The sequence below is a fragment of the Cetorhinus maximus genome, chromosome 8, assembly GCF_964194155.1.
Source record: "Cetorhinus maximus chromosome 8, sCetMax3.hap1.1, whole genome shotgun sequence".
Lineage (NCBI taxonomy): Eukaryota > Metazoa > Chordata > Chondrichthyes > Lamniformes > Cetorhinidae > Cetorhinus > Cetorhinus maximus.
The window spans coordinates 4,240,033-4,312,121 of record NC_135886.1 but is presented as its reverse complement, the minus strand read 5'-3'; the positions used below and the strand labels follow the sequence as shown (position 1 = coordinate 4,312,121).

General features: G+C 41.3%; 1 protein-coding gene across 1 annotated transcript; it reads right to left on the bottom strand.

The window, feature by feature from the left end:
• Positions 1–13,187: 13,187 nt before the first annotated feature.
• LOC144683380 (solute carrier family 41 member 1-like) lies at positions 13,188–69,413 on the bottom strand. Its single transcript, XM_078546335.1, has 10 exons — positions 68,725–69,413; positions 43,591–43,698; positions 35,430–35,501; positions 33,695–33,839; positions 32,083–32,229; positions 30,612–30,759; positions 28,426–28,505; positions 26,681–26,815; positions 21,062–21,210; positions 13,188–16,872 (listed from the first exon to the last, which is right to left on the bottom strand). Exons 1-10 carry the CDS (start codon positions 69,136–69,138, stop codon positions 16,687–16,689), a joined length of 1,584 nt encoding a protein of 527 aa, XP_078402461.1. The 5' UTR covers positions 69,139–69,413; the 3' UTR covers positions 13,188–16,686.
• Between the last annotated feature and the right edge of the window lie 2,676 nt (positions 69,414–72,089).

Here is a 72,089-nt window from a genome sequence, read left to right as displayed (position 1 = left end):
TTTATTTATCACATTTGCCTAGGAGTAGCCATTTAATATGGTTTAACATTTAATATTTATGAATATGATTCCAAGAAGCACGTAATAGCCCTGTTTCCTGTCTTCACAATTAACATTCCAGAAACTACACCCTAGATGCCACCATTTATCTTCTCAGCAACAAGTCATGCAGCCTTGGGTGTCAGTAAATTTGTGGCAATGATTTTGTTTCCTTCAATCCTTTCTGAGCTTACCATTCAAGAACAAAACAATGTGCAATTAGTTTCCAATCTTGCTTTCAAATCCTTCCATGGCCTCACTCCTCCTTATCTCTATAACCTCCTTGAGTCCTTAAAAACCTTCGAGATCTCTGTATAATTCTGTTCTTTAAGGCAACCCTGCTTTTAATGCTCCACCATTGGCAGTATGCCTTCATCTATGAGGCCCTATGCTCTGGCATTACATCCCTAAGCTTCTCTGGCTCTTTATTCTCCTTTATGACATTCCTTAAAAACCTCTTCTTTGGTCATCTGCCCTATTGGCACCGAATGAGGCTGTGTCGTATTTTGTTTGATAACACTCTTGTCAAGCGTCTTGGAACATTTTACACTGATAAAGCTGGTATATAAATGTAAGTTGTTGTTGTCTACCCCATCAAGCCCATTTATAATTATAAAGATATCCATCAGGTCACTCCCCAGCCTCCTTCCCACTAGAGAAAATAACTCCAGCCTATTCAGCTTTCCTGACAGGTTTATCCCTTCAGTTCCAATATCCTCTAATATCTAATATTGTGAATCTTTCTTCAGCTTATCTAAAGTCTGATAAATAAATAGATAATATTATAATAATAGCACCTATGCTACAATCCCAATAATAAAATATCAAGGTTTGAACTTCTGTAAGGCCCATTTAAAAAAAAAATTCATGGAATCAGAGCATCACTGGGAAGGCCAGCATTTATTGCCCATCCCTAATTATCCTTGAGAAGATGCTGGTGAGCTGCCTTCTTGAACCACTGCCACCCGTGTGGTGTAGGTACACCCACAGTGCTGTTGGGTAGGGAGTTCCAGAATTTTGACCCAGCAATGATGAAGGCATGGCGGTATAATTCCAAGTCAGGATCTTCGACAGGAACTTGCAGGTGGTGGTGTTCCCATGCGTCTGCTGCCCTAATCGTAGGTGGAAGTGATCACAAGTTTGGAGGTGTTGTCAAAGGACCCTCGACGAGCTGATATCATGCCTCTTGTAGCTGGTACGCACTGCTCGTGGGACTCACTGAAACATTGGAGGCATTCTTTTGTCATACCTGAACTCTCCAATGTATCCTCTTCATGTTATGGATCTTACTAATAATTCATGCTCCTACCGTTTATTACAAATGAAAATGGTGTTGCAGCTGCACAAAGCTGCAGAACACAACACAATAAAGAGACAGACACACAGAGAAAAGGGTAAAACAAATAACTGATTTCAACTCAAATAATCCAAAGTATGATCACATCGCCAAAAGAGAACAGAACTAGTGAAAAAAATCTTTGTGAAATAGTTTTAATAAATAAACACATTCAAAATAGCGAGCTTAATAATATTCTACGAGCCAAATAGTTCAGTGCTAAATCCTTAATGGCAAATCCAGTTCCTTGTACATATACTCTCCTCAAAAACACACCTTTCATCCTTCCTTCCATTCTATCCACTGCTCCATGTCTCCCACTTTTTCCCCTCCAAGGGGTAACAACCAGGTGAGGAGGGGATAAATGACCCCCTTCTCTGCCATCTCCTGGCTTGACTGCATCAGGTTTTTTAGTTTGAAAAGGATTACTTGTCACTCCAGCTGATTACTTAACTGTTTACGTGCTGGGATCATAAAAAAGAACCAATGCGACAGGTTTTCTTGAGTTTAACAAAGAAAGAGGTTAGCTTTATTATCCCTAAACCAATTGAAGTTAAATAATAAAATATGCACCCACCTTCGCGAGCGAGGGTGGGCACACACACACACACACACACACACAGATACAGAGTGGGGAAGGATAGTTTGGTCAAATTAGAGTCCAAAAAAGTTAAAAGGAAGTCACAGACTGTATTTTGGTGACTTGGCTGGCTTCAGGCTGAATCCTGTGGTCTTGCTGCTTTCAGCATCGATGCAGTTTAAAATTGCAAATGGACGATCGATCTGTTCCTCTGGAGACACAGCTGTGAAGTTGAGTTCTTTCTTTAAACAACTTTAAAGTCTTTCTGTCTGCTGCACACAGAGAGGGAGTCAAACAATAGCAAACAGGGCCCAAAAGATTGCAAGTTGGGAACAGAGAGAGAGAGTAAGGATCTCTCTCAGCTGCTTGCCCTCAGTTCTGCTCAGAAAACATTTGCTTAAAACATACAAAGGGTTGTCTTGTCATGTGACCGCCCTCTCTACCTGGCCAGTAATTCAACCATGATTGTGTATTCCGAATGAACCTTGATTAGTTCAGGTATGGGAATTCCCCTCTTAGCTGGGGTCCCATTGTTCAAGCAACTAGATTTGATGGATTGTCTTCACCCAGTTGAGTAATTGGACGTTGTGCTAATGGAATAGGAAATGTGGTTCATTCACTCTCTTTTGAGGTCTTTGATGAGTTTTCACAGACATCCCATCTCCATCTCAATTGGGTTGGAATGTGGAATGTACAGCAATGCAAATTAGGTAACCATCTTGGCTGTGAGTTCAAGTCACTTTAGTTTGTGTTTTAAAAGTCTGTTTTCTTTAAAGTGCAATTCATGTTTCCAGCCAATGGATTAAAAATCATTATTTGGCATAAAGCACATTTTCATGACAGTATTGTTACTTTCCATATGCTTGCATACTATTTCCAGAAGTTCTGTTTTAATGCCTGCAAAACTAGTTTTCACCCCTCTTGCAGCATTGAAATGGCCGTAGTCCCTCACAAACATACCTCTATGCAACTTCCAACATAGCAAGTGCCTCTCCTCTATTTCCAGCTCAGTGGGACCGCCCTCGCTCTATTCTAATTTTACCTATCCTGCCATAGCCGCAGCATCTCTCAAAATGACTTCTCTTCTTAGACTTTCACTTGTATGGTGATGTGACACAAGCTCTACCCCAGACTGCTTGCCCAACATCCAGTTTTGAACGTGACATAATTTCTTCCACCTAAACCTTTTAGTGGCTGCGGCTATCCACTACAGCCCTCAGTGCAAGCTCCTTATTTTCGTCATCTACTTACTTTCCCTCCCTGACCACTTTCTCTGGTCGAACCAAACCTCAGCATCCTGTTCAAGCTCAGATCCTCTCCAGCACAATGATTTCCTACTACCACATCCTCCGTAAGATCATCCACCTCAGCCAATCTGCCTATGAAATAGTCCTTCATGCCCAGGCCCCACACTGTAATTCCCTCCCTATATTATTCCATCTTTTCACTCTCTGTCCCCCTTCAAGTCTCATTTGTGGCCAAGCTTTTTGTCAGCCCTCCTAATTTTTCCTGCTCTGGCTTAGCAGCTCATTTTCTTTTTGCCTGCGTGAGGTGCGAGGGACAATTCAGTAAAGGGCCCACAAGGAGACAAGTGACTACACTGGAGTGAGACAGAGACCGAGAGAGTAACGAATTAAGTTGACAAGACAATTTGGAGGATGGGGGAAAGAGGTGTAGTATATATAGGAATTATTCTAGGTTAATTAAGGAGAATAATTAAACTAATTTAACTAAATAACATAAGTAACAATGGCAGGACAGGTGTTATGTTGCAGCTGTGGAATGTAGGGTCTTTAGGACGCCAAGTTGATCCGTGACAACCATTCTGCAGAAAGTGTAAGCAGCCAGAGGAATTCTTGATCAGGATTATTGATCTGAGAGTTGAACTGCAGAAACTGCGCAACATAAGGCAGGGGGAGAAATACCTGGACACTTTGTTCCAGAAGACAGTCACGCCTCTTAGAATGGGATCATCTGTTTTGGTCAGTGGCCAGGGACAGGCAGATGTGACTGTTAGTGCGGCAAGTAAAGGGCTCTAGCAGACAGTAGTGGAGGAACCTCAGACTTTGCAATTGTCAAACAGGTTTAAGGTGCTTACAGTCTGTGTGGACGAAAGCGAGGTCTGCAAGGTGGATGAGCTGGCTGGCCATGGCACCATGGTACAGGAAGCTGTTCATGCAGGGGTCGGGATGGGTGGAGCAAACAGGAATGTACTGGTAGTAGAGGACAGTATAGTGAGCAGGATTGACACTATTCTCTCCAACAAAGAGCAAGAGTCCAGAAGGCTGTGTTGCCTGCCCAGTGTCCCCGGTTCGGGACATTTGCTCAGGGCTGGAGAGGAACTTGCAGTTGGAAGGGGAGGATCCGGTCATCATTGTCCATGTAGGAACCAACAACATATGCAGGGCAAGGAAAGAGGTTCTGCATAGTCAGTATGAGGAGGTAGGTACCAAATTAAGAAGCAGAACCTCAAAGATAATAATCTCTGGATTATTACCTGAGCCACATGCAAATTGGCATAGGGCAAATAAGATTAGAGGGATGAATATGTAGCTCAAAGACTGGTATGGAGGTAGGTTCTGGTTCATGGGGCACTGGCACCAGTTATGGGGAAAATGGGGACTGTACCAGTGGGACGGTCTAGATCTGAACCGTGCTGGGACCAGTGTTCTAGCAAGCCACACAACTTGAGAAGTAGAGATGGCTTTAAACTTAATAAATTGAGGGATCAAGCTTGGGTATACATAACAAATCAAGGGGTAGATTCAAGGCAGGAGAGCACAATAGTAATATGGGAAACTAGGGTCATAGAAGAGCAGAAAGGGTCAGAGAGATAAAACCCTAAGATTACACCAATAGTCAAGACTAGATGTTACAAAGATAACAAAAAAACAATACTAAAGGCTATGTATCTGAATGCGTATAGCATTCATAACAAAGTAAATGAATTGATAGTGCACATTGAAGTAAATGTATATGTTCTGATAGCCATTATGGAGACGTGGCTGCAGGATGACAAGGATTGGGTCCTGAATATTGAGGGGTACATGACATTCAAGGAGAATGGGAAGGTAGGTAAAGATGGAAAGGTGGCACTGTTAATCAAGGATGGTATTGGTGCAATAGTTAGAGATGACCTTGGTTTAGATGAGAATGTGGAATTGGTTTGGATGAAGATGAGGAATAGTAGGGGAAAGAAGTCATTGGTGGGTGTCATCTACAGACCCCCTAACAGTAGTCACAATGTAGGACAAAGTATACCAGAAGAAATATGGAGTACTTGGAGTAGAGAGAAGACAATAATCATGAGTGATTTTAATCAACACATAAACTGGAAAAATCAGATTGGCAGTAGTAGCCTGGATGAGGAGTTCATAGAATGCTTTTCAGATAGTTTCTTAGAGTAGTGCATTCTGGAACCAATCAGAGAGTAATAGCTGCAAATCAAGAGGTGGAAGAGAGAGGGAAACTTGGTGAAATTACAATTACTAGGGAAGCAGTACTGAGCAAACTGATGGAGCTGTGGGCTGACAAGTCTCTAGGCCCTGCTGGACTTCATCTTAGGGCCTTAAAAGAGGTGGCTAATGAGGTAGTAGATGCATTGGTGATAATTTTCCAAAATTCCCTAGATTCTGGAAAGGTTCCATCACACTGGAATGTAGCAAGTATAATCCCTCTATTCAAGAAGAGAGGGAGGCAGAAAGCAGGAAACTATAGATCAGTTAGCTTGACATCTGTCATGGGGAAGGTGTTAGAGTCGAACATTAAGGAGGTTATAGCTGGGCACATAAAAAAACTCAAGGTAATCAGGAAGAGTCAGCATGGTTTTGTCAAAGGGAAATCATGTTTAACAAAATGATTGGAGTTCTTTGAAGGAGTAACATGAACTTATAGATAAAGGGGAGGCTGTAGACGTGCTGTACTTGGATTTCCAGAAGGCATATGATAAGGTGCCACATCAAAGGTTAAAATTAAAACTCGTGGTGTAGGGGGTAACATGAGCATGGATAAAAGATTGGGTGGCTAGCAGAAAATATAGAGTATGCATAAATGGGTCTTTTTCTGATTGGCAGGATGTGACAAGTGGAGTTCCCAGGGGTCTGTGTTGGGGCCTCAACTTTTACAATTTACATCAATGACTTAGATGAGGGGAATGAAGGCATGGTAGCTAAACTTGCAGACGACACAAAGATAGGTAGGAAAGTATGTTGTGAAGTGGACATAAGAAGGTTGCAGATGGATTTAGATTGGTTAAGTGAGTGGGCAAAAATCTGGCAGATGGAGTATAATGCGGGAAAAAGTGAAGTTGTTCACTTTGGCAGGAAGAATAAAAAAAACGGAGAATGACTGTAGATCCAAGGTGTAGAGGGATCTGTGTGTTCTAGTGCATGAGTCACCAGAAGTTAGTATGCAGGTACAGCAAGTATTTAAAAAGGCTAATGGAATGTTATCCCTTATTATGGGAGGAATTGAATAAAAAGTAAGGACATTATGCTTCAGTTATACAGGGGATTGGTGAGTTCACATCTCAAATATTGTGTGCAGTTTTGGTCTCCTTATTTAAAGAAGGGTGTAAATGTATTGGAGGCATTTCAGAGGAGGTTTATTAGATTGATACCTAGAATGAGTGGGCTGTCTAATGAGGAAAGGTTAGACAGACTGGGCTTGTTTCCACTGGAGTTTAGAAGACTGAGGGATGATTTGATTGAAATGTATATGACCCTGAACGGTCTTGACAAGGTGGATGTGGAAAGGATGTTTCCTCGTGTGAGTGAGTCCAGAACTAGGGGGCACACAGTTTTTAAATTAGGGGCCGCCCTTTTAGGACAGAGATGAGGAGAAATTTTTTCTCTGAGGTTTGTGACACTTTGGAATTCTCTGCCTCAGAAGCCGGTAGAAGTGGGGTCATTGAATATTTTTAAGACGGAGGTAGATGGATTCTTGATAACCAAGGGAATCAAAGGTTATTGGGGGTAGATGGGAATGTAGAATTCAAAACACAAACAGGTCAGCCATGATCTTACAGAATGGCTGGGCAGGCTCAAGGGGCCGAATGGCCTACTTATGCTCCCATTTTGTTTGTTTGTATTTTTGATTTTAAAGATTCTATACAATTGCAAGTTGATGTCTGTTTCTTTTTTCATAAGGTCTCAAAGATATGCCTTCTCTAAATAAACCACTAAGGAGACACCAAGTTGCCCCAGTATCATCAACCCAAAACCAAACAAAAGTGCCCATTTTTTTTTTAAAGAGGGGAAAACTAATAAAGAACCAAACCAAAAATGAAAAACAAAGGAAAGTTATGAAATTAAGTAACCATTGTTACAGGTGTCTACACTACAGTCCAGTCCCTGCAGTGCCCCCTGGTCCTGGAAGACCCCATGCATATCAGCAAAGCCAGCGTGCTCCAGCTCCAGATCCAGAGTACCAACATGACCCCAGAAGAGAGGCAGCCAGCCAGAGTGACCACCCCATGAGCTGTGTCAAACCTGGACGTGTGGATGGCCACCCTGCCCAGGCCTAGGAGCAGACCCACAAGGAAATCCTCCAATTTGTCTGCTTCCCTCTGCACTGGGTGCCTGATGTGTTTTCAGCTCCATTTGTAATTACAGAGGCAGTGATCTGAAGCAGCAAAGGAGAAATCTATACAGTAGTAGGAGCTCCATGACTACGCTGCAAGAACAGCTGGAGCGGAATATAAAACTGAGAGATTAAAATCTCATACATGCTGGAAATCTTAAATGAAAGCACTCAGCAGGTCCATTATCATCTTTTGCCTGTGAACTAACTCACACCAAGTCCCATTCACCTGTGCTTGCTGACCTCCATGGATGCCAGATTAAGTAATGCCTCTACTTAAAATTTCTCATCATTCTTTTCAAATTCCTCCATGGCCTCAACCCTCCTATCCTTGTAATCTCCTCCAGCCCCACAACCCTCCGAGGTACCTATGCTCCTCTAATTCCAGCCTCTTGTGCAACCCCAAATTCAATTGCTCCAGCATTGATAGCTATGCCATCACTGCCAAGGCCCTAGGCTCAGAAACTCTCTACTGAAACCTCTCCGCTTCTCCGTCTCCTCCTTTAAGAAGCTCCTTAAAGTAAATCGCTCTGGCCAAGATTTTGGTCATCTGTCCTGATGTCTCCTTTTGTGGCTCGGTGTCAAGTTTTGCCTTATAACACTCCCGTAAAACATCATGTGACATATTATTAGGTTAAAGATTCTATATTGTTGTAAAGAGAGAAAAAAAGTTAACGTTTAGAAGCTCTGATTCTTCCTTTGCCAATTCAGACAAAATATCTCAACCAAAAGTGTTTATTTCCGTTTTCAGATGCGCCTTATTGCCAGGACTGTGTGTCTTAATGTTAGAAAATCTATGAAGATTACTTGAACACAGGAATTAAATTAGACCTTACAGGTGCTATAGCACATTGGGGCCCCACTGTATACCACGCCGGAGTAGTGGAATGCATATTCAAACCTTCTAATCGGAATAGCTCTTGTTGCTACAGGCAATTCAAGCTCATTAATCACAATTTGTATTTTTTGTAAATTATTCACTATGCCCATCTGTTCAGTGAGACAAAGCGAAATGAGCAACTCAGATACATAGAACTGCTCTCCAAAACAAATCCGTGCAATCAGTTTTATCTGCTTGCTGTCAAATTGTGTCCTCTTCGTAATTGTAAAGTACTATCAGCAACAGAAAGAAAACAGAAATCTAGCTGCTTTGTATCCATCTTAAACTTGTGCTACCAATATTTCTTTTATTTTCCCCCAGTCCTGATTAGTTCGCCAAGACTTTTTAAGCTGTTCCCCCAGCGGCATAATTTGTATACTTGTTTATAGTATAATTTATATAGATTCTTCTTTCCCCACCTATTTCCATTATTTTTAAATCTAAACTAAAACCTTGTTAGTCTTTCCACCCCACCCCCACTAGAGCTGTACTTTGAATATCCTGTCTTCCATTCTTAATTAGCACTTTTCTCAGACAAATGTCACCACCTTCGACACCTCTTTGACCCTTTTGTCTGTGACATCTTTTGATTATCTGCTCATCTCCACAATCACCACACCCTCAATGTGTCTCCCACCCACCCACCTTAAACCAATTTATATTTCTCCCTTCTTCTAACTATGCTTCAGTTCTGCCGAAGGGCCATGAAGGCTCGAAACGTTAACTGATTTCTTCTCCGCCGATGCTGCCAGACCTGCTGAGTTTTTCCAGGTAATTCTGTTTTTGTTTTGTATACTTGTTGCCCAGTGCAGCATTAAGCTACACTAACCAGAAAGCCCCATCTTCAATGTCTAATCTGTGCTAACTCAGCCACGCCAGCAATAAGCATTCTACAATTAGCATTGCAGTGGATAGGGGTGAAAAGAATTCAGCCAGGTTTCTGTACCAGATAACCATCCCTTGGGCTGTGCTGGAAGATGCATTTGGTTGGACATCAGCAGAAGACGGAGTTCGACTTAGTTGGTAAATATATAAAAAAATTAGGAACAAGAGTAGGCCTTCCAGCTAGTGTCTGCTCTGCTATTTAATTCGATCATGGATGATTTTGCACTGCAACTCCATTTTCATGCCTTTGCTCTTTTGATACCCTTACCCACAAAACTCATTCAATTTCAGTTTTGAAAGCTCCATTTGCAGTAGTGTAGCTTGGTCACACTCACTGTCCAGTGACAGACAGACACCTGGGCAGTGCAGTTGGCATTAGTTGAACTATATTCTACCAGAAAACTTATTCAAAAAGAGTAATTGTAAAAAGAGACTGCACAATTTCCAATGTGCATCTCTATCAGAATCCTGGCAACCTAAGGTGACCTAATACAAATTATGTTTGGGAGTTCCTGGTAATGATACCATTTGAGCCACGCGTCAATTGGCAGAGCGTCAAGCAATTTAGATAAATAAACGTGTGGTTCAAAGAGTGGTGTGGGAAGAAGGGACCTTGGATTCATGGGGCTCCGGCATCAGTACTCAGGGAAGAGTGAGCTATTCTGTTGGGATGTTCTGTTGAACCGGGATAGTACCAGTGTCTTGGCCAATTGTACAACCAGGGCTGTGGACAGGGCTTTAAACTAAGGGAGGTGGGGGAAGAGTTCGGGTGAAGGGAGATTTAGAAATCCAAAGAGAAAGGTCGAGGCATCAACGCAATGTAGTGATGTGGGCAAAGACAAGCAGAATGGACAGAGTGTTTAACAAAAATTGTACATCAATGAATAAAGTCATTGCAGGGAATAGAAGTAAAAAAAAAATGAAATTAAAAGTTCATCAGAATGCACGAAGCGTCTGCAATAGGATAGATGAACTAGTGGCACAAAGAGCACTAAATGATTTAGATCTACTCGCTATCACAGAAACATGGTTACAAGGTGGTCAAGGTTGGGAAATAAATATTCCAGGATACACAATACTTGGGGAAGACAGATGAAATGGCAAAGGAGGCGGGGTAGCCCTGATAGTGAAAGATGGCACAAGGACAAGAGAGAGAAAGGATCTGGCCTCGAATCATCAGGAAGTAGAATCAATATGGGCAGAAATTAGAAATAGTAAGAGTCAGAAAACACAGAGAGCAGTTTATAGGCCTAACAGTAGTTAACAGTAACCATTGGACAGAGCATTAAACAAGAAACAAAGGCAATGTAATAATTGTGGGGGACTTTAATCTTCATATAGACTGAGACAATCAAATTAGCAAGAGTGGTCTAGAAGATGAGTTTGTGGAATGTTTCTGTGACAGTTTCTTGGAGCGATACATTGTGGAACAGACGAGGGATAAAGCTAAGTTAAATCTAGTATTGTGTAATGAAGCAGGGTTAATTAGTAATATCATAATAAAAGATCCACTGCAAAGTAGGAATTAAATGGTCTTATGGTCACAAGTTAAATTTGAAAGTGAAATACTTCCAATCACAAACCAGAATCTTAAAACTTAAACAAAACCAATTGTGTAGGTATGAGGGAAGAACAGGCTAAGGTAAATTGGATAAATAGACCAAAACGTACAGCTGTAAACAAACAGTGGGAAGCATTTAAAGAAACAATTTTAAATGTTCAAAAATACATTCCATTGAAAAACAAAATCTCAGCAAAAAAGACCCATCCGTGGCTTACTCAGGAAGTTAGGAAAAATATTAGATTAAAATAAGAGGCCTATAATATTTCAAAAAACAGTCTGAGGATTGGGAATGTTTTAGAAACCAGCAAAGGGCAACCAAAAAGTTGATAAAAGGGAAAAAAGCAGAGAGTAAACTAATCAGTAATATAGCAGATTGTAAAAGTATATAAAAGGGAAGAGAGTAGCTTAAGTAAACGTTGCTCCATTAGAATCAGAGACAAGACAAATTATCATGGGGAATGAGGAGATGGCAGAGGCATTGAACAAATATTGTGTTTGTCTTTACAGTAGAAGCCACAAGTTTCATTCTGGAAGTAGATGGTAAACTAGGGGCTAAGAAGAAGTTATTAAAGAAGAAATTAGGGGAATTAATATCAATGGAGAAAAAGTTTGAGAAATTTAAGGGTCTAAAATGCAATCAATCGCTGGGGACTGATGGCCTACATGCTAGGATTCTAAGAGAGATAGCTGCAGAGATAATGGATGCGCTGGCTGTAATTTTCCAGAATTCATTGGATTCGGGAATGGTCCCATCAGATTGGATGTTGGCAAACGTTACTCCACTTTCCAAGGAGGAAGAGAGAAAACGGGGAACTACAGGCCAGTTAGCCTAACATCAATTGTTGGGAAAATGCTGGAATCTATTATTAAGTAAATGTTACCAATGCACTTAGAAAAGCATTGTATGATTAGAACAAGTCAACATGGCTTTACTAAAGGGAAATCCTGTTTAACAAATTTCTTGGAGTTTCTTGAGGATGTAACTAGCAAGATAGATAAAGGAGTTGTAGATGAAGTTTACCTGGGTTTCCAAAAGCTTTTGATAAGGTGCCACACAAAAGCTTAATAGGCATAAGTGCACATAGAGTTGGAGGTAACAACATTAGCATAGACAGAGGATTGGTTAACATACAAGCAGCGAGTGGGCATAAATGGGACATTTTCAAGTTGGCAGGTGGTAATTAGTGGAGTAGCACATGGATTAATACTGGGCCCTCAGCTATTTGCACTGTATATTAATGACCGATCAAGAGACAGAGTGTAATGTATCTAAGTTTGCTGATGATACAGGTGGAATGGTAAGCTGTGGAGAGGACACAGAGGCTGCAAAGGGATATAGCTAGGCTAAGTGAGTGGGCAACAAGATATCAGATGGATTATAATGTAGGGAAGTATGAAGTTATTCGCTTTGGTTGAGATAATAGAAAAGCTAAATATTTTTTAAAAAGGCGAGAAAGGTGAGCGTTGGTGTTCAAAGAAACTTGGGTGTGTTCGTACAAGGAACGCAAAAAGTTAGCATACAGGTACAGCAAGCAATTAGGAAGGCAAATGGCATGTTGGCCTTTATTGCAAGGGAATTGTAGTACAGGAATAAAAAGAAGTCTTGCTAGATTTGTACAGGGTTTAGGTGAGACCACATCTGGAATACTGTGTGCAGTTTTGGTTTCCACATTGAAGAAAACATATACTTGCATTGGAGATATTAGAGTGAAGGTTTGGTAAATTGGTCCTTGGGATGAGCGGGTTGTACCATGATGCTAAGCTGAGCAGATTGGGTCTATTTTCTCTGGAGTTTAGAAGAATCAGAGGCAATTTCATTGAAACGTAGAAGATTCTGAAGAGGCTCGATAGGGTAGATGCTGAGAGATCGTTTCCACCGATCGGTGAATCTAAAACGCAGGGGCGCAGTCTCAGGATAAGGGGCCGAGCATTTAGGACTGAGATGAGGAGAAATTACTTCACTCAAAAGGATTGAGAATCTTTGGAATTCTCTGCCCCAGAGGGTTGCGGATGCTCCACCACTGAATAAATTTAAGGCTGGGATAGGCCGCTTTTTGGTGTCTCAGGGAATCAAGGGATATGGGGAACAGGCATGAAAGCGAAGCTGAAGCCCAAGATCAGCCATGATCAAATTGAATGGCGGAGCAGGCTCAACGGGCCAGATGTTCTACTGCTCCTATTTCTTGTGATACAAAATACATTTGCCTGGTTTACACATTGGGATTTTCAATGCTGGACACTTGAGAAGTTTTAATAATTGTTCAATGTCTCTAGATACCAATCTTAAAAGTAGCAGAGGAAAAAAATAAGTCAAAGATTAAAATAAAAGCAGTTCATCATTGTATGACATTTTATTTTATCAAATAGACTCCCAAAACGTTCACAACATCTTGGCAAATTAGAATATAAATATTAATTTTGGACATACTGTGCAGGAAACTGGATCAGAACACTGAGCACAACAGGGCTGGATCTGGAAGAAATTCCATTCACAGTGCAAGAATGAAGTTAGGACAAAACAATCGCAGTTTGCTCTTGGTACAAACATTGTGATTTGGCCACACATTTTATAGATTACATTTCATTGAAAAAAGTAACAAGTGCACAGACAAAAAAAAAAGCGCAACACTGACAAACTCTTCAGTTAAAGCATCGATAACGAATTGTGATGTTTTTCTCTGAGGGGAGTTAGTCTTAAAACCTACTCAATAACTGCATTGAATATATTTTCTCTTTGAGAATTTCAACAATGGCGAACGTGCAGATTCAGCGCAGTTGTCCCGATTTTCTTCATTCCGGATTAATCAGCAGTCACCAATGAACAGAAGAATCACAAGTTGGCAATTTTCTCTCTTTTAATATAGCAGTCAAAAAGCCAAGGCGAGCCTAAAACAATTTTAAAATATATTCTGGCCTTGCAAATTAAATAATTAAACCCTTCATTTGATAATTTCATATAGAGTGTGCAATCATTCATCTCAATTCAATTCTTCCAGAAAGATTTAATAACTGTTGTTAAAATACTTATATTCTGTACTGAATGCTTCTCAATACATTTACTTGATGGGAAAGGAGCTGCCCAGGAATATGCTTCTTATAATCTTAAAAATACCAAAGTGAAACATTTGAATTTTTCAATATAGCTTTTTTTCCCCCCCAGAAAATGGGAAGAGAATTATCATGATTTGATATATCGGATCCATTTTTTAATCCCCAAAAACAAGGTATCTAGGTCAAACAGGAACTGGGAATAATATGAACTAATCACCGTGTGGACATCGTATATTCTTATGGTCCATAACCTTGTGTGCGGCAGAAATGAAGAGTCATCTCCACAAAGATGAGCTACAGCAGGGTCATCACCCAAAGGTGCTTTCAACAACTGAATGCACTGAGCTTATCAGGAAGGTTGGATGAGGTACACGCTGTTCCGTGACCCCGTTTATACCAACATGGCGCACAGGCGGCTCCAGCTTATGAGGATAACCTGTATGTGCATACACACATCAATAAGAGCTATTCACAGTGAAGATTTCAGTGACATCTGAAATCGCTCAATGATTTACAAAACTTGAATTACTTTTAATAGGAATTGCTGTCACTTATTAAAAAGTGAGGATACTTTAGAAATAATTACACGGAAATCTTCATGTGAGTTTGGATCAAGCTTTTCATGTCTTTAAGCTGCTTAAAGTCAAAACATTTCGGAAGTAGTCTTCTGGTTTCAGATTCATCAGGAGACTCTAGCAGCAAAAATGGCTAAAGGGGGGAAAAATAAATCACTCTCCACATAATTCAAGTCCACATCAATCGAGGACAAAAACTGATGGGGTCACTGGAGCTTTCAATGCTAAACCATTCTACTATCTTGTCCAAAGTATTGAAGCAAAGGTCGATAAACAACATTAAATCATTTAGGACAAGAAAGTGGGGAAAAGTTGTATAACTTGTATGTTTGAAACTCCATGGGCCATTCTCATCTTTCCACAACATGATAAATCCCCTTTATAATAATCTTTACTAGCTACAAGGAAAAAGTGCAATATTTTTAAAAAAGGGATGGATTATAGATTCTCCAGGACAGATCCCTTAAACAATGATGGTATAGCAGAGACTGAGATGCACAGAATTTTATTTGGATTTACTAAAATTAGCTGCAGTACTAGATCACTGTGCAGTCACTGAATCATGGTATATTTAATTGAGAACTGCAGCTCCTATTGAAGGCAACAGTAATTTTGCGGTACAATTTTGGTCATCTGACCAACATGTCTATTGCGAAGGACTTGGCCCGCTGAATGATTGCAATGTTTTGTCAGATTTTAAATTAGCCTGATTCAGAAACACCTCAAAGGCTAGGAGACAATGGGTCATGGATAGGTCCAAGACAGTTAGGCATTAGTTTGTTGAGTCAGTGATATGGCTGGAATACCATTAATTTTTTTTTTGTTTAAAATCAAGGGCCTCTAAGGCCAACTGTGAACTCTTGTGCACATGAGAAATTAAATAATTTAATTCAGATCAAGTTGTATGACATAAGCTGCCACTCATCAAAAACAACTACTGTGAGAACAGCACAATTTTCTTCCAGGGGCAGGCAGTCATGATAACTCCGGCTCCAGACAAATAGGCATGTTAACATTTTGCTGGCACATTGGTTGAATGCTATAATGTTCAAAATAATTTCGCAATAGAAAATGAAACACACTATCCTAAAATTCTACATCTAGACCAGAGCCTAGAGTCCAGCCCAAGGAGGGTATTAAATTATCTTAAATGACAAAAGAAACCAAACCGTTTTGCAACTGTACAATACCTAACACAGGGCTCAACCAATAATTTGAGTCGGGCCCACTTTCTGTGCCTAAAGCCCTGGCTTGGATTAACCAGCCAGCTGCAGCTGGTTACTTTCTGCTTTAGCATCAATGGGTCGGCTGCCTTTCAAGAGGGGCTCAGGCTCAGGTGAAACAAAAGCGGTTATAAGCATTCAGGGGGAGCTTCTCCATCTATCCCAACACCGGGCCCATGTTGGACAGCTGGTCAGACGTGGATTTGAGGTAAATAATTCATTAGGAGCACAGACATGATTGTGAGCATTGCCTACTTCAGATCTGGCAGCTTCTAATGAACAGGCAACGAAAATGTATATATACATATACACAACATATATTATATATAGTTTATATATAATATACTATATTGTATATAACATATGTTATATATTTTATATTATATTATATATATTATATATAAATAAATAAGCTAGATACATTATAGACTCTTCTTCCACATCCAGCAACGTAGATGAAGCACATTTGCAACCGCAACACTGACCATGCTCAGCGAATTCATAATTGTCTCCTTTTTCTTTTAAAAAAAAGTGTAAAATATACATCCCACCCTGCTATTCCAGAATACCCCCTCATAGACGATCAACTGAGGCAACAGGGTGCCTCAGGAAGATTGTTCTTTGCATTGAAGGAAAACAAAACATACAGTTCTCAAAGTCCAGAGAACAGGTTGCACCTAGTACAAAAAAAAAATTAACCATCTTCAACTCAAATTAGCAGCTTTCAGTTCTGAAGTCAGGTGTCCAGTTTACCATGTGTTACCCTGCTGCAGAATCCAGTTTTAACACACAGCTGGGGATACCATTGAGACCTCTCCTGATCAAGCAGTATTTGTAGTCCATGCAGATATCTCCACTGGTTGCTGCACATGGGTTGCATATGAAACACAGTCTCCATTGTGTAAAGTTTCATTAAAGTCATTGAATTGCACTTGATGGATTTTACTCCCCAATTTCATGAGGAACCTTCATTTTAGTCACCAACATCCGTGTCTCGATCGCCAATCAGCCAGAGAATGTGGAAGCTGAGTGCCAGGAACCCTGTCCCCAGCAGGTCGCCCAGTGCCGTCAGATAAGGGATTGAAAAATTATCTGGATCCATGCCACGCCCCCACATCCAATGAATCATCCAATCAGCAACGTAGAGCAGAATTAGCACCTGTATTACAACATAAAAATCACATGTCCTGTTTCATCAGACCATTATTGTTCCTTATGAAACATTTTAATATTTTAATATTATTCATTCATGGGTAGTGGGCATCACTGATAAGGGCAACATTTATCACCCATTCCTAATTGGCCTTTAGAAGGTGATGATGAGCCACCTCCATGAATGCTACTCAGTGGGTTGCTAGGCCATTTCAGTGGGCAGTTAGGAGTCAATCAAATGGCTTTGGGTCTGAAGTCACCAAAAAAAAAACATAGGGACAGATGGCAGATTTCCTTCCCTAAAGGACTTTAGATGAACAAGGTGGATTTTTGTGACAATCCATTATTTGATGGTCACCCATTACTGATACTAGCTTTTTATTCCAGATTTTATTTAACTAATGGAATTTACTCCTGCTTCCATGCTGGGATTTGAATTCATGCGTCTGGATCATTAATCCAGGCCTTTGGATTATTAGTCTAATGCTACCATATATTGATATTGTGCAATGTGACAGGATTAATTAATGACCGCAGAGTGAAGGCACCCCTAGATAGCAGCAACCACAATATGATTGAATTTTACATCCAGTTTGAAAGGGAGAAGAGTGGGTCTAAGACTAGTATTTTAAACTTAAATAAAGGCAACCATGTGGGCACGAAAGCTGAGTTAGCTGAAGTGAACTGGGATACCAGGCTAGGGGGTAGATCAATACAGAAACAATGGCAGACATTTAAGGGGATATTTCAGAATACTCAGAATAAGCATATTCCTACTATAAAGAAAAATTCTATCACCACCTATGGTTATCTAAAGTGGTTAAGGAAACCATCAACCTTAATGAAAAAGCATATAACTGCGCAAAGATGAGTGGCAGGTCAAATGATTGGTCAGAATAGAAAGAACAGCAAAGAATGACTAAAAGGTTCATCAGGAGAAAGAAATTAGAGTATGAGAGGAAGCTAGCTAGAAATGTAAAAACGGATAGCAAGAGTTTTTACAGGTATTTAATAAGGAAAAGAGTAAGTAAAGTGAGTGTTGGTCCTCTAGAGAGAATGGGGAGATAATAGTAGATAATAAGGAAATGGCAAATTAAATGAACAAACATATTGCTTCTTTCTTCACTATAGAGGATACAAAGAAACATTCCAGTAATAGCTGTAAATCAGGAGGTGGAAGGGAGAGGGGAACTTGGTGAAGTTACAATCATTAGGGAAGCAGTACTAAGCAAACTGATGGGGCTGCTGGCTGACAAGTCTCCAGGTCCCAATGGACTTCATCCTAAGGTCTTAAAAGAGATGGCTAATGGGGCACGTTGGTGTTAATTTTCCAAAATTTGCTGGATTCTGGAAAGGTTCCATCAGACTGGAAAGTAGCAAATATAATCCCTCTATTCAAGAATAGAGGGAGGCAGAAAACAGGAAACTATAGGCCAGTTAGCTTGATGTCTATAGTGGGGAAGGTGCTAGAATCGACCATTAAGGAGGTTATAGCCGGACACATAGAAAAACTCAAGGTAATTGGGAAGAGTCAGCATGATTTTGTCAAAAGGAAATCATGTTTAACCAATTTATTGGAATTCTTTGAAGGAGTAACACATGTTGTGGGTAAAGGGGAACCTGTAGACATGCTGTATTTGGATTTCCAGAAGGCATTTAATATAGTGCCATGTCAAAGGTTATTGCAGAAAATAAATGCTCAAGGTGAAAGGGAGGTAACAAATCACCATGGCTGGCAGAAAACAGAGTATGCATAAATGAGTATTTTCCTGATTGGCAGGATGTGACAAGTGCTCACAGGGGTCTGTGCTGCGGCTTCAACTTTTTTACAATTTATGTCAATGCCTTAGATGACAGGAGTAAAGGCATGGTAGCTAAATTTTCAGATGACACAAAAGGTAGGTAGGAAAGTATGTTGTGAAGAGGACATATGGTGACGGATCTAGATAGGTTGAGTGAATGGGCAAAATTATGGCAGATGGAGTATCAAGTGGGAAAATGTGAAGTTGTTCACTTTGGCAGGAAGAATAAAGAAGCAGAGTATTACTTAAATGGAGAATGGCTGCAGAATTTCAACGTGCAGAGTGATCTAGGTTTTCTCATGTATGAGTCATAAAAAGTTAGTTTGCAGGTTCAGCAAGTAATTAAGGCGGCTCATCGAACGCGGTCCCTTATTATGAGAGGAATTGAACAAAAAGGTAAGCTATACAGGGCACTGGTGAGACCACATCTAGAATATTGTGTGCAGCTTTGGTCTCCATATTTAAGGAAGGATGTAAATGCATTGGAGACGGTTCAGAGGAGGTTTATTAGATTGATACCTGTAAAGGGCGGGTTGCCTTATGAGGTAAGGTGAGGCAGACTGGGTTTGTTTCCACTGGAGTTTAGAAGAGTGAAAGGTGACTTGATCAGAGTTTAGAAGATCCTCAACAGTACTGACAAGGTGGACGTGGGAAGGATGTTTCCTCTTGTGGGTGAGTCCAGAACTAGAGGACACTTTTAAAATTAGTGGTTGTCCTTTTAGGACAGAGATGAGGAGGAATTTTCTCTGAGGGCTGTGTGACTTTGGAACTCTCTGCCTCAGAAGGGGTGGAGGCGGGGTCATTGAATATTTTTAAGGCAGAGGTAGACAGATTCTTGTTAGGCAAGGGAATCAAAGGTTATCGGGGGTAGATGGGAATGTGGAATTCGAAACACAAACAGATCAGCCAAGATTTTATTGAATGGCGGAGCACGCTTGAGGGGCCGAATGGCCTACTTCTGCTCTTATTTCGTACGTATATACCTATTCCAGATGTTATGTTTACATCACACTTGACCAGAAGATATATATATATTTATAGAAACCAGTCACAAAGGTGGCAATTGTTTCATTTTGAGGGAAGGTTCCTCTGCTGGATTTGCAGAGGGGCATGTTAGTGGGGTGGTGAAAAAGGCATATGGGACACTTGCCTTTATCAATCGAGGCATAGATTACAAAAGTAGGGAGGTCATGTTGGAGTTGTATAGAACCTTGGTGAGGCCACAGCTGGGAGTACTGTGTGCAGTTCTGGTCGCCACATTATAGGAAGGATGTGATTGCACTGGAGGGGGTGCAGAGGAGATTCACCAGGATGCTGCGTGGGATGAAGCATTTAAGTTATGAAGAGAGGTTGGATAGACTTGGGTTGTTTTCGTTGGAGCAGAGAAGACTAAGGGGCGACCTGATCAAGGTGTACAAGATCATGAGGGGCATGGACAGGGTGGATAGGGAGCAGCTGTTCCCCTTAGTTGAAGGGTCAGTCATGAGGGGACACAAGTTCAAGGTGAGGGGCAGGAGGTTTAGGAGGGATGTGAGGAAAAACATTTTTACCCAGAGGGTGGTGACGGTTTGGAATGCACTGCCTGGGAGGGTGGAGGAGGCAGGTTGCCTTACAGCCTTTAAAAAGTACCTGGATGAGTACCTGGCACATCATAACATTCAAGGCTATGGGCCAAGTGCTGGTAAATGGGATTAAGTAGGTAAGTCAGATGTTTCTCACATGTCGGTGCAGACTCGATGGGCCGAAGGGCCTCTTCTGCACTGTGTGATTGTGATTCTGTTTCCCTAACCAGAGATGATTGAATGCACTGCAATCCACTCTCTGATCAAAATTAGATCATCAAAACACTAAATTGTGCATTGAAACATTTTTCCTAGAACCTTCTGATCTCATCTACTCTAATGCATATTCCTTATTACAATTTCTAATATTCTCAAGTCCTTAGTTTTCTTATTGAAGTCTCATAACTTCCTTGATTTGGCGACTTCCTCCCTTTTCTCTCATGTCTGATGTGCAGTCTGAGTTTCCCCCAATTCTCTTCCTCTCCTTTTGGATTTGCAGTACCATGCACAGAAAGAGTAAAGGGGTAGAACTGGCGTTAAAAGATCCTAGAACACACCTCAGGTGGGCTCCAGCCTCTGATGAAGATCTTTGTCTTTATTTGCACCACATACAAACACCCTGGCTCAAACTGAGAGCTCTTAATTGTGCGAATAACTGGCAGAGCCCACATTCTAATGTTTAGTAGCTCACACCTGGGTCACCACCAGGTTTGGTTTTTAATAGTTCCTCTGGTAGTTTTGAACAACATTCCAAATTTCCAAGTACTTTTGAAAAGTCCATAATCAATAAAACCCCAAAGATATTTTCAACTTTAAAAAAAAAGCAACGTACTTGTAATAAAGCAGCCATCATGTAGAAAGCTATAAATATTGGTGTTAGTGTTGTGTGTCCCCCTTGCATGGAGTTAATGGTGTACAGAAAGACTAGGTGTCCAGGGACAACTAGAAAGAACAAGACCCGAGCTGATCTCGAATTCAAATCTGCAAAAGAATACAAACACACAAATAGTTATCGTTTTTACAGGCACCGTACATGATTAAATACAGGAGTTTGTAATTCTGGACTGAAAGCTAATCCAGCTCCAGGAGTCATAAAGATTACAAAAATAAGCACAGATAAGGGATGCCATTCGGCAGAAAATGCAGTTTTGAAGGAGTTTTGCTCTACCCCTGACCAATGCTATTTTCAACTTTGGAGTCCTTGATTTAAACTAGGCTGAAATGACTGGTGAAATTTTCTACTGTCAGTTATCCTTTACTGCATTAATTTAAGAAGTGAAGAGTTTAACATATAAAATGTTTTTTTAATGAATAATTTGTTCAGATATAAACTACAAGAACAAAACTTTTCATATCATTGGAACCACAAGATGAGATGATCCTCAAAATCCTTCCAAAGAAACTGACATTTCCATCACACCATCTGTCTCTTAAATGACTCTGAGATTTTCACTCAATTTCTTGGAGATAATTCCTGGTGGTAACTATTCATGCTATTAAGATGTTCTACCTAGCATCAGTCCTAACTTACCAATAAGTATCTATGTCCTTTTGTCCTCCAGTTCTGATTTTCATTTCAAATTTTGCTTGGGATTAACCTTTCCAATTTCACTTAGGACGTTATCTACTCTCTCAAGATGTGCTCTCCTTTAAAGGTTGAAAAAAATCCAAGTTTTTCTACTGTCAGTTTGTTTTTCACTTAACTTTACATTAGTGACTTCTGCTCATTCCTATAAATACATCAAATCTCAAGTCCACTGAAGAACATGAAATATTACACTGTGCTGACCTGGGACTGAAATGCTAATTGAGGTTAACTGAAGAGGCATGTGAGAAATAGTTTCTGCCACTGCCCACTAATGGACAGGATTAATGTCTGGTGTCCCTGATAAAGGATTAGTTAGAATCTGCCCCAAGTGCATAAATGCATTTCAAAATGCTTTAAGCCTTTTCAACAACCATTATATAGCACATTTAAAGGTAACCCACAAAAGTATTATCAAACAACATTTGGCATCAATTTCAGTTCAAAAGGACTACGGTGACACAGACAGAGAATACTATATTCAACCTTTGGCTGATGAGTTTCTTGTGGCCGGAAATTAAACAAGCTTGGATAATTCCAATTAAGCATGAGTCCACAGCACATTGGCCCACTGTTCAGTACAATTGCCAGGCTAATACACAAGGATGGCTGATGAGAAAGGTCATTTGGTACAGCAGGAAATCAGATTGGAGGGAATTTTACTCTACCTCTGACCAGTGCTATTTTGAACTTGGGGGTCCTCGATTTAAACTAGGCTTAAATGAGTGGTGAAATATCCTATTGTCGACAGTTATCCTTTACTTCAATACAAAAAAACAGAACTAAATGAAGAATTTAGCATTTAAATAATGGGGTTTTTAAGGGATAATTTGTCCAGACATAAGCCAGGAGTGCAAAACTTTTCAAAATTTTTTAAACCACAAGATGAGATTACTCTTAAAATTGGTTATTTTGACACACGTTTAGCAGATCTCCTATGCTTGTTAGGATAGCCTCGGATGGAAGTGCAGTCTCTGAATGTTACTACAGTCCTGCTACAATTGTGTGACGTATCATCTGACTGACTGGTAGCAAATGCTTTACTGATGTTAAAAAATCATGACATTAGTGAACCAGATGGGTTTTTACAACAATGGTTTCATGGTCATCATTAGACTTTTAATTCCAGATTTTTATTGAATTCAAATTCCACCATCTGCTGTGGCGGGATTCGAACCCCGGTCCCCAGAGCATTTCCCTGGGTCACTAGCCCAGCAACACTACCACTATGTCACCACCATGTTTACATATATTTGTAATACAATCTACCTGTAGATGCATCTAAGCAACTTTTATATTGTGTAAGTAATTATGTTCCTCCCTCCACAAAAACTCTCATTTCTAATTAGTAACATTATAATATATGTGTTTGCGCTATTCCCTCTTGGCAGATAGTTAGCAATTCTTAAGAAGGGAGGACTTCACTTTGTTCATTCTTCTCTCCTCAAAGCATTTCCTATCTCTCTCCCTGCCTCCACTCACCCACTAAGTTATTTGTACAATTATAAAAGATATTGGTTTAGACGTTCAGCCCGAGTGTAAAGCTGGCTCTATCGAACTGTTGCCCATTTAGAACATGTTCAATTTTCATTTCTAAGTGATTTCAATCTGCCACATCCATTTGTCTCTGCTTGAGACAGTGTGCCACGGTTACAAGAACAAGTGAACACAAATCCTGATTCATATGCAGACAGTGAGAGGGGTGCAGACAGAAAAGCACGCACAGACAGGCGCACACAGAGACAATAAACTTACTATGAGTATTTTGAAGTTCCAACAGCAAAACAAAGGTGAAACTTCCAAATCAAGCTCCAGTCAGGGCAGAGAATAGGAGGGAAATTTAACAATTTTATGGGCCGGTTGAGTGCTTTTAAAAAAAGACCGTTGTGTAATTTTTCTATGCGGTTAATGACGTTTCAGGTGGTACATACTCACACCAGAAGAGGAAAATTGACAGACAAAAACTCACAGGAAACTATTGATGCAATTTGTTCAGTTTTGTGGTTCACACTGTCTGGTGAAAAGCGATTTTGTAAAAAGAAACCTAACCAATTTATTCATGAGTTTTCTGCCAATTATTCATTCCTCTTTGTAGTCATGGATTGAATTGAACTTTTTATTTGTCCATATGAGAGTTGCATATTTTAAGGGTCCATCTCAGTTAAGTGGTAACACATGCACCTCAGAGTCAGAAGGTTGTGGGTTCAAGTCCTACTCCAGAGACTTGAGCACATAATCCAGTACTGAGGGAATGTTGTTCTGGCAGGGGTGCTGTCTTTCAAATGAGACATTAAACTAAGCCTGTGTCTGCTTTCAGGCGGATGTAAAGATCCCAAGGCACTATTCAAAGAAGTGTTGTCCCAAGTGACCAAATCAATATTTATCTCTCAACCAACATCACTAAAAAACAGATCTGGTCATCATCTCATCACTGTTTGTGGGGAGCTTGCTGTGTGCAAATTATTCACCATGTTTCCTCATCTTACAATGGCAACTACACTTCTAATATATTTCATTGGCAACTTGGCATGCCTAGGAAGTCATGAAGGGCACTATATAAACTTAATTTTTTTGCATATTTGATTGGTAATTTAGCAGATAATCTCAAACAATCACCATTCACTTGTGGTGCTGCAGGGTGATACTGAAGTGTAATACCTTCGAGATGTTATGAGATAAATTGGCACTAGATGCAACACAATTAATAGGTGGAAAAATTATTATTGTTAGTTCTCAAATCCCTTTGGTTAGTTACTATAAACAGTGCAGGACAGTGGTGGAGTACACCAATAGACAATGCAGTTCTAAAAAAATACAAATATATAGTGTGATGCAACCAACAGTTTGCGAAACCAGTGGGCAAGTGTGTGTGAGCAGTTGTCTGCACAAATGGCTTGTTGGATACACTGTCTCTGTTTTCAAAGCTTGTTTTTTTTTAAAGATTGTCCCTAACTGAAAGATAAACTAAGAATTCAAACTTCTGGGAAATGGCTATGACTTTAGGTTGCTGGGGAAGCAGAAACTAGTTAAAACCAGGCAAAAGACAGAGCCATGAGACGATCTCAGCAGCGCAGTGCAGGCAGTTGTATGTGAGGCAGTTTAAAAGAAGGAAGCCTGAAGAACGGATCCAAAGCAGGGTTAAGAAATGTAAAACAAAAACAGAAACAGAAATACCTGGAAAAACTCAGCAGGTCTGGCAGCATCGGCAGAGAAGAGCATAGTTGACGTTTCGAGACTCGAGTTTTGCTGAGTTTTTCCAGGTATTTCTGTTTCTGTTTTGGATTTCCAGCATCCGCAGTTCTTTGCTTTTAAGAAATGTAAAGTTACCGCCAGTGCTTCAGTTATTTTAAAAGGGACTAATTAACCAGAGCTGCCCATATAGGGCTGCCCATAGGGGCTCTGGTGGATCCACGCCATCACAACCATAGCAAACGGAATACAAGGGGACTCTACAAAAGTGCACCAGTCTGTGAAGACCCTGCCTGTGGGACTCAGGTTGGTTGGGAGCTCATGTTGGAGGAGAATCTGTGGCCAAATCCTGCATGAAGAAAGGAGCTGGAATTGTACTTGAGGAAGGCAGAGTTTGAAGGACTTTGTAGTGGAGATTGGTGTCACATATGCTGAGCTACCTGATAAATCTTTGAGATCCATCTTTGTTATATCTGCTATTTATGATGTAATTAATAATTTATACTGACCATGTTCTAACATTAATTCATGTTTAATTTAAGTTGGCCTTTGGTTTCATTGTCAAAGTAAGCATTATTAAAAAAGTGAAATCTTGGTTTTCTTGTTGAGGTCAGTTGGTAAATTTGGTTCTTTTGGTTTGTTGATCTCTAAGGGGATCACAACAAGAATAAGACAAATCTGATTTCTGGTTAGGCTTTTGCAGCTGTAGTTACTGCCCTTAATTGGCTCTTCTACAATAATATCACAGGTCACAAAGCACACTGCTGCAGATCTCAAGTTCTATCCAATGCCCTAGCAGTTCACAGTTTTACTTGTTACGTCAAAACTTTAAGAGTGTTGTTAAATTGTATTTGATGGAGCAAAGTATCAAAATAATCTGCCTCACATAGTTGCCAAAACTCTACATAAAAAAGCACAGCAGAACTTCAAAGATAAGATAAGCATTAGTCTGTCATTGCCCAGGAAACAATGTGGACAGGGGAAAAGATTGATGCCCCCTTCTGGTTCAAATGAAATAATGCTCGGTTACAGAATCAGCTCTCTCCACAACACAGGAACCAATTGTTAAAATAAACAGGCTAGCTATGAGGCTACCATTTTCTAAAAACAAATCAAGAATGCAAATTGGTCACCCCTGAAAAATTAATACTTAATTAGCACTACACATTTTATAATCAAGTGATTTCCTTACCAACCAGGAATGAAGTGCCAGAACTGTAAAACACTGCGCCTTTAAGAGACAGGATGTTAAGATTTATATTGACAGCTCTCCATAAGGTGCATGAGGAGAGGCCAGGAGCTTATTTCACCAGTAAATGGAAGTTTCCTAGACTGCTCCTTGGAGCTGATATACTACACATTCCTCCCTCCTCAATGTAGAGGAAAAATTGGTCTACAAAAACTCACTTCAGAAATTGAGCAATTTACTCAGTTTTTGCAGCACTTCTTGTTTTGTTAAAAAAGACCAACTTGACTCTTTAGTGTTCTTCCTGCTTACTAGTAAATTTCCTTCTCAGAGCTGTGGCAATCCACCCTCTCTCCTTCATCAATGAGCTATTAAAAATAGCTGACACACATGCAACCCCCCCGACACACCCACTGGCTGACCGCAGCGTGATGAACCACAGATTGCTCGAGTGCTTTAGTGGCTTACTGGCCATTAAGGAGGTTTCTCACCTGAACTACAGAATGTGCGACAAGGGCTCGGGCAGGTCTTGTGCACGTTTTCTGGCGCTGCACCAGGCATACTGGAGAGATGGAGGAAGGTAGAAATTCTACTGGCCTGTACGGCTACTAGGTTGCCGCCAACACCTGAGGAAGGATGGAAGAACACACAGATCAAACAAAGGCCCACAACTCATCGCGTTTTTCAGAGAAATCTTACTCTGATTAGAATGTCTGAAAAATCACATTTAAAAGAACGACACTGCTTTTCCAAACCTTTTCTCAACTTAATGTCTAACTTTCATCGTTATGTTCATAGGTGACCCATGGCACTGCTCACAGTGAGCTGGAGGGTATACCGTTTTCGAACAATGGGAGCGTCAACAAAATGCACTGAGTAAAATGCGGCAGGGCAAGTGCTTCAGGAAGTAACCCGCTGCTCCTTAAAACCTATCCCATTGGCCAAGTTTTTGGTCATCGGTCCTAATACATCCTGATGTCATCGGTGTCATACTTTGTTTGATAATCGTCCCTGTGAAGTGTCTTTGTGCATTGTGCTAGATTAATAAATGCAAGCTATTGTTGTTAAGTGAGAAACTTACAGGAAACGGATGCCGCACACAAAGAACTTAAAGTATGACTAGTCAACTTCCTACAGCTTTGCTCACAGGGGATCAGGGCCAAGTGTAGTCTTCAGGCGAAGAAGGGATTAGAGATTAAGTGGACTATGCGTTCAAGTGTAAGTCAGTCCCCATTTTAAAAGTGCTTATTTTTATGAGCTCTGAGTTTATTTATTAATTGCAAAATCTATGGCGATTTGAGAAATCAGGAAGTGCGGAGTTCTTTGGAGCATGGGAGTTTCTCTGCAGCCAACAAGCTGGGAGGCATGAAACTGGGATGTTCCACCACCACTGGTGGGAGTGTGAGATTACAACCAAGTTTAGAGGCGTTCAATGGATTAGAGTAGAGCATATGGCCTGCTGAACCTGCTGCGCCATTCAATATCATAACTCATCTCGATCTTCAAGTCCACTTCCCTGCCCGTTCCTCATATCTCTAGATTCCCCGAGACTTCCAAACATCTGACTATCCCAGCCTTAAATGTATTCAACGAGTTTGCAACTTTCACCGAGTGCCAGGGTCCAGGTTATGCGTCCGCACCCACTGCTCCAACCCACCCACCCCCCCTCCCCTGACCCCTCACCCTATCAGCCAAAAAATCTAGGGCCCATTTGTCTCTATCCTCAAAAGGACAAACAGAACATATCTTACAGGTGTCTAAGAATCTGCCACAGGTTCCCCAACACTCGCAGAAAAATATTTGCAGACAACTGAGAATTCAGAGAAACAGACACGCGGATAATCAAGAGACCACAATGTTTACAGTGCATTCTGACGCCAGAGTATACAGTGGAAGAAACTTGTGATTTTCAACCTCCGGTGCCGCCCACTCATTTACCAAACATCACTGCTGTCCGTTTAGTGGAGCTCTGCAAGTCTAGTTTGTCAAATCCACATATGTTTCCAACATAGCGATTGAAAAGAATGTTTTTCTTTTCCCTTTTAATCTTTATAAATAGGAGATGGCAGAGCCTGCCGTACACAACCTAGCCAACGCATCATTCTGCAATCCATGTCTGCACTTGCAATCTGTTTTATTTCCCCACCGAAAGATAAAACTGTCTTCCATGCATTCGTATATTTTTTCTGAACCTCACAATGACAAAAATTCACAGTAGACAAATAAATGTACTTGCCATTGATAACAGGAGTGAAAACAGCGATCCCTGCGAAGTTTGGATCAGATACCGTTTTATCTAAAATCAGTCCACCAACGCTGAAATACAATCAAATTACACAGTTACAACACAGCACAAATAAAGTCTTTGCAATGTGTTAGAAGTTAACTGCAGATAAATTATTACAAAGATGGTAGTGGCAATCCCGTTTGAGATCCCAGCAAATTTATGAAAATTGACAATAAAATTCTACAAGTGCAATCATAGAGACTTTGCTATGAACTAAGCAGTAAATTGGTTTGGCAAGAGCATAATAAAAGTGTGATAAATAGGAACAGGGTCACACCATGCGGTCTCTCTCGAGCCTGCTCCATCATTCAGTAAGGTCATGGCTAATATTCCACATCAACTCCACTTGCCCTTTCTATCCCCAACTATACAAAAATCTATCCATCTCTGTCTTGAATATAATCAATGACTAAGCATCCACAGCTCTCTGGGGTAGAGAATTCCAAAGATTCACAACCCTCAGTGAAGAAATTTCTCCTCACTTTGACCAAAATGGCCAACCACTTTTCCTGAGACTTTGACTTCTAGTTCTATACTCTCCAGCCAGAGGGAAACAGCTTCTCAGCAACTACCCTGTCAAGTCCCCTAAGAACTTTCTACGTTTTAATGAGATCACTTCTCATTTTTCTAAACTCCAGAGAATATAGGCCCAATATAAATCTGCTCAATAGAAATAAAGATAGCTTTTATCAATATCCTTAGACATGCTCCAATTGTGAAAGGTAATGATCTTAAAATTCATTAGATTGTTCCCACTCACTCCTCGAATTCAAAAGGACATTTTACTGGAAAACGGGAAGAATTTGTCTTTGACTTTTTTTAAAAAAAAGTCAGCCATTTTCAAAAAAGAAATTCACGGGGGAAAGACACGAACACCCAGCACAGATTACAACAGGGAGTGCTATTGTTATACCCTCTCCGGGCTGTCACGTAAGTAGATATAGGGCATCAATTTAATCAAGGCAAGACTCTCCTGCCACTTGAGAGCAACTGATGCCTCTACAGCGGAGAAGCTGCTGATGAAAGACCCAAAGGTAGTAGCCATTGAGAATGAGAAAATGGAGCCTCCAAGTAAAATTCTAAGTGCACACTAGAACTAGTAAGTGGAGTGATCTTAAAGCATTTTAGGATGGCACGACGACCTTTGACCCAGAAGCAGTACTGTACACTAAGGAAAATTTATTTCTTTAAAATGTCTGTTGAATCTTTAATTGTTTTTTTAAGAATGTTTGGAAAGGACCTTTAAGGGTTTGCATCAATTGTAAAGGGATCAATTGTAATTTTCTTGGGTAAGATGAAATACTGGTCGATGTGACCTGACAACCCTTAACCTGGAAGCAGTACCAACAGGAAGTTGAGATACAAAAAGCCACGAGAAGACAGACAAAGAAGCTACGGCTATAAAGAAGACAGGAGAGCTGAGTCAAAAGGCCATCAGCCCACAGATGCAAACACAAAGAGAAAACATACAGTGACAGAAACAGGAACATAACTGTGAGAAAAAGCAAATCTCTCTCAGGAAGAGAGCAGTTTTTCTGTTTTGCAGCAAAGGAGACGACAGTTCTTGTGGGCACTGTGGGAGCTGGCTAAAAGGGTCTAAAACCTGGAAGGCTGTGGGAGTAGCTCAGGGACAATAAAGAGCTGGGTGTTTTACCAGAAGTGGCCAAATTGTGAACTGCAGTGTTATTGCTTGGTCAGTTGAAAAGAAACTCTGGGAAGCTACACCATCAGGACTGTCGTGACCCAAGGTAACGAGGGCTCATAGAAGTGTGCCTGGTTGATGATAATTGTTAGATAGGACTTCTGACCCACCTTGCATGAATAAAGAATAGAATAACGTGGAACTGTGTAGCCAAGTAGTGCTACATGTCTGCAGGAAGTGATGTGGGTATTTGTGGTTGTGTAAGACATAACTTTGTTATGTTGACTATTTAAAGTGAAATTTACCTTTTATTTGAAGTATCATTTGCCTGTCAATTCATGTGTAATTTAAGTTGGTTCTGATTCATGTTAAAGTAAAGTTAAATCTTATTGGTAATTTCTTCATTTGGAGTTTGTTTGGTAACCTTGATTATTTTGGTTTACACTTCCCCCACCAGTTTTGCAACAGATGATAAAGCTTTAGTCATCAGTACCTGCTAATGGTCATGGCAATAATAACAGGCTCCCAGCCAGAGTACAAGACCTCTCGTGTGGCTGGGTTCTTTTTTGATATGATGATCCAGAGAGGAGTCAAAGCCACAAAGAAAGCACACACTAGGGGGTTGATATAAGGATGTGCCTCTGTAATTACAAAAAATAGTTACGGCATTTTAATAAAAAAACATTTTCAGCAATGCCTACAGTAGGTCTCAAAGGCTTTCAAGTAAAAGCTTATGGGGGAAGATGGTGGTGTAGTGATATGTCGTCACTAGACTGGCAATCTAGAGGCCCAGGACTAATGCTGTGGGAACACGGGTTCAAATGCCACCATGGCGGCTGGTCTAATTTAAATTCAATGAATAAAAGAAAAATTAATCAATCGTTTTAATTAATCAAATTTAATCAATTAATTTTAAAAATCTGGAATCGAAAAGCTAGTCTCAGTAATTAAACTATCAATTGTCGTATAAACCCATCTGGCTTAGTCATGCTCTTAAGGGAAGGAAATCTGCTGTCCATTACCTGGTCTGGCTTATATGTGACTCTAAACCCACACGAATGTGGGTTGATTCTTAAACCCTCTCAAGGACAATTAGGGATGGGCAACAAATGCCAGCTCATCCAAATCCGCACAGGACACGGGACGGAATGGGCCATTTGGCCCAGAAGAGGAAAATGAAGGACGACCCAAAGTGCGATTATGACCATGAGTTCCATATCACACAACAATCACCACATCAACTTGCAGGAGGCACCTCATTTCTGCGCTCAGCATTTCAGGAGGCCATCGAGTGGATTGACAAACTAGGCATCCCATTAATGGCGTCAGTGTTGATATCAGGAGAAGGCAAGATTGGGGCCAACAGTGATGCCCCCACAGCTGAACAGCCTGCCCAATTTCCCATCACATAAAAGGCCTGGCTATTTGGGGAAGGCAGTGGTGGTATTCTGGGAGTGGTAAAATCATCCCCTAGCACGACTTACCACTTTCAGGGGAGGTGGGACAAAAAGAGAGAGATAATATTGGTAAGGGTGGTGGAGAAAATCTGACACAGAATCAGGGTTTTTCCCCAATCACAAAATGTCAACTGGAACATCTCCATGACATTTAAGGTTTGCTACAAGGTATGACAATACTGTATAATTTTTCAGCTTTTACAAATACTGGAATGAATGTACATATAGCACATACAGTTGAGGTCATATGCTGATGGATAAATCCTGCTTCTTTGAGTTGGGAAGGGTGGAAGGCAGTGCACTGATCTACTGAACCACTCACCCCTGATGGCCAGCTTATCCCACTAGCTTGTACACTGTACAGCTGGTCCCATCAATCTCATTCATATTCATTTCTGACAATCTCCAAATCTGTATCTGCTGAATGCATCCCAAAATTATGTGGTAGATGGGAACAGCAAAAAAAATGAAACAATAGTGATCATTGCATTTGTTAATATTACTTACGTAGCTGTATATAGAGACCCCAGCTGATTCCAGACAGCAGTGCCAAGGTGATAAGGTCCCCAAGGCTAGCAGCAATGGGTGTGGCCACATTATCAGGGTTTATACCTATCTTCCTTGAGCCAATAATTACACCGACCATGATTACCCCTGGGTGGGAAATCACAATAAAATTAGCAAATTTTCCTGCAAGATAACTAACAACATTTCACTGCAAAAGTCAGGAATTCCTAGGGTTTTGCTAAACATACATTCATATATGCACCACCCATCCTCTGTCCTGCTTTAGTCATTTTTTTGCAGAGCCTCTTGAACAGACATATAGTAATTGGACATATTTGGTGTTGACATGATTACCCTGCTATACTGCATCTTAAATCTCTGCAGCAGTTACAGGTGCAATTCTACTTGTGAGTGTTATCAATGAGAGAGATTGTCAGCTCAGAACAGATGCAGAATGATTCGTGAAGCAATTTAAACAAATATGATAATTAGGTACGAAACACACTGTCTGAAATAGGTGGCTCACTTAACTTGTCATAAGTGCTGACTTTGTAAGTGACGCGATGGAAAATGGTTAGCACTGTTTGCTCGAAACAGGCAGCTGCTCACGTTAGTGTGAACAGTATAAATAGCAAGGACTGTGTTATGTAGTCCTCGGAAAGTAATGCAAGATGTAGAACTCACTACAACATGGAGGGGAATAGCATAGATGCAGTTGAAAGGAAGCTAGATAAATATGTAAGGAAAAGTAATAGAAGGTGATGTTGAAAGGGAGAGACGAAGTAAATAAAAAAGAGCAGGAGAAGGTCGAATGGAGCATGCACAAAGGGCTGTGGGCTGAATGGCCTGTTTCTCTGCTGTAAATTGTATGTAATACAATAAAAATGATTAACCTCATGGGCAGTTGAAAAAGTAGAGATGAGAGGATCTTGTACAAGAAAAGTAAACGAAGTATGGACCAATAAAATGGAATTTTGGATCATTTTCCCACAACCCCTTGGCATGCCTTCTACTTGCTATATGTATTTTTGGGACAGTGTGTGGAAAAAGTGCATAATACAGTCCTTACTATTTATACTGTTCACACTAACGTGAGCAGCTGCCTGTTTTGGGCAAACAGCGCTAACCATTTTCCATTGCCATAGGAGACACTTACAAAGTCAGTGCTTATGACAAGTTAAGTGAGCCACCTATTTCAGACAGTGTGTTTTGTACCTTATCATATTTGTTTAAATTGCTTCACGAATCATTCTGCATCTGTTCTGAGCTGACAATCTCTCTCATTGATAACAGTCACAAGTAGAATCGCACCTGCTGCAGAAATTTAGCTATTTAATCGGATTTATTAACGACTACCCTATATTTATAACCTCTCGTTTTGGGCAACGCTGATAATCTTATCAGTTTAACATGTTCATATATTCAATGTACAAATAAACAAAATTAGCAGCATCAAAAGCTAAAACAGGTCCATGAAATCAGCAGCCTGCTGTAAACCCATTTATATCTTGCCCTTGTGGGTAGCAAATAAGTTGCCCAGCGGTCAAACAAAACGACATCCAAACAAGAGAGACAATCTTGATTACAGGCTACTGCAAAGTGCCCGTCTTACCCAATATGAGGGAAGCTATAAATGCTGTCGCCATGCTGCTGGCACATAGGAGGACAGCATGATCCAGTTGGAAGTGGCCCTCAGGAATCCAACCAAACACTACGGCAGCCACAGATGCCAGGAAACCAACCACAGTAGCCTGGACCTAAGAAGAGAAAAACAAAGACCAGATTTAATGACTTAAATGTTTTCACAAGGTAAATTTTTTTTTTTTTGGATAAGCTGTTCAAATTCACAACTCAAATTTTCCAGGTCTCTGACCCAGACAGGGTTACTTGGCCACTTTTTTTTTTGTCCTTGATAAAAGGCACTTACAGTAAAATTCAATTCTAAACAAAACAGAAAAATTGCTAAATTTCTCTGTAATTAACTAACCAACAAACCTGAATTCTCAGAAATTGCACATTTCAAAATTACGTGTTTCAAAAAGAGGCATTCTGGTTTTTATGAACGAATAATAATGGATTCCAAGTTACTGAAAGCTGAGTCTACATGTGAATCAACTGTCTCAAACAATTCTTCAGCTCCAGAGTCCCCTAATTCATTGCATTCTGTGCATTTACAGATAGATGCTCCTTACTCAAAACTACCCCCTCGTCTGCACATATATTCCAAGAATAACCGCTACCTCACACCAATGTCTACTTTTGAAAACCTTAAGCTTACATTTAATAATGCTAAAATCTATTAGAACTATTGTATATAATAGTCTACATGAGAGTTCCCAGTAAATCAACTGCAAACCATTTCTCACTAAATTCCAAGTAATAGCTCCATTCCACATTGTGGAATCAATGATTATTGTTAAAAAAATACCGCGGGATCGAACCAATCGATGTTGACATAGTACGCAAATGCATTAACTGATGCGATAAAATAAACAAGCTCAATCTTTGATCTGTGCGCATTTGTTTCATCTTGGCTGAGATAGTATTGGACCACTACCCTGGGCTTAATATCTCTAGCTTCAATCAGAGATAAGGGGGTGGGGGAGTGAGGTGGAAGGAGGGAAATTGGAAAGTAGTTACCACCCCCATTCCTGAATGTAAACCAGTGACCTTTGCTGGAACGAATGCACGTCTAATTAAGGACAGGGCTGTTTTGTCCTCTACATTTGAATAGCTTGTAGGCCACCTAAGCTCACACTAAGATCGGCCATTTCCTACTGTAATTTTGAAATGTGCAATTTCTGAGAATTCAGGTTTGTTGGTTAGTTAATAGGTACTGCAGCACAGCCACGGAAGCATATATGAGCGTCAGTGAGGAGTATAAAATAAAATGGAATGGGGGAAAAAAAAATCAAGTTAACCACAAACACTTGGGAGTGACTACAAGACTGTAATTATAAATACTTTCTGAATGCAACATCTAAAGAGCTCGAATTCTGCAACTACAGAAAGAGTTCATAGTGATCTGATTAGTTTCATGACTTCCAATCATTCCCATGTGTCCACTGTGTTTATAGGGAAAAAATATCACACTGGACTAGTGAGAGAGAGAGAGAGAGAGAGAGAGAAAGCGCTCTTGAGAGGGTCAGGTTGTAGCACATCGTTATTTCCTTTTTAAAAAATTATTACATACCTTGTACATCTGCATGAGAGCAGTAGAGATCCCCCACAGTCCATAAGAAAACTTTAGTTTTAAAAAAGGTCACGGGTTGCTTTCCCACTATTTACCAGTGGCATTAACACACCCATGCTCTAAAGGTTATAAGCTCTATCACACACAGACACACCTGAATTAGAGCCAGATTTCCTGTGATCATCTTCCATTGCTCCGCAGCTGAGTCCATTTGGCCAATGTTGGCCTGCGAAAGAACAAACACAAAACATGTAAACAGGTCAAAGGATAGCACGTTGAGCTCTCATTTCAGTATTTTTCAGAACTATGTCTGAACACAATAAATAGATTGGTTTGCTTCTCAGCTTTTATCTTGCACTGCAAGACAAATGCCAAACAAAATCGTAAAAGAGCTCTTAGCATTTCCTGTGACAACTTTTTTCCCTATATTTCTTAGGGCAAATACAAGTAGGAACTAATTCAACTTATATTCAATTCGCTTTTTTAAAAAAAAGATAATTTCATTCTTCAATATTCTCATACAATTTTCAAAGGAGATGAAACTCTAAAATAAAAATTACAGAATATCAGAACGCACTTCAGGATGAGGATCGAATAAATAATCTTCAGAAATTCCCAAGACAGGAACTTCTTTTTGATGCTCTCAATGTGAATACAGAAATGATGTTTAACAAAGTGTTTACCACTGCCCCCACCAAAACAATATGCATTGATATAGCACCTTCAGTGCAATAAAACATCCCAAGGCATGTCACAGGAGTGTTATCAAATAAAATTTGACACCGAACCTCATTGGGAGCTATTGGATTAGGTGACCAAAAGTTTGGTTGAATAGGAAGGTTCTAAGGAGCATCTTAAAAGGTGGGGCGTGGTGGGGGGGAAGAGAGAGAGAGAGAAACGAGACAAAGAAACGTTTAATGAGGGAATTGCTGAGCTTAGGGCCTAGACAACAATGGCATAGCCGCCATTGTCAAAGTGATGGAAAATTGAGGACAGAATTGGAGGAGCACAGAGATCTCCAAGGTTTGTAGGGCTGGAGGAGATTTTAGAGGTAGGGAGGGGTGGGGCTATGGAGGGATTTGCAAATTAGGATGAGAATTTTAAAGTCAAGGCACTGTTGGACCAGGGTTCAAAGGACTATGTGCTCCCCACTTACCAAACTATGGTCAGGAAATTTAATTGGAGGCAAGATGAGACCCAGCAAAATAAAACCTATGGAGAAAAGGGATGGAGATAGGTAGAAGAAAGAAAATAAGTCCGGCAATGTTAATGCAGTTTCAAATACTCGTCGTGTTTTTTTAAAATTGAGTTCACAATGTATGCTTTGGTTACAAAAAATGTTTCCTTTTTGAAGTATCCAAACATTTATGAAAATTATAAGTGGAGATATGATTAACATTTTGTTTGAATTTCATAGCAGATGTTTCTACCCAAGGTTCAGTATTCATTCAAATAGATTATCCTACAGTAGAAGGTTTGGACTAATTTCAGCAGCATTCAGCATGCAAGAACTGGCAATACTCTCTGCAAACTGTAGAAGAATGATGTGGATCAGGAGGACTAAACAGAAACATAAGCCAGATCAAGGAGCCAACAGCCCCAGAAGTGACTCGTAAAGTACAATGCACAGGTGCAGTTGCTTCGTGTCTTCCCAGGAGCCAACAGCCCCAGAAGTGACTCGTAAAGTACAACTGCACAGGTGCAGTTGCTTCGTGTCTTCCCAGGCTAATGAGCTACAAAGATTACACGTGTACGCATAGAAATACATAGAAGTTAACATATGAAAACAGTCCATGTCAATGTTTCCCCTCGACACAAAAGCAAACCATCCCAATCACTTTGCTTGATGTAAGCTTGTGGGCATGTACCAGATTACTAATGATGTCTCAAGCGAGGTGAAATGTACACTCCAAGTAAAAGGCTGAGCTCATTTGCAGCTCTTTGCCCTAAATCTGTACAACAATCTTTTCACACATCGAGAAACCAAGCTGTATGGCCAGGGGTCATAGGGCAAGGTTGAAAGGTGCAAATTAAGGTGTTGAAAAAAAAAGTCAAAAAGGCTGCAATATCAAACAAGCTGCTTTTAACACTATGTGTCTTGGTACAGTTGACTATACTGTTCTCCCTTTTGCCTTTGTTGTATGCAGCCGGCTTTTCTGTGAACTGTGGGCACTGTGGGGCCTCTGCATGTGCGTGTGCACACGTGGCTGTGACATTTGACAAGTAGGAAATAGGTCTTCCTGGCCACTGGTCTTAATAAAGTGTTGCATTTATTTTGGCCCAACCACCGGCTACTTGAGAACAGTATTACAGGAGCCAGCAGCCGAAAACCAGCATAAAGGGAGTTTCAAAATGTTAATGAGACCCTATGTGACCCTATACTTGAACACATTTTGTTCCCCTTCTATCTTTTGTTGCTCAGAACACTTCAGCCTGCACAGCTAAAGGTGTGTACAGGGATGTCAAGAACTTTGTCTGTCAGCAATGTTGGTTTTTCTTTTATTTTTCCAGCCATCGCAACCACTAGGCAGAAGGCCCTTTTTTTGAGTCTCTCTCCTCCTCCATCAACCTGCGAGTTTTATTTGTATGTGGCCAAGGCATTTCGGGGCATGGTTGTATGCACAATCAATGCAATTCAAGGACACTTTCAAGACTGTATATTGTATGAAATGTAAATTGTTCCATTATGTATTATAATCTGGTTTTTATTTATTTGTATTCTGAAATACAAATTTCACAACTTTCCATTTTAAAAAACATGATCCATTTAGAAACTTCAAAGGAGGTTCCTAATGTTATATGCCAAATCAGCAAATTTTCTAAAAATGCAGAGTGTGAATTTTTTTTCAAGAAACATAGGAGCAGGAGTGAGCCATTCGGCCCATCGAGCCTGCTTTGCCATTCAATTAGATCATGGCTAATCATCCACCTCAACCCTACTTTCCTATGCTATCCCCATATCGCTTGATGTCATTAATATTAAGAAATTAATAATTCTGTCTGGAACATGCTCAATGTTTGAGTTTCCACAGCCCCCCGAGGTAGAGAATTCCAAAGAGTCACCCACCACCCTCAGTGAAGATATTCCTCCTCATCTTAGCCAACTGTTGAGCTAAATGTCCTGTAGTTTCCTGTCTTCTGTCTCCCTCCTATCTCAAATAGAGGAGTTACATTCACTATTTACTTTCTACAATCTAAGGAACTTAAAACCACAGTGTTTACTATCTCAGCAGCTACTTCTTTTAAGACCCTAGGACAAAGTCCATCAGGACCTGGGAGCTTGCACTTTTTACATGCGTGTTGTAGTCTGGAGATACAAATGGTGAAGGTCGAGGCCCCAACTTTCTTTCCATCACATGGCTGACCAGGAATCTCTCCCACTCTTACCACCTGGCGTGTGTTAGAAGGATGTGCTGGTTGATACTCAACCTGTTTAGTCATGTTATGAATGCACCTTCTTTGTCCATCAAGTTCTGGGTTGGGGTTTGAACCCAGAGCTTCTGGCTCAGAGGTGGGACGCTACCCATTGCGCCACAAGATGACCATCTCCAGATGTCTCTTTACAATAGAACAAAACAAATCCGGCCATTGTATTTAAAACATTGGTATTGATACGACAAGGAAAAGTTCTCTTGAAATTAAAGTCGATTTACAAAATCAGAAGTGATATTTATTAATCAAGGATGCATTATCTTTAACATTGGGTGCCAATTTAGCTCCCTAGTGGGAATGAAATAAAGCATGGTTTTGAACACAATATGTAATCAGTAAGAGTGAATTTGTTTATTGGAGTTTTACCCATAGATCAAGTATGTAAAATCAAATGTAATTAAAATGATTGGCCATGAAACACCGTGAAAAGAAAACACAATTTAACATGTTAAGTTGCAACTGAGATCAATACTCCAAGTCTGCTAAATGCTAATGTTTGTTTCTTCTCTCTTGTGTTTTTCAGTTAAGACTACCCTGCTGCAAACGGAGAAGTGAAACATCTATTGACTTTTTCTCACTAGTTATTCATTTTAGGTGTTCAAGTTATTCCCATGATATAGTTATTAATTGTGCAACATCAAACAGTATTTAGCAAATCCCAATTCATAGGGTCATGTTTTTCCCCTTAAGTATCAGTCTGGATGACAAACTCATGTCATGGAAGTACTTATGTCATGGAAGTGGGGTTTGAACTCTCAACCTTCTGACAGAGGACAGAAGGTTTCCACTAAGCCAAGCAGACACTAAAATAGGGGGTAATTTTTAACTTGCCAGCCAATCTGAAAATTGGTAATGTGGGTTGGGAGTCAGTTTTCTATTCTGTTAATTTCAAATTCAACTGTTTCTATGACAGCCTAAACTAAAATGTCAATTTTATTCTCCAAAACAATACATTGAAAATCTTAACGCTGTACTCCTGCGCTCTCCCCATACCTTTTGACGCCTTTAGAGTCCATCTATTTCCTTCTTAAATATCAAAATCATTGTTTGGGAAGACCAATAGTTTGCTCCAAGTTGTTTCAGGTCACTCCATAACTTTCGTTTATGGCCCTTTGACCTTGCCTGATAGCATGGTAGGAGGGGGTTATCAGTTATTTGTAGAGGGGATAGCCCTCGTCACTGAGCAGCTGTCTTGGAGGCCTGAAGTGAAGACTGGCACAGGATAAACAATGTACTGCTTAAATTATTTTTTAAAAAAATATGTTCGTTCATGGGACGTGGGCATTGCTGGCTAGGCCAGCATTTATTGCCCATCCCTTATTGCCCTTGTTCAGAGGGCATTTAAGAGTCAACCACATTGCTGTGGGTCTGGAGTTGGATGTAGGCCAGACCAGGTAAGGATAGCAGATTTCCTTCCCTAAAGGACGTTAGTGAACCCGGTTTTTTTTTTACAACATTCGCCAATGGTTTCATGGTCATCATCAGACTTTTAATTCCAGGTTTTTATTGAATTCAAATTCGACATCCGCCATGGTGGGATTCGAACTCGGGTCCCGAGAGTATTACCCTGGGTCTCTGGAATATTAGTCTAGTGACAATACCACTATGTCACCGCCTCCCCCTACAGACAGAAAGAATGTGTACACAAATTGTGCCTGTTTGGGCTAGACAAAATAAGTGGCTATCATTCACTGGTTATTCCTCAGGGAAATGCTTGACCAGAGTCAAGCTGCCTGGTTTAAATTTCAAACAATGCTTGGCAGTTAACTGTCAAGTTCTCCATGGCAACGCCTCTCCCAATCAGAGGCTACTTGCCAACCAGTCAGCACTCTTCACAGACAGTATAAATGGTTGGTCCCTTTAGATTTGGTATTCTTGCAAATTGTCCTGATGAGTGCAAGATGAAAAGTTTTGACAAAAAATATTTTTTTTTCAGCAATACAAAGTATAATTTTTTTGGGAGGTGGGAGTTAGCCAAGTCTCCATGCTGCCATCAACCAAAAAATTTTTATGCGCACACTTCAAATTAAACTTCCAATTTTTCTGAAAATCCTCGGCACACTTCAGAATTTAGGACGCGATGGTGCAATTTTCCAACTTTGCCACCCAGGAGATAACCCGGACAAGTGAATTATCCACCCATTGAAGAACCTGTTCAGTTTTAGTCTATTGAAAAGGTTGCATATTGTCCAGGCGAGCTTAACCAAGGCTTTCCCCTCCCGTTACCACATTCTACTTCATAGCATTGTTTTTTTTCAGTCGACATTTTATAAACTTTTCGGGGTGCAGGGCCCCTTAACTACTGATACATGTCTGGAGACCCCTTGCCTGCAATTCCAATAGGTGACCTCAGTTAATTACAGGGACGAAAATTCTATAATTGCAGAAAATAGTTAATGACCTAAGTTCACAAGTTTACAAAGTCATTTTAGTAATCTACTTGCTTACTTCAAGGGTCTGGGGATCCTAGTTTGAAAGGAAGAAAGCATATACGTCAGAAAATAGTGGCCACATTTCAAAAGTATTTTAATGATTGTAAAACACTTTGGGGCATCGTGAAGTCATGAAAGGCACTATATAAATGCAAGTTTATATCAGCCATCAACAGCCTGGAGGTTACCATTGACTAGAAACTTAACTGGAACATCTATATAAATGTGGTTACAACAGCAAGTCAGAAACTGGGGATTCTCCAGCGAGTAACTCACCTCCTGACTCCCTAGAGCCTGTCCAGCATCTATAAAGGCACAAATCAGGAGTGCAATGGGCTATTCTTCACTTGCCTGGATCATTGCAGCTCCAAAAACAGTCAAGCAGCTCAAAACAAACCAGGAAAAAAGTAGCCCACTTGATTGGCACCCCACCCAACACCTTAAATATTCAGTCCCTCCACCACCGACGCACAGTGGCAGCAGCATACCCATCTACAAGATGCACTGCAAAAATGTGCCATGGTGTCTTTAACAGCACCTTCCAAACCCTTGGTCTCTACCACCTAGAAGAATAAGGACAGCAGAAGCAAGGGAATGCCACCACCTCTCAAACTACACACCATCCTGACTTGGAACTAAATAGCCATCCATTCGTTGTCTCTGGGCCAAAAACCTGGAACTTCCTTCTTAACGGACTAATTCTGCAAAAGGCACTGTTGACTTTGACATGAAGGTCTCAGGCTTGACACCCACAAGTCTGTCCTGGGATAGTGAATTTTAGTTAGGGTGTCATTAGGGGCATTGTACTTTGGTGCAGTATCACTGGGTTGAGATTGGGGGCTAGTCAATCAGGGTTCACAGTCCTGGTTACTGCCCATTGCCTCACAATGGAATTAGTGTGTGTTCACATGGGTGTATGTATCTGATGAGGTGCTAATGTTGGTCATCAGGTGTCACATGATGAGAGGGTTTTTGAGTTATTACAGCACTGCTTTAAACCAATGGAACTGTTCCACAACACAAATCAGCATCATCAGAGCAAGGTGAAAGAAAAAAAAATGAAAAGATAGATTTGTTTTTAATACTGTAAGAAACTGACATTTAATTGTTTAACTGGAACAGAAAAACGATGCAGACTTAAATCCCATTACTAGGCATTTATTTACCCTATCATCACAGCTGACAAGGCAATATGGTTTGAAAGTTACCAGTGCATGCAAAACTACACAAACATTTAATTGGCTGATGTGGATAACCCAAGTTCCTTCGAGGATTAAGGCACATTCAGAAGCAGCCAATCATTACAAAATGCATGTCAAAAGCTCCTATTTCACAGTTTGAGCATTCAGAAAGATTACGTGCTTAAATTAGTACAAAATTTGATAGGGAGAAATAAAAACTGTTTTGTTTTCAAAAAGTGGCTCTGAATTGTTCTGTAGCAGAATATCAGATTCCCTTTGAAACTCCAGTTATACACCTAAAGTGTGGCACTGAGGAAAGTGGGCAAACTGGAAGACCTCCTAGTGGCTCAGCCCCTGGGTCTGGCCAAGGCGGTTGGGCTACAGTTTCAGGTTGGCCCATGGGTAGGTCACTTTAGCTGCCTGCTTCCCTTCCACAGTCTTGCCTGTGCCCAGGTGGCCCTGGAGAGGAAGCAGTGTCTGCTGACATGCTTGTGGCCTTCTGTCACCAGTAGGCCCCAAAGGGGTGGTGGACACCAGTGGCTATATTATTTAAGTTTATAAAGCTCCCTTTCGAAAAAAAAAAATAATTCTTTCATGGGATGTGGGCATCGTTGGCAAGGTCAGCATATGTTGCCCCTCCCTAACTGCCCCTGAACAGAGTGGCTTGCGAGGCCATTTCAGAGGGCAGTTAAGAGTCAACCACATGGCTGTGGGTCTGGAGTCACATATAAGCCAGACCAGGTAAGGATGGCAGATTTCCTTCCCTAAAGGACATTAGTGAATCAGATGGGTTTTTATGACAATCAATGATAACTTAATGGTCGCCAGTACTGAGACTAGCTTTCAATTTCAGATTTTTATTAATTGAATTTTAAATTCCATCAACTGGCCTACTGTCAGTTGCAGTGTACTCTTCATTAAATTTTAATGACAAGCTTGATCTTCGTTTTAATCAGGATGAGGGAGGAATGAAAGTAATTTCAAATTATTTTAAAAACGTGGTTGAATTCCACACCTCGTTTAAACAACTTGATACCTTAACCCACATTTGTATAACTAAACTCCCCATCTCCACTTCCTCAGCATGAGGAATGCGATAAAATTGTTAACAAATATTAACAGATATGAACATGTAGAACTACAAAAGGAAATATATTGATTTTTATGAAGTGGATCAAAAAGCCACTGAACTACCTTTCTCCCAGTAAAAGGTTGAAGTTGTGCGGCTCACTAAAGATGAACAGGATGCTTTTAATGTCAATTTACTCACCGCAGTAGAGAGTCTGGAGGCGAGAGTCATTTCTAAGTTGCCCTTGAGGCCAAGCAAAGCAGGCACGAGAATGAAAACCTCCGTCACCTCTTTAAACACATTCCAGTGCTGAAAAGAGAAAAGGAACAAGCACACATGTGACATGTGATGTAATAAAAAAGGCCAAACAAACATACAAATTTTCGAAATAGGGGAAGTAGGTCATTCGGCCCCTCAAGTCTGCTCCGCCATTCAAGATGATCATGGCTGATCTGTTTGTGTTTTGAGTTCCAAATTCCCATCTACCCCCGATAACCTTACAAGAATTTATCTACCTCTGCCTCAAAAATATTCAATGACCCCACTTCAGCCACCTTCTGAGGCAGAGAATTCCAAAGTTGCACAACCCTCAGAAAAAAATTTTCATCTCTGTCCTAAAGGGGCCACCACTAATTTTAAAACAGTGCCCCCTAGTTCTGGACTCACCCACACAAGGAAACATCCTTTCCTCGTCCACCTTATCAAGACCATTCAGGATCTTATCTACTTCAAATCAAGTCACCCCTCACTCTTTAAAACTCCAGTGGAAACAAACTCAGTCTGTCCAACCTTTTCTCATAAGACAACCCGCTCATTCCAGGTATCAATCTAGTAAACCTCCCCTGAACCGCCTCCAACGCATTTACATCCTTCCTTAAATATGGAGACATCAATGCTGATATTATGGTAACCTTTCCCAAAGGCCAACTTAGGCTATTCCGCTGTATTACACAGAAAATACAGCTCTGAAACAGGACATTTGGCCATACAAATCCATTCCAGCATTTACAATCCACTCACACCTTCTCCCATCCTTCCCCGTATAACTTTCTATTTCCTGGCATTCCCATAAATGCATCTGTACTATTCGCCTCAATCACTCCCTGCGGTAGCAAGTTCCACGCACACACTATTCTCTGGGTAAAGAGCTTTCTTTGGAATACCTCAGTTGACCTCTTGGTGACTATGTAATATTGATGACCTCTAGCTTTGCTCCTCCCCACAAGTGAAAATTATTGTACACAGCATATTCCTCCTGACCACTTTGTCAGACACCCATCATTGTGAAGTATCTGCTTCAAGTCAGGAGAAAATAGCAAGTCATACAAAATGCTGCTCAGGCACTCCTCAAATAATACCAATTGATAGCAAGATTTGAACATTAAGCAATATTTGCTATGAACAGGAGTCAAGTTAAAAAAAAACAATGATGTTGCACTAAGCATGATTTTGGGGTCATTCTGGATGAATGAGGAGAGCTAAGGTGGGCCAAATGGCCTCCCTCATTGGCTATGGTCATTGCTATTGTACTTCCTCATCCAAATTGTGTCAGCTGCTGCTCAGTTGATAGCATGGTCACCTCTGTGTCACAAGGTTCCAGGTTCAATTCCAACTCCAGGAATCGAACACAAAAATAAAAGCTGGCACTGTCAAGAGTTGTCGTCTTTTGGATGAAATGTTAAACTGAGGCTCTGTCTGCCAGCTCGGGTGGACATAAAAGAACCCATGGCACTATTTCAAAGAAGGGCGGAGTCATTTCTGGTCTCCTAGCCAGTACGTGTACCTTAATCAACATTGCAAAAAGAAAACAGATTATCTGGCCATTATCCCGTTGTTGTTTGAGTTTGTGTTGCATACAAAATAACTGCTGCATTTCCTATACGGTGACTACACTTCAAAAGTAATTCATTAGCTGTAAAACTTTGTGATGTCCGGCGATTGCCAAAAGTGTGACATTAATGCAAGTCTTTCCTTTTCTTTTTTCAAATACTCCCTCCAGCCCATTCGCTTCTGGAGCTCAATCTGGCAACCTAGGCAAGTCAAATAGTGGTAAAAGCAAAGAACTGCGGATGCTGGAAATCCAAAACAAAAACAGAAACAGAAATACCTGGAAAAACTCAGCAGGTCTGGCAGTATCAGTGGAGAAGAGCACAGTTGACGTTTCGAGTCCTCATGACCCTTCAACAGAACTGAAGGGTCATGAGGACTCGAAACGTCAACTGTGCTCTTCTCCGCCGATGCTGCCAAACCTGCTGAGTTTTTCCATGTCAAATAGTGGTGCAGGTACAGTGTCTCAATCCGGCTATCTAAAAAAGCAGCAATGTCTGAAAACTGGGCTTTTTTTTTTTAAAGCTGCCATTGCCCGACTTTCCCTTCTCACCAACATCTTTGGTCTAACTGTCTGGCTGGGAAACTCCTTGGAGCTGCTCTCACTCCACCACCAACACTGCACTGAAGGGCAGCAGGAACCCCATTTACATACATAAATTGAACTTCTGCCACGCTGCCAGCAAAGTAACACTGACGTGCCCAAAGCAGCTCCAAAGAATTCCCCGGCTTATCTTACAGCACTGTCTCCATTTCTTTCACAATTGCGATCTTTACTTGAAAAACGTACCCTCAACGCTCTGCATGCCCTGACCCAACATGACCTTAACCGCCCGGCCCCAAAGCCGGCAAGATCCGAAATCCAGCACAGACTCGGTCCCGAGGTCGCCAGGTTTGAAACACTGCACTTGTAAACTAGTTTGAGTAAATAATCAATCAAGGGATCGGTACTCAAGAGGCAGATTAACCATCAATACACTCCACACCAAAAGAATTTACAGGGAATTTGAAGTAATCCATTATTTTTGATTTACAGGTAGACGTTAAACTAAAACATTTTTAAACAGCATTGACAAAATAATGGCAGCCATTTTATAAGAGCCAATGGTATGAGGGAGATGAAACATACATCACTGAATGTGAATATGTCAGTAGCTTTGAGGTATCCTGGCTGAACATTGGATTGCTATTTAATGCAGTTTCTCAAGATTTTAGCAATTCCTCTTAGCCAAGTTTCAATTAGATCAACTGCAATGTTCCAATGATCCTACATAACAAGCCAAGCTTGAAGCTTGTTCTGCACAGAGAAAATCTCTCTCTCCACACCATTGACTCCCCGTCTCCACACTAGCCCTTTCTCTTCCTCTGCGGTCCATGTCAGTCCTCTCCCGGGGCAGAAACCAGCAACTTAACTTGGGAACAATAAGGCATGCACGGTTCAGAAGGCCAAGATTCATCTTCCCATGCAATGCAACTCAACAAATAGCTAAAGATCGGAAATTGTTAGTTAGCAAAATAGCACCCGAAAGTTCAAGTTCTCACACTTCAGGCTGTGTTTGATTTTTGCCCGAATTTAAATTTGAGGAATTCTGATGAAGCCATCTATGCCACTGAAATTTAATCACTCACTCAATATCATTAAAATCAAAATGGGGGAAAGAAAACTGATGCGTGAAATTGACAGACACTATTTAGAAAGCTTCTAAGCTGTAATGGCACAGAGTAGGGCATCAGATATATCCTAACTAGAGCTCTTGAGCCTTTGCTCAGCTCAGAAGTCAGGGCACAACTCAGCTCTATTTGGGCTTGTAAACCCTAAGTCTGACCATGAGGATCTGTTAATATCAGTTTGAAATAAGCACAGATTAACAGGGAAATGGATTCAGACTGTGAGTGATCAAGGAGGCTTCTGAGCATAAACCCAAGGGGTCCATAGAGGCTAAAAACTTGGACACTCCTGTTTGCAGTTACTCACTGACAGAATGTTCAATCCACTTTTCACCCTCAATGAAATAAAACACAAGCTATTCTATCAAATCAAATGTTTAGCCATAGGTTTGGGAATGGTTCATTGCACAGTAAGTGGGTATATTCACACCAAAAATACAGTCGCCGATTACCAGCCAGCCATTTAATTACTTTAAATAAATTAATAACCATTTGATGGGTCATTAGTATGCAAAATTTTCTTCCCTAGAAAGCAGTGGAGGCTGGGCCATTGAATTCATTCAATGCAGAGTTAGACAGATTTTTGATAGACAAGGGAGTCAAGGGTTATGGGGGGCAGACAGGAAAGTGGAGTTGAGGCCACAGTCAGATCAGCCATGACCTTATTGAATAACGGAATAGGCTCAAGGGGCCAAATGGCCAACACCTGCTCCCAGGTCCTAAGTTGCTATTTCCTAACCACTGAAATATTCAAGAGAGCCAAACAACAATTATGCATCTAAGAGCACAAAGAGCTTCCGTCAGTACTGGGAATGTGAATTCTACTTCTTTGCTCATCTAGAAAATGAGGTGCAAAGATACAGATTAAAACTGGATGCTTTGGAATGTTACCCTGCATCTACGCAACAGAAAACATACCGTACAGAGCAGGGCATCCTATTTAAAGGATAAACTTGAACTCAAGTAATTTGACAGCTGTTTGGAAAGATCCATATGAGGCATCCACGTGTGTCTCATTACATTCCACTGGCTATAAATCAAATGCAGTCAAGAAAGTTTGCTACCGAGCTTTCAGTTAAAGGGCTGGTCATCAGCATAATAAATAAGACTACAGAAGGCATGTTTTAGTGTTTCTTCTTCACACACACATATACGGGCTGCCACTGACAGCCAGTTCCAACTCCACTTAAGGGCATCTGTAATTGACACCTTCATAATAGCAGTCTTTATGCAGAGTAAGAGGCGTAAGTCAAGGCTGCTCATATGTAGTGTCACCCAAAATAAGACTCAATGTGGTTACAAATGCCGTGTAATCTGCAATGCCTGAGGACTTCAATTTGATAAACAGGAACAAAGGAACAGAATTTGGTCCATCCAGCCTGCTCAAAGCCATGTACAAATTGTGCACAACTTTTAAAAAAATCCATTAGAAAGTGATGGCCAATGTCAGTTCCTTGTATTCTTCCTTACCCCCTCCCCATCTCTAATCTCCCCCAGCCCCACTACCCTCCTAAGATATCTGGACTCATCTAATTCTGGACCCTCGAACATCACCAATTTTAAACATTCCACCACTGGGGGTTGTGCCTTCAGCTACCTGGACCCTAAGCTCTGGAATCCTCTCCCTACATATTTTCACCTCTCTACCTCTCTGTTCATGGGATGTGAGCACCACTGGCTAGGCCAGCATTTATTGCCCATCCCTAATTGCCCTTGTTCAGAGGGCACTTAAGAGTCAACCACATTGCTGGTGGGTCTGGAGTCACATGTAGGCCAGACTGGGTAAGGACAGCAGATTTCCTTCCCTAAAGGGCATTAGTGAACCAGATGGGTTTTTACAACAATCGACAATGGTTTTGTGATCATCATCAGGCTTTTAATCCAAGATTTTTACCAAATTCAAATTTCATCATCTGCCTTGGTGGGATTTGAACCCAGGTCCTCATAGTATTACACTGGATCTCTGGATTACTGGTCCAGTGACAATACCACCACCTCCCCTTTGAACAAGTTTCTGAACATCTTCCCTAATATCTTCTTAAATGACTTGTTATATTTTGTTTTATAATGCTACTGCGAAGCCTCTTAGGATGTTTTATTACATTAAAGATGTTATACAAATATAAGTTATGCTCTCTATTTAACTTGTTCTGGCACCTGTAAGGACTGTTTAAATTTCTGACATTACTAATGTAATGTAATGATATGTTTTTTGAGTCACTTTTTGAATTGTTCTTGCAAAAATTCAAAAGAAGAAATGTTAGAAAACTACAAGTGCTTTGGAAGATTAAGTCCACGTCATGTTTCAGAATTTCTGCTATGTAAGGATCTTGGTATTGTGTGTCATATATACCAATGTTATTTTTAAGTTAAATACAACTGACAAGGGATTAGGATTGCTCCAGGGTTCTGAATATTGTGCAGGATAGTGGGGAACAGGAATATATATTAAAACTATATTGACCAGTTTATAAAATATATCTTTGGATAGACTTTATCTGAGAAAAGGCCATATATGAATCGTTAAAGTTCTTATGTGCACAGGCAAAAGTGGCCATGTAGAGTAACTATTATAATTTAATCCAACTAACTTCAGTTCCCTCCTTATGTACAACAAAAATAATAAAGTGCTCCACACTGAACCAGTGAGCGCTCAGTTCCATTATGGTCTAGTGCACTGGCAAGGTGCTCTGTATGAGATTGGTGGCCTACAGGAAGATTCACTGATGTGAGACTCCCATCTGACCACAACAATTCCAGCAATGCAAAAACATCAAGAACATCAAAAGGCCTGGAGGGGAAAAAAAAAACATCATGCATAAGAAACTGGAAGGAGCGAGTGGCTATGGTGAAAATAAAACTGGGCTTGTGGGAGCGACACTCCCTCTCCTTTGCGGGTAAGAACCTGGTCTTCAGGTGTGAGGCACTCTCGGTGTTACTGTACGTGCCGCAGGTCGGGCCCATTCCTCACTTCTGCGCGGTGGCGATCATCCGAGCTATCTTTCGCTTTATCTGGAAGTCAAAAATGGATTGTGCTCACAGGGACACATTGTACAAGCCTCTGATAAAGGCTGAAAAAACGTGCCTAACATCGCTCTCATCCTGATGGCCACCTCTGTGTGCGGCTGCATCAAGCTGTGCGTAGACCCTCAGCACGCAAACACCAAGTGTCCCTACGTGCTGAGGTTCTACCTGTCTCCAGTGTTGCGAAGGATGGGTCTGGCCACACTGACACAGAACGTTCCAAGTAGTTGGTCTGTGCCGTACCACCTGTCCCCCATGGAAAAATTTATGCAGAGAAACACATTTGACCACAAGTCCATCAGGCAATGGTCGGCATGTAACATCCTAGAGGCCCTACGGGAAAAGGAGATGGACCCTGTCAGATGGTTCCCCAAGCAGACTGTCAAAGTCATTTGGCAGAATGCCTCATCACCAGAACTTTCCAACAAGCACCAAGATGTAGCTTGGCTGGTGGTGAGAAAGGATCTCACTGTCAGATCCTTCCTACACGCCAGGAGTCTCACCCCTCTGCACACTGCCCTCGAGGTGGCTGTGGTGGGGACGAGACCATTGTTCACCTCCTTGTGGAATGTGCCTTTGCAAAGAAGGACTGGAGAGAGATGCAGTGGTTTCTGTCGAGGTTCATCCCGAGCAGTTCTGTGACGCAGGACTCTGTGCTCTAGGGGCTGTTCCCAGGGACATACACCGAGACAAACATCAACTGCAGCTGGAGGATCATCAACTCGGGAAAGACGTTTTTTGGTCAGCCAGCGCAAAGAATTGTCCCCGACTGAGTGATGCAGACTGGCACATTCTAAGGTCCAGGACTACGTGCTGAGGGATGCACTAAAGCTTGGGGCAGCCGCCGCAAAGGCGCAATGGGGAAAGGTCACTGTCTAAGACCTTTCTGCCATAGTGCACCGAGGGGCTGGGAAAGGTATAGACCTCCCGGGCTGTATGACTCACATTGAATGTATGCTGTGAATACTAAATGTATCATAACTGTATTGAAGCACCTCAGAGTACAACATGATCTATGTCGATAATTCAGATACCATTGCACTGTTTGACTGACTGTAATGACCATATTGAAATGTCTGTAATGTTCATTGATTGTATTGAAGCACCTCGTGATCTATGTGGAAAAGTTGAATCTGATTGCACTTTTTGTGATGGCCATTTTGAAATGTTTTGTAATGTTCTTTCAGATATTTTACCAAAGAAAATATAAAAGGTTACTTTTTCTGGCAACGTTTGATTTTTTTTTAATAAACAGGACCCCTGATAAGCAGGCTGCCTTATTGAATAGGCATTGGTGTCACCAGTGTCCTGAACATCTGAAATGCTCAGAGTTTGTAAAATTCACACCCAAAGTTATTTCTGTATCTCACAGGTTTCCTGGTATAGTCCAAAAACTAGAGTCAATATTGGTTCTGTTATACCTTTGGACCACAGCTCAAATATTATCAGAGCTGGGGTTGTCGGAATGCTCATCGCAGGCTGGGACAAAGTAAAGAAGCATTTCAAAAACGTGAGGTGATAAACCAAAGCCCCACCTGGCCTCTCAGGCGGATGCATGAGCATGGCATAGTTCCAAGAAGAAAGTGAGTCCCCACAGTGCCCTGATCAACATTTCAATATCAACCAACACCAGCTGAAAGATAAATGCTGCGGGATCTTGCTGTGTGAAAATTGACCTTTGACTAAAAACTAGTGACTACACTGATTGTAGTCAACCCTGCAATGACAGGGAACATAAAAAGCACTATACAATTGCAATTCCTTACATCTGTTATCACTCGTATGTTATTTTATGGTTATGCCAGTAACTTTCAATTGCTCTGCATTTACCACCTATTATTACTCATCGTCAACCATACATAACAGTGACTACTTGGCTCTAAATCACTTTTGGCTGTCCTGTGATCCTGTTAGGCACTATATAAATGCAAGTCCTTCTATCTATACGCATTTCTAATGCATTAAGAAAATAGTGTCAAGGTTTACAAATGCACCTTAAAGAAGTATAGCCACTTCCCAGGATTCAGAGGTCAATCACCTCCAGACTTACAGCTCAAGTAACAAAATAGTTACTAGCTCCACTGGATATTCAAACTGTTTACCAATCTAAAAATAAATTAAACTAGTGTCCCTGTGTACTATACACTGCTGCAGATTCTGACTAAAGATGAGAAAGGCCTGGGGGCTGCAGGGGTGGGTGTGCGATAAGAGGATATTCTCATGAAATTAATGTTGGTTAAAATATATGCATGCAATTGCCAAAACCTATTTTGTATGTTATGGGGTGAACTTCATGCTTGCAAAATGTGCTTATACTTGGGAACATTGCTCCATTTTCATTTGGGTCTGATTTCAAATTGACACCAAGTTCTAGTCGTACTTGCTTCCTATTTCTAGTTCCAAAGCAGGAAAGTAAATTCACCCAGGCCTCGTCCCTCTGAAGAAGAGTCATACGGACTCGAAACTATAACTCTTGTTTTTTTTCTCTCCACAGATGCTGTTAGAGCTGCTGAGTTTTTCCAGCATTTTCTGTTTTTGTCTCGTTCCACTGTGACTCAGTGGATGGATGCACCATATGGGGTGTGGAATGGAATCATACAGACAGGGACATTGGAGGATCATTCTCTAGCAGCAATCAGTGCAGGGCTGCCATTGGCTAGAATTCTCATGTTGGAGGGACAGGGAAAAATAAATAGCTATATCTCTCACTCATGACCATTATAGGAAAGTGTATGTATCTAATGTGTCAAGAAATTGTAATATTTTTTTCCTGGTAATAATCCTGGCATATTTTATGTACTGGAATTCAGGCTATAATTGGATTAGGAGTTAGAGTGACGGCAAGGGTCCAAGGTCAACAGTAAGGAGTGGTTTTGGTCTATTAACGAACTAAGAGAAACTTCAATCAGTTTTACAAAAAGCGATAACAGGGATAGTTTAAACTGAGTTGTTTTAGTTCAAAGGGGGATATATGCAGGTTGTAAAAAGGTGTAAGGTAGTGAGGTAAAGATAGAGTAAGTTTGTTTTACAAGTCTAAGAGCTAAGGTAAAGAATAGTTTAATCAAGTCTGGGAAGAAAGCATTTCTAAGGAGGCTGGTTGAGACAATGGAGAGATCAAAGAGAAGGGATGCATTTAAGGAAGCACTGAAGCCTATGTGAGGGGGTAGCTGGTCAGATCTCCCAGAAGACAGTGTGAACAAGGCCAGACTGAAAGAACCAGTTGCTGCCAGCCTTAGAGGACACCCCAAGGAAAAAGCACAGTGCAGCAAAAATTATTGGACTTCTACAGATTCTAAAATCTATAAAGATGGTTGAACAGAAAAAAGGGGAAGGTTAGCTCTAAGGGTAGTTAAGTTAAGATTTGTGGAACTGTCTTAAAGTACTGCTTACTGTGCGAAGCGATTCATGTGTTTAAGTGTAATTGTGTTTTATATCTTTTTTCTTTATTCTTTTAATAAATGTTTATTTTACTATAAAATCATCACAAGTTGTTTGGGACATCATTTCCTGATTTCAGAACATCTCATACTATACAAACTGCAAAGACCATTTTGGGATTTGGGCAGCTCAGCATTTACCATCAGCTGTGCCACAACAATCGGCACTAGCTAAGGGCAGGTTCAGTCTCAATTGTAATAATACTGTGACTAAATATTCTGCTAAAAGCCATGCTCTAGATTTGAGCATATAATCTATGCTGGCACTTCAATGCATTACTGACAGAGGGTCACACTACCTAGTCGTGAAGACCACTATATAAACACAAGTCCCTTCTGTTCCTTCAGGTTAACACTTACAGAATAGCCATTTGCGGCAAATCATATAGAGTTGCCATCATTTGTAGAATCAGATCCCAGTGGAATCATTGTATGAAGAACAGGAACTGAGAAAATGGGAATTGGGAGGGTGGGGGGAATAATGTGGGAAGGAGAAGGAGGAAAAAAAACTGGCCAATTATCTCCAAACTCTTGATCTGCTGCAGCTCAAAACAACAGCATCTGATATTTCACTTTCAGAATGCATGGTAACTTAATACAAACCTCAGCCAGGATGTGTATCCTAGGAAGGGATGGTGCAGATTTGTAAATCTGTACGAATGTCACCTCCCTCGGCCTTTCAGAAGGTCTAAGCATTTAAATTGGATACCAAGCACTTGGATCCTGTGACAGTTACATCAAATGCCAGGTCCCTTTTAGGTGCGCCAAACATTTCCCCTCCCTTTCTGGACACTTAGAAAGGTGCATTCACAGACCTTCTGCCTAAACAAGGGGCAAACATAGCACAATTATTTTGACTTTTCAACTGGGAATAATATTCAATCAGTTATTGAACCGAGTTTTGCTGGGACTTTAACCTCCACTTTGAAGTTAAAAACAGTTAATATTCTAATATCAGCGACTATCATAAAGAATTATAAACTCATACCAAATTGCCAACAAGCTTCCCCCTCCCCCAGAAAAATAAAGCCGCCTGCAATCTCAATCAATGGAATTTAACTACAGGTTTCAATTTCTTTAGCTTTATTATCTCGAAAGGCTATAAAGTCTGTAAAGACATCACTAAGGTTTCAGCAACTGAGGACATTGCAAGAGGGTTCGTCTAATCAAGCCTACAAGATAGATGGTGGAAGCAGCACTTAGGAATATAGGTACCTAATTTGCTTGACTATGGAACAGTAAAATGCTTATTTGTGTAACTCGTGTTATGCTGTCAGAGGACAAGCTTTCTGCCAGAAGGTAACAAACAAAAACACAAAACGTACTCAGAAAATACAATAAACGTAGCAATTTTTGCACATTTCGACAGAGGCTCAAACCGAGAGACCGACCCAGGGGGATTCTGTCAACAGGTAATACTTCTGTGCTGTAACGATCCTATGATTCTATGACTTTATAACCACCCGATGAAAGTTTTGATACTCGCAATCAAGTCAGCAATGTTACTATGACAACATGGTCCAGTGAATGCCCTGAAATCTGAGTGCCACAAAGAGGATCACAAAGGAGAAAAAGAGTAATATTTGGTTTCAAGTCAAATGCAACATGTCCAACTCTATTAGATAGTAGTGCTGAATAAAGAAGCTATTTTCAAAATTTAAAACACATTAGCCTGTCTGCAAAATCATATTTCCTATTGTCACACACCTGTATCAATCCTATCCACTAAATCACCATGTCCACCTTTACAGTGGAAACAGGTTATGTAAGCATTTTTTAACTTTGTAATTACATCCTCCCACCAGTAATGGCACTGTAGTGCTCCAGTTCCAAGCCTCAGTATCTCAGAAAATTGCAGGAAAAATCCTTATTTTCCAACCAAATTTTCAACATTCTAAATTCCTGTAGGTTTTGCTATTAAACTGCAAATAACAATTTACAAAGTATTATATACAAATAATGATGAAATGATGTCTGTACGCGCTGGTCCATATATCTTTCACCTTCAGACCCTCATCACTTGAAGACTGGACCTGCTTTTGGCTAATTAATGAAAGAGAGTGGAATTTTACTGAATACATTATACATAAAGCAGTTAACAGGGAGATATATGAAGTGATAATAAAGAGCAGTTAAGTATTGGGAGATAGATTTTGCACCTCAATACTTGACTCTCTGTTATGAGAGATTTAAGATGAGGGAGACAGGAGAAGGCAAGCCACAATATAGGAGTTGGCAGAAAGCCCTCCATGTGGAGTCTTGAAGTGAGATATGCGATTCAGCTGTCCTTAAGGGTGTGCTTTTCAATAGACAGCTGGGAGTGAAAAGTCAGTTCTGAGTAACACACAGCAGCATCCAGCATTGAGAACTGGTGGAATGTAGAAAACTGAAAGATGAGATGCGGCTACTGGGGAACCAGTAGGAAGAAAACAAAATGGTGAAGCTGAAGGTAAAAGGACACAATGTTGAAGTCAGGACAGAAGCCAAAGGGGGAAGACTGAAGAGAGAAAGCCAAGAGCAAAGGGAAAATTAACGCAAGAAAGGATGAACACGACAAAGTGGAAATAAAAGGGTCAGTTTGACTCAATTTGTAGCACTCTCGCCTGAATCAGAACGTTGTGTTTCAAGGGCTTGAGCACATAATCTAGGTGGAAACACTAACAGAGAGTTGCATTGCTACAATATAAGGAAATTCTACCTCAACCAATGTTAGGAATAAAACAAGATTGTCTAATTTATTTCGGTGCTCTGTGCAAATTGACTCCTGATTTTCCTATAGCACAACAGTGGCTACATTTCAAAAGTACTTAACTATTCGTGAACCCTTTGAGATGTCCATAGATCTATTAAAGCATTGCATAAATGCAAGTTCTTTGTTGGAAGTGCTATCTTTCTAAGCAGGATGTTAAATTGAGGCATTGTGCACATGTAAAAGTAGGTGTAGAAGTTTCTGTGGCACTAAGTAAACTGGGAGTATGGAGTTCTCTGTTTGCCCTGGTCAACATCCTTTCCACCACCAAAAAAAATGAACCAGTCATTCTTTTTATTTACTGTTGAAGGGATCTTGGTGCATCAATGGGCTATGATAAAAGTTGCTTATTAAATGTAAACTGTTTCATCAAGAGGAATTAGAGGGGACTGGAAAGAGGTGTTGTGGTGAATTTAAACAGGGAAAAGTCCAAATGTGAGAAGGAAAGTAAATAAAAAGTATTCAGGAGCCGGAAGGGGAGTGAGCAGCAGAATTGAAAGTTAAGTACCAGAGAGCTAATCAGAGGGGGTGAAGATAATGAGAGAAGACGTGATAATTAGCAACTCAGAAGTAATTACACAGGAATTACACTGTTTTTATTGAAGGACACTATTGGGGATAATATTTTTCCTTGGTTGACAATTATTTGTGAAAATAAGCAGCAAGGTGATGACAGTTTAATTAGCATATACTGTGCAGAGTGTGAATTAACTGAGTGGGTTGTAGCAATCTGAGGAGCTACCTCATATCTTGGTGATCCAGTCAGGGCTTTATTATAATTTGAGCTGAGGTTGTGTGCAGGTTTAATGCATTTGTTGGCTCACCCAGATGTAACGATATGAAGAAATCTCATCAGGGTCAAACCACAACCAAGGCTTTCAATCTATGAACGGCTGCAGAAGCATGGTTCAATCTTTGCAGCTACCATTAGACAATCAACAGAAAAGGCAGACCTATTTAAAAAGAACTTTAACAGTTGTATGCAATAAAACATTGTCGATCTGTTACTGGAATTAACTTGAATATAAATTGCAAGTGACTCAGAATGTATTAATACATCTGGGATAAATTTAACTGATTGCACATTTTAGTTTGAACTCTGGCAACAAGACTTGCTCCACCGCAAGCACACTGCTGAAGAGGAGAGGGGGGTGGGAAAGGAGTAGTAGTGGTTATGATGGTAGGAATGGTGTTGGTGATGGTGGAGGAAGGGCAGGAGGAAAGGGAAGTCTTGTTTTTTGCTGGCCCTTTGTTTTAAATCTTAGCTTTGTACCCTTTTGCCATATCTTTCATAAGAATTATTATTTCTCCAAGTGATAATCTATCACTCTCATAAATACCTCAATTGATTCTATACTAGTGGTTTTCTGTGGGAGTGCATTCTACATTACACGGTGTCGCAAATTCTTAGTTGCAACTTCTGTTGCTGTTTGAACTAAGCTGATTAAAAGTTAAAATTATAAAATATGTCCCCTTGTTTTAGCTTGTCTAACCAGAGATAAGTGACCCTCCCCGTCACACAAAAGGTCCCGCAATCTTTCGGGTTAAAGAGCTGCCATAAACGTGTAAATGATAAGTTGACGAATCTGTCAAGGATGTTCCCCATATGTCACTCATACAACCTTTGGAGGCCTGGGTGGCGAGCTTTTTATATAACTTGGGACAGAAAATAGGCATAATGCACCCACCGCAGTGTATGCAGGTTTTTCAGAGGCTCCATGGCCAAGTTCAAACTTTGTCCCATCTGAAAACCATACAAAGAGGTGCAGGAAGCCCAGCTAATTGGTCCCATCTCAACCTAATGGCACTGACACCAATTGTAGAGGACTTACAATTGCTGCAATGAAAATAATCTAATAAAAACCAGGGACAAAGGTGGGGCTTTCTTGATCTGAAGAGCTCTGTTCCACAGTAACCGGTAATTCTGTTGTGTATTGCCACCAGGTTTCTGAGCTCCATCCCACAATATACAGATGTAGAAATTGGGGTTCCAATGCGCATGAAAATACAGAGCCACTTCCACAGAAGTGTTTCTGTGCAAGAAAAAAGCCATAAATAAGTGAGCAGATGAATAAGAAACGCAGTGAACTGTAATGGAACGATCAACTAATGCAATATCTGATCTGCATTAGCAAGGCAACATTCCAAGGGGTGTCCTTGTTCAGTTCAGATGAACTAAATCACAACTCATTTTGTGGTTTGTTCTCAGAACAAGTAAAGCTTGCCCAAGATGCAAGTGTGAACATACAAATTAGGAGTGGCAGTCAGCTGCTTTGTCCCTTAAATCTGTAACTGTAACCCCACCTCATGCTCAGAGGAACGTAACATTTTAGCAATTTTTTTTTTGGGTCAGCAATACATAAGCCAGAGAAACAAAATTATGCCGTCTGTTTTGCATGAACTTCTCTGCAGGCCCACGTCTCATCTCGCTGCAGACTGAAGCACTAAGTAGTGCCAACATTCGTACAATACAAATTCTCAGCAGCTGTCAAGTCAGTGCCACATTAGCTAGTTCAGGCTGGGAAAGTTATTGAACCATTGCAGGTGGAAATATAGTAAATCAGCTTCCAGTTTCTCTATTTTGTTCCTATTCAGTAATGATTTGTCATGACATAAATAGCATTTATAGAATTATACAGCACACAATGAGGTCACTCAGCCCATCATGTCTGTGCCAGTTCTTTGAAAGAGCTATCCAATTAGTCCCTGTTCTTTCTCATAGCCCTGCAATGATTTCCTTTCCTAGTATTTATCCAATTCCCTTCTGAAAGGGATTATTGATTCTGTTTCCACCGATCTTGAGGCAGTGCATTCCAGAACATAACTTGTTATGTAAAAAATTCACTCATGGCCCCTCTGGTTCCTTTAGCCATTACCTTAAATCAGTGCCCACCGATTACTGACCTTCCTGCTAATGGAGCTAGTTTCTCTTTATCTACTCCATCCAAACCCGTCAATTTTCTAAAATTTTCCCCTAATCTTCTCTGCTCTAAGTGGAATAATCACAGGTTTTCTCATCAATCCAGTGTTCTCAGCAATATTTTTACTTCTTTACAGTTCAATGATATAATATCCTTTATCAGTTTTTAATGAGGCATCATAAACATATGCACTACACGCAGACAAATTTTTTAAAAATTTGTAATTGTAAAGGAATTAACATTTTTCCTGATATTAATGTGGGATACTTCAAAGCAGGCTTATGTTTGTGTATGTGTATGTTTGTGTGTGAATAATTTAAGTAAACTGCAGACTGTTAGACTGCAAGGTTTGAATCGTCAAAGCGGTGAAGTGTAAAAACCAGGCATTTGAAATGCTCATAGACGAGCTATGTAAAATGGAATTTACATTGTTAGATAAGTGGGGAGGTTGTTAGCTTTTCAAAGGGACATGGTAAGATGTTTGCCTTATTTACCTTGCCAGTTGTAAAGTTGTTACATTGACTTTTCCCAAAAGGTCTGGCCATAATGACAACATAAAAGATTTTTATATTCTGGGAAAAGTAAATTCCAAAGACATGGTGGAAACAATAGGATTTACAGGTCAATGGGGAGGAAATATATTTAAAGAAGGATGTAAAGCTGTATGGGGTGTGGCCATGTGCAATCTTGACTGTGAGAAACAGACTTGTGAAGGAGCAGCCTCTAGCCACCTCAGACATCAGCGCTTGTTTGTTCCATACATCCATGTGCAAGGTTTTTTTTTAAGAAGCCTTGGAAGTCCGTTGTCCAGTGAGGAGAGAGAAGCTGTGAAATACCTCTCTTACAGCAACAGTGGGTGCTTGTGGGAATCTTGCTGGATGTTTTATAGATTAATAATCTGTGGGCTTCTGCCTGAAAGGGGTGTGTAGTTGCAAATCTAGTTAAGAATAAATCTTGTGGGAACTGTTATAAAAGACTAAATGTAACTGTGCAATGGAAATCTTGTGCGTCTGAGTGTTCTTTTGTTTTGTTAATAAGTGTTTAGTTTAATCTGTAAAATCTCTAAAGGTGGTAGTGGACTCGTTACTTCTGACTTCAGTGCACAAACCTGCTCATAATAAATAAAAATCATTGCGATAGCATTATCAAGTTTCCCTCCGGGATTTGGTCAGCCTGGCACACACACCACCTGCCATATCATAACAGATGAAAATATTCATCTACAGAAACTGCTGGGAAACAGAAACATGGAAACATAGAAACTAGGAGGAGGAGGGTCCCTTCGAGCCTGCTCTGCCATTCAATATGATCATGGCTGATCCTCTATCTCACCGCCATACTCCCGCTCTCTCCCCATACTCCTTGACGTCTTTAGAGTCCAGAAATCTATTTCCTTCTTAAATATATTCATTGACGGCCTCCATAGCCTTCCATGGTAGAGAATTCCACAGGTTCAACAACCTCTCAGTGAAAACGTTTCTCTTTATTTCAGTCCTAAAATGGTCTACCCTGTATCCTGAGACTGTGACTCCTTGTTCTAGGAACCCCAGCCAGAGGGGACGACATCATCCCTGCGTCCAGTCTGTCCATCCCTGTCAGAATTTTATGTGTTTCAATGAGATCACATCTCATGCTTCTAGACTCCAGTGAATACATGCCTAGTCGGCCCAATATCTCCTCACATGACAATCCTGCCATCCCAGAATCAGTCAGGTAAACCTTCACTGCACTCCCTCTATGGCAAGTATATCCTTTCTTAGGTAAGGAGACCAAAACGACACACAATACTCTAGGTGTGCTCTCACCAAGGCCCTGTACAGCTGCAGTTAAGACATCCTTGCTCCTGTACTCAAGTCTTCTTGCAATAAAGGCCAACATACCATTTGCCGCCTTAACTGCTTGCTGTACCTGCATGCTTGTTTTCAGTGATTGGTGTATAAGGTCACCCAGTTCCCTTTGTACAACAACATTTCCCAATCTATCACCATTTAAATAATACTTTGCCATTCTGTTTTTCCTACTGAAGTGGATGACTTCACACTTATCCATGTTATACTGCATCTGCCATGTATTTGCCCACTCACTCAACCTGTCTAAATCGCCTTGAAGCCTCCTAACACCCTCACCGCTCACATTCCCACCAAGTTTTGTGTCGTCAGCAAACTTGGAAATATTACATTTGGCTCCCTCATCCAAATCATTGATATATATTGTGAGCAGCTGGGGCCCAAGTACTGATCCCTGCAGTACCTCACTTGTCACCGCCTGCCACTCCAAAAAAAATCCCATTTATTCCTACTCTGTTTCTTGTCTGCTAACCAATTCTCAATCCATGCCAATATATTACCTCCAATCCCACATATTTTAATTTTACACACTGACCTCTTATGTGGGGCTTTAGCATAGAAAATAGGAGTAGGCCATTCGGCCCTGCTCCGCCATTCATTATGATCATCCAACTCAATAGCCTGCTCCCGCTTTCTCCCTATATCCTTTGATCCCTTTCGCCCCAAGAGCTGTATCTAATTCCTTCTTGAAAACATACAACGTTTTGGCCTCAACTACTTTCTGTGGTAGCGAATTCCACAGGCTCACCCCTCTCTGGGTGAAGAAATTTCTCCTCATCTCAGTCCTAAATGGCCTACAGGACTGCCTGTCTGCTGTTGCACTGATGTAGGGTGAACACCTGAAGTGTTAACTCATCTGCTCTCTCCACAGGTAGATGTGTTTCTGACATTTTCTGTTCTTGTTTAGGATTTTGAGCATCTGCAGTTTTGTTAAGTAACACTTATGGAGATGATGATCTTGGGACATGATATGCATTACTGTCAGCACATAGTGTCACTGAGCAAAGAAACTAAGGTTTGACCCCATTTGTTGACAGTTAAGATGTAGTAATGCCACTTAAACATCATTAAAAAATGAAATTACTTCCTTCAGTCTTCCCTTCCACCTACAACCTCAAAACTCTAAACTGATGCCACCTCTCCACTGGCCTACTCTTTCCTCCTGCTGTCTAGCATTGGCGAGGCCTTGCACTGTGGACGTTGGCTCTGTACCTAGGCTTCCCAATAAACTACGCACTTTGTGGAAACAGAATTCAGGCACGTGCTCTTGGGTTCAATCATGATCTTCCAAAATGATGCCAAGACCTCAAAAAAAACCCAAGTATTTGCCACTTTTAAAATTGATTTGATGCAATGACATGCAGGCTTGCCAATGAGCAATGCATCAGCTCATCCAAGTGTAATTACTTTGTAACAATCTTTTTCCACACTAGTCCAATTGAATCGAATTGGCTATCACAAATATAATTGAAGGAAAAACATGCAAAATGACTGAGAGAAGTTAAATGGGTCTCGAAAACTGTTAGCATTAGTCTCTTGACTGTCTTGTTTTCACTGTGCAGATCTGTTCTATCTACGTGTCCACAGTTCAGCTATTGAAATTCAAAGAGATTACCAGGATAGAGTGGCTACAGTGAAAACTGCAAGGTCTGTGATATCACTCATCTGTTACTCAAGCCTTCACCACAAACAGCTGTAATGAAAAAGCTCAGTGTATATTTTTCCCCTCTCTCCTCCTTAACAGAAACTATTCCCAACTCAAATGCACCACTAGAATTGGTAGGGGCGTGTGAAACCCATATAGGAAAGGATTGGCGTGTATTCGATAGTTGAAGTGGCCAATTCACCACAAGAGGAATCATCATTTATATAAACCAACCAATGCACACAGACACCACGTTTTGTGCTGTCAACTTCTATAGCTCAGTAAGGGGAAATCTTGTAATGAAAAAAAAACAGGTTTTTTTCTTTCTGTGGGGGCAGGGAGAGAAAGACGAGAATAATTCCTCTAACCCCGTTCCCATGTTAAAGGAGAAAGGTACAAATTAAAACCAGGTGAACAGGGTTTAGCCTGACTGCTTACAGCAAAGTGATTGAAGGCAAAGAGTAAGCCTTTATGATTGAGGATAGACTCTCACTCTGAGCAAAGGCCATCTTATAAACTTAGGAACAATTCAAGCAGTGTTTCTACCTCACAAAGCACAACTGGGGGCGTATTAAAACTTTTGTACCAAGTCAGCTGAAAATTGTGTTAAAAAAATTCAACCTGGACAGCAAGTGTGGGTTGTGACCTGTTGAAGGAAGCAGTCTGAACTATACAATACCGGAGTGCAGTTTTAGTGGTCATAGGCTGTCCCTGGAGATAGCAGCAAGGGAGCACTGTGATATTCTGGATTCATGACCACAAACACACTAGATTAGGAACAGTAAGGTAAATAAAGCCAATGACAATGTTGGAGTAGGAATCGTAAATAAAACCTCATCTCTTATTTGATCAGAATACTTGCGCTAGACAGGCACATTTCAGCTCAGGGATATAACTCTGGACTGTTTGTTTTTTTAAAATAATCTTTCCCAAACATGTGCTGGAATTGAGGAAAAGGAGAGGGGGAAAGAAGAGGAGACAGAGCAAAAATATCATAATTACTGTAAATGTAGCAGCTATATTTGTGTCAGAATAAGCTTCCCTGTTGTGACAACTGTCTAGAAATCTTAAGACGCTCCAGTGACAGAATTTGATTTGAAAATTAAACCTTCACACTACGTGGTGATAAGGAGACAGATATACCCAGAGTGTACACAAGGCCAGTGGCTTGACACGAGAGCTGTGACAATATTTGGGTTAGCTTGGGCACGTGGACAAGGGAAAGGGGATAAGTAACTGGGCAGATAAATGTGATTAGGACGACTTGCTCACAAATGGAATGGTTGGGCTAAACGGTCTGCACCCAGGTTGTAACTTCCATGTATATTTCTGATTGGTTCATAGCTCTGCTGCAGTGAAGGAGTGAAGGGAAGCATAGAAACCGTGACCGCGTGTGCTGCCGGGTTGTGGTTATTGTGATACCTGAAAAGAGGAAAAAACTACATTTTTTAAAGGAGTCTTGGTGACAAACATTTATTAGTTTTTTAAGCAGGCTCAAATTTTGCTTGGGGTCCAAATGGGTCAACCCTAACCATCCAGCAGCTATAACTATTGTGGTCATCTCAGATTTTAGAAGTACAATTACAGATCCTTAACCAAAAGCAAGAACCTGGCTTTTCATCCAGTGTCAGCCATGGCTCCGTTGGCAACATCCTCCAAGTTAGAAGGTTGTAGCTTCGAGTTCCACTCCAGAGACCTGGGCACATAATCCAAGTTGACACGCCAATGCTGTACTGAGGGAAAGCTGCACTACTGGAGTTGCTGTCTTTCAGAGGTGGCGTTAAACTGAAGACTCATCTGTTCGCTCAGATGGATGCGAAAGATCCCATACCACTTTCTGAAGAAAAGCAGGGAAGTTTTGACCCCCTCCCCCATGTCCTGGGTCAATATTTCTCCTTCACTAAAGCAGATTACCTGGTCATTATTACATTGCTGTTCATGGGGTCTTGTTGTAATGTAAGAAATGCAGTAGTCACAACAGTTACTGCGCTTTAGAAGTACTTCTTTGGCTGTAAAATGTTTTAGGGCGCCCTGAGATCATGAAAAATGCCAAGTACGTACAAATGTTTCTCTATTTTGAAATTTTCTATTCTCTGAATAAACTGTTTGTCACTGCAGGCAGATTAATAAAACAGATTTAAAAATAAACTCCAGTACAATGTTTTTACATGCATGAGAACAGATCAAAGCCAACATAGGACTATGGGTGCGTAAAGCGATTAATTAGCTATGGACAGAGAATCACTACATAACAAAATTTTCTTGCAGATTTCCATATTGAGCAGATGGCTTAACCGTACAGTAAATTATCCAGAGCAGCAGTTAACAATCCAATTTGGTTAGGGCTTGAAAACATTAAAATCTTTATATAACTTTGTTCATTTAAATGAGGAATATGCCTTATTTTCTGGAGGGAGTGGGAATAGGTACCTATTGGATGGTTAAAGTGGGACAAGGGGGAATTACTAAAGATACAAACATGTTAGGAGATATTTTAACACTTATGGTTTTGGAGATCATTAATACTTGAGTAATGTCAGTAATGCAGACTTCTAAAAACATTTCCAGTCTCCCAGAGAGCTGCAGATTCACTCAGGCAACACTGACTGAGCAGTTCCACTTGAAACAGCTCTAGATCAGTTTACTTGCTGTCACTTTTTTGAGCTGATCAAGAGACACTCCAAATGTGGGTTATGGAGTACAGGATTAATTTGTGCTATATGATACATCAAGCAGTTTCTAAAAGAATCAGATTCCTTGCCCACATTCAATTGGATCTGGAAATTGTTCCACTCCTGCTCTCACCATAGGGCTTGTGAACAGAACAGTAAGATAACAGCATAGTGGAAGCACAGACAAAGCTGAATTGCAGAGAATGGGACAGGGAGGTGTTTGTAAGAGGCAATTTTTGGCATTCTGGCTAATCACAAAGCAACTTTAATTCCTCATTATTTCAGACCACTGCTGTTTTAAAAGGTTAAGGCAGTCATCTCAAACACACTAAGACTAACAGAAAAAGGTTACACAAGCATCCGAAAACAATTTGTTCGGCTTTGTAGCTCAAGCTGTTGAACTCTGAACTTCCAAACTAAATGGTTAAATCTTGGATCCCTGTCTCCCCAACACTGGAATCTTCAACCCGCTTGGATGGGTGGCGTCAACTTTTAAGTCAGGTTGCAACCTCCCGTAAGACGACTAACGTTTCATCATGGGCAAAGCGGCAAACCCAAAAATGTCTACCCAGTACAATTAAGACTGCACCCAGTCAGATCAGACTGCACCTAAGTGTTCCCTTCCCAGATGGGTGTGCCCCAGACCAACCCTCCTTTCCACTGAAAGAAGACCATACTAAAGATGGAGCAATCATCAAGAGGTCGAACATCCACGTGTGTCATACACATATGTTTCCCTGGACTAGGAAGGGAAGGGTGGGGATGGGGTGCATTGGTGGGGTAAATTAAAAAGAGATGAATTCGTGTTCCTATTCCTGAAATGAGCTTTGTTGGAAAGCGTGGATATTGGATGGGAACAGAAATTCACTATTCTGCAGTTAACTACTCTATCCAATCACTATCACGAGCTCACCTGCGAAGAGCAAGTTAGTAATGTATCAGAGCAAGTGAAATTGAAGCCCAGCAAGAAGCTGGGAATCGGAGGAGAAATTGCAAGGGAATTAATTTAGCAATTCATATTGACCAGGCACTAAATATGGATCTTCCTTTTTGAGGATGGTCTTCAATGACTGTACATCAGACAGGTGGTCGTTAGGGATCTGCTTTATGAGAAGCATTATTGTAACTCCACTTATCTAAAAGCAACAGAGGTTATTAAAATGAATGAGGGCGACAGGAGGTACAGCATTGGGATCTTAATGAGGGGACCAGGTTTCAGGTCAGCTCAATGAGAAGCTGGGTCAAAAGTAGAAAGATTATTCATTGAACCTAAGATGTCTCCTCTTGAGTTGAACAGCTCAGATAGCAGGAATGTGTCCAACTAAGGATGAGTCGGTCAAAAGCAAACTTTAAAAAAAGTCTTTACTTTTCACCTCAATCTACCAGTCCTCTTCCCTTGATACTCCTGAATACCTCTATCAAATCTCCCTCTAATTTGCTCTGTTCTAATGAAAGATAAGCCAGTCTCTTCCTATATTGGTCATACCTCTAAATTGCTCTATACATACTCCATGTCATCTTTAAGTTAGGACACTTAACGCCAGACACAATATTCTAACTGTGGCCTAACCAATTATTTTGTGCAGGTGACTCTGTTCCATGCTGCTGGAAGGCAAAGCTCGAATAGTCTTAGATGGTGATACCTGGATGTCGAGGGGCACCATTGCAGCCTGCCTACAGCCAGCTGAGCTCTCATGCAGCCCTTAAAGCTTCTCAATTTGAGGTGGGGAGGTGGAGGAGTGTGTGCAATCCGTAGCCAAAAATTTGAGAAGCCGTGAACTTGACTTACAAACAACTGGTATTATAAAAAGGACGAATTCAGAACACATGCAGCTTTACTATATTAAATGATGGGAGCACTTTCCCACCCAATGCAAAGTTCACGTACTGCTTTTCAAATCCCTCCATTATTTCACCCCTCCCTATCTCTGTAACCTCCTCCAGCTTCACAACCCTCCTCTAATTCTGGCCTCTCGAGCATCCCTGAGTTTAATCGCTCAATCATTGGTGGCTATGCCTTCAGATGCCAAGACCCTAAACTTTGGTAGTATCTCCCTAAACCTCTCTGGCACTCTTTCTTCCTTTAAGGCAGTTCTTAAAGCGCACCATTTTTACCATCTTCCCTAATATCTCTTCATGTGACTCAGTATTGAATTTTCTGATAATACTCTTGTCAAGTGCCTTGGAATGTTTTATTAATTAGAGCTGCTATATAAATACAAGTTGTTGCTGATGGAAGACAATGAATGATATTTTCTGCCACCCACCCTCAGGCTGTAAGCCTCAATAAATATTTTCCGCTAATTTTAAATGGTAACATTGCGTCATGTTGCGAGCTGTTTCATATTCAGCCTAAAGTGGAGGACACAAGAGAGCAATTCTTGGCAAGTGGTGTGGCATCTCTCCGTGGTGTTGTATTCAAATTGCAATATGAGCCAATCCCAAAAAGTAAGAAACGCTTCAGTTGTAGAGTTAAGACACCTGGGTAACACACAGTGAGTGTGCCACTATTAAATGATGCCTACGGTGGTTTTCCAGACTGCTGTTGAAGCCATTTTCCCCACCAGGAAACCTGACAGAGTGCCAATACTCAATTCTCAATGCTTAGACAAAATTTGTTTCCATATTATGAAAAGAAACAAACTGTACCGGAGTCTATGGAGAATAAAACGCCCACGTCTAAATAATCATTCTAAAATAACACCAACTGGAAACCAGCTTAGAATATTTATACCAACACTAATTAATTCAAAATTTGGAATAAAAAAACGGAGGAAATAGATTTCCTATAAATTCCACTGCAAAATGCTACTGACCAGTTTTTGGAATTGAATTAAGGGGTTCAGTAAAATGTCAAACCTTACAAAGCAAACATCAAAAAACTAAACTGAAAGCTTCAACAAATCACTTAGCCCGTCAGAAAGATGCAGAAACTTGCCACCAAATTCTTTCTTCCTCAAAAAGAACAACATTATTTCAAAGTTGCCACTGAGTATAACATGTGAATAAAGGTTACATTTAGTGTTTCTGCTACAGTGCTGCAAGTACAAATCACACAAGGCAGCCTTTTCTCTCTTCAAGGGGATTTTAACATTCCACAAGTAAATATGGAGCGATTTTTATGCATGCCACGCACACACTGCTTTTTTCAGTAAGAATCAGTTTCATAACCACAGTCATTGCATGGGAATTGCAAAGCAGACTTTAAAGAAGGAATTAAATTTTCTTCAGATGAAAAAAAAAATTAACTGGGCACTGCACTGCTCCGAATGCATGATGTGGTAGGTTCTGTGCCCATTGCCAAGATTTTACACGTTGCCAAACTGCCATTCCCTGTAGGGGTTCTTAGTAGGAGATCTTTACTTTCCCCTCAGGGCAGAGAGGTGAATGAAAGGGAGTCCTCCTGTTTCATCCATTCCCCCAGGGGTTGCTTCAGAACTGGTTTGGTTGAAGACCCGGGTCCTCTACCTGCAATCATTAGTCTGTAGAGACTGTTTGGTGCCACTGGCACAAAAGCCACACAAAACAAACACACACACACTTACCTGTACAATATCCAAGACCATCCCAGCTGCCACTGTTCCAAAGCCTGCCAGCAGGAAAGGGAACACAACCTGCAGTCCTATAGAGAAAGAGGTCTCTTTGAGGGAATCGTGAGCCCGACTTGGGGTGCTGCTGGTATCATCGCTGTCCATACTCTGACTGCCGTTCTCCAGGAGGGCATCTTCCTCCCTCAAACCCTTGGCATTGGCACGGGAGTCTCTCACTACAGCCTCCACCCTTTCGCCCTGCTCTCTCACCTCTGTTAAACAGTCTGAACTCTCTGTCTCCACCAGCTCCTTGGAGGAACTAGGAGTCATAGAAATGGCAAATTCATCAGAGCTGCCAACGACAGGATAGACATTTCCATTGGCATGATAAAGTGGGCCAAGCTCTTTCTGTTCCACGGAGTTAGACATTGCGTATTCACAATCTTTGGGATATCATAATACGTCTCCTCATTTTCTTTCCTCTTGATCTGTCTCAAATATGAAAAGATTATAAATGTTTTTTCCCCTTCTGCCCTCCCCTCAAAATTAAAAAGGTAGTTTTTGTTTGCAAACTAAGATTTGGGATCCTTTTCAGCCTCTAAGTTCCAAGATGGAATTGGCAGAACTGCATTTTCGTCAGAATTCAATCCACAAGACCAGCTTCGCGATGGAAATGTGGCACCTTTTCAAACGCGGTTATAAAAAAAAAATATATATATATATATATAAATCTTCCAGTGTAATAACAGGAACCGTGAGGGCGGAGGGCTCTTTCCGAGGTGTCTCTGAGTCAAATCTGACGCGGGAAACGGTGACAAAGCTCGCTCCTGTGAACAGAATAAAAATGGTACCATTAAAATCACATCATAATAATAATAATAATTGGGACGAAAGATTTGACAGATGTACAAAGGAATCTTGTGATAAAACTCTGGGCAATAGAAGCACAGAAAAACCCAACTTGCAGCTCCAACCCTGAGGTAAGGTTGAGGCTGAGGTAAGGCTGAGGCTGAGGTAAGGTGAGGCTGGGCTGAGGTTGGGCTGGGCTGTCAGCCTCTCCTCAGGATCAAACCCTCTGGTGAGTGGGAATATTCTCCAGCTCCAGTTCTCCAACACTTTGTAAAGTTTCCTCTCGCCCGCCCGCCCGACACCGAAAACAGGAAAGGAACCAACTGTGGCCCCCGCTTCATTACCCTGGGTCAGCTGCAGCTGTCCGTCCGTCCGTCCGTCCGGCGGGAAGGGGAGCGATGGGGAGGGAATGGAGCCTCCTGCGAGCCTCCTCTCCGTGTGTCTCCTCTCGCGCCTTCCTCTGGGGTTTTCTCTGCTGGGCCCCCCACCCACGCCCAGGGGGAGGGGGGAAGGTGAGAGAGACACCTTGTTCCCTCTTGTCGGGTTAAAGTGTTACCTGGTGGGGGGGATGTGAGGCGCCGGCCGGCCTGTCACTCATTAACCAGCGGTGGGAGTCCGTCCGTCCGTCCGTCAGCCGCTCGGTAACAAGGCCTCCCCACCCCCAGCCGCTTCTCCTCTCCTCCCTCTCTGCCGGCTCCGGCCGCCAGCACGTTCCAGTGGCGCAGGCGCCCTTAACACAGCCCCCCCCACCTCTCTACCCCGCGCAGGCGCCCTCCCCTTCGACACGCCCCTTCGACCCGCGCAGGCGGCCTCCCCTTCGACCCGCCCCTTCTACACCGCGCAGGCACCCTCCCCTCCCCTCCCCTTCTACCCGCCCCGCGTAGGCACCCTCTCTCCGGCCGAAGCGCTGTGCCGCCGTCAATTACATCACTGCCCGCCAATCAGAACGCCGGCATCATTGATGGACAGAATATCGGACCAATCAGAGCCGCGTTCGTGAGACAGCTCTTTACGTCACGGAAGATGGGAACTCCACGTAACACAGAATGTAGCCAATTTCCAGTTCCCTGGCCCCAACCGCTTCCTCTTCACCATGGATGTCCAATCCCTCTACACCTCCATCCCCCACCAGGATGGTCTGAGGGCCCTTAGCTTCTTCCTTGAACAGAGGCCCCAACAATCCCCATCCACCACCACTATCCTCCGTCCGGCTGAACTTGTTCTCACACTGAACAATTTCTCCTTTAACTCCTCTCACTTCCTCCAAATAAAAGGTGTGGCTATGGGTACCCGCATGGGCCCCAGCTATGTCTGTCTCTTTATTGGGTATGTGGAACATTCCTTGTTCCAGTCCTACTCCGGCCCCCTCCCACAACTCTTTCTCCGAAACATCGATGATTACTTCGGTGCTGCTTCATGCTCTCGTCGGGACCTGGAAAAATTTATTAATTTTGCTTCCAATCTCCACCCCTCTATCATTTTCACATGGTCCATCTCTGACACTTCTCTTCCCTTCCTTGACCTCTCTGTCTCAATTTCTGGTGATAGACTGTCCACCAATATCCATTACAAGCCTACCGACTCCCACAGCTACCTCGACTACAGCTCCTCACACCCCGCTTCCTGTAAAGACTCCATCCCATTCTCTCAGTTCCTTCACCTCCGTCGCATCTGTTCTGATGACGCTACCTTCAAAAACAGCTCCTCTGACATGTCCTCCTTCTTCCTTAACCGAGGTTTTCCATCCACGGTCGTTGACAGGGCCCTCAACCGTGTCCGGCCCATATCCCGCGCATCCTCCCTCACGCCTTCTCCTCCTTCCCAGAAACATGATAGGGTCCCCCTTGTCCTCACTTATCACCCCACCAGCCTCCGCATTCAAAGGATCATCCTCCGCCATTTCCGCCAACTCCAGCATGATGCCACCACCAAACACATCTTCCCTTCACCCCCCCGACGGCATTCCGTAGGGATCGTTCCCTCCGGGACACCCTGGTCCACTCCTCCATCACCCCCTACTCCTCAACCCCCACCTATGGCACCTCCCCATGCCCACGCAGAAGATGCAACACCTGCCCCTTCACTTCCTCTCTCCTCACCGTCCAAGGGCCCAAACACTCCTTTCAAGTGAAGCAGCATTTCACTTGCATTTCCCCTAACTTAGTCTACTGCATTTGTTGCTCCCAATGCGGTCTCCTTTACATTGGAGAGACCAAACGCAAACTGGGTGACCATTTTGCAGAACACCTGCGGTCTGTCCGCAAAAAAGACCCGAACCTCCCTGTCGCTTGCCATTTTAACACTCCACTCTGTTCTCTTGCCCACATGTCTGTCCTTGGCTTGCTGCATTGTTCCAGTGAAGCCCAACGCAAACTGGAGGAACAGCACCTCATCTTCCGACTAGGCACTTTACAGCCTTCCGGGCTGAATATTGAATTCAACAACTTTAGATCTTCCCCCTCCCCCCATCCCCACCCCGTTTCTCCCCCCCCCCTCCTTTTTTTTCAATAATTTATATAGATTTTTCTTTC

What these genes read in the sequence shown, in the direction of transcription:
- LOC144683380 (XM_078546335.1), bottom strand. Translation starts at nt 69,138, where the DNA reads ATGTCTAACTCCGTGGAACAGAAAGAGCTTGGCCCACTTTATCATGCC. An exon ending in GAAATCTGGCTCTAATTCAG is followed by an intron (nt 33,840 to 35,429) that starts GTGTGTCTGTGT and finishes TTCTCTTCTTAG; the next exon opens with GTCCAGGCTACTGTGGTTGG. An exon ending in TGATGGCTGCTTTATTACAA is followed by an intron (nt 16,873 to 21,061) that starts GTACGTTGCTTT and finishes GTTGTAATACAG; the next exon opens with GTGCTAATTCTGCTCTACGT.